At 34.8% G+C, this 72,089-nt stretch overlaps 4 protein-coding genes, 2 long non-coding RNA genes, 2 other non-coding genes and 1 pseudogene across 11 annotated transcripts; 2 read left to right on the forward strand and 7 right to left on the reverse strand.

The window, feature by feature from the left end:
- The first annotated feature begins 5,973 nt into the window (after positions 1–5,973).
- LOC132628032 (protein RADIALIS-like 3) lies at positions 5,974–7,459 on the forward strand. The gene is made up of 2 exons (XM_060343719.1): positions 5,974–6,289; positions 7,322–7,459. The coding sequence occupies exons 1-2, from the start codon at positions 6,054–6,056 to the stop codon at positions 7,347–7,349; spliced, it is 264 nt and encodes an 87-aa protein (XP_060199702.1). The 5' UTR covers positions 5,974–6,053; the 3' UTR covers positions 7,350–7,459.
- Positions 7,460–8,419: 960 nt separating this feature from the next.
- Positions 8,420–8,615, reverse strand: LOC132629481 (U2 spliceosomal RNA). The gene has a single exon (XR_009578260.1). It is a non-coding gene; the product is annotated as a U2 spliceosomal RNA (small nuclear RNA).
- Positions 8,616–18,221: 9,606 nt separating this feature from the next.
- LOC132628033 (uncharacterized) lies at positions 18,222–20,462 on the reverse strand. Its single transcript, XR_009578025.1, has 2 exons — positions 19,809–20,462; positions 18,222–18,520 (listed from the first exon to the last, which is right to left on the reverse strand). It is a non-coding gene; the product is annotated as an uncharacterized LOC132628033 (long non-coding RNA).
- Positions 20,463–27,737: 7,275 nt separating this feature from the next.
- LOC132629480 (U2 spliceosomal RNA) lies at positions 27,738–27,932 on the forward strand. The gene has a single exon (XR_009578259.1). It is a non-coding gene; the product is annotated as a U2 spliceosomal RNA (small nuclear RNA).
- A 2,184-nt stretch (positions 27,933–30,116) lies between these two features.
- LOC132628034 (zinc finger protein GAI-ASSOCIATED FACTOR 1-like) lies at positions 30,117–33,107 on the reverse strand (annotated as a pseudogene).
- LOC132628037 (uncharacterized) lies at positions 32,648–35,059 on the reverse strand. Its single transcript, XM_060343724.1, has 3 exons — positions 34,813–35,059; positions 34,649–34,721; positions 32,648–34,563 (listed from the first exon to the last, which is right to left on the reverse strand). Exons 1-3 carry the CDS (start codon positions 34,895–34,897, stop codon positions 34,551–34,553), a joined length of 171 nt encoding a protein of 56 aa, XP_060199707.1. The 5' UTR covers positions 34,898–35,059; the 3' UTR covers positions 32,648–34,550.
- Positions 35,060–39,358: 4,299 nt separating this feature from the next.
- On the reverse strand, positions 39,359–41,719 carry LOC132623633 (protein RADIALIS-like 3). Its single transcript, XM_060338419.1, has 2 exons — positions 41,295–41,719; positions 39,359–40,315 (listed from the first exon to the last, which is right to left on the reverse strand). The coding sequence occupies exons 1-2, from the start codon at positions 41,534–41,536 to the stop codon at positions 40,288–40,290; spliced, it is 270 nt and encodes an 89-aa protein (XP_060194402.1). The 5' UTR covers positions 41,537–41,719; the 3' UTR covers positions 39,359–40,287.
- A 4,604-nt stretch (positions 41,720–46,323) lies between these two features.
- Positions 46,324–48,833, reverse strand: LOC132628035 (CBS domain-containing protein CBSX3, mitochondrial). Of its 4 annotated transcripts, none has more exons than XM_060343720.1 (8): positions 48,695–48,833; positions 48,555–48,601; positions 48,044–48,408; positions 47,409–47,724; positions 47,246–47,327; positions 46,974–47,047; positions 46,834–46,894; positions 46,324–46,754 (listed from the first exon to the last, which is right to left on the reverse strand). In XM_060343720.1, the coding sequence occupies exons 4-8, from the start codon at positions 47,715–47,717 to the stop codon at positions 46,612–46,614; spliced, it is 669 nt and encodes a 222-aa protein (XP_060199703.1). In that variant the 5' UTR covers positions 47,718–47,724; positions 48,044–48,408; positions 48,555–48,601; positions 48,695–48,833; the 3' UTR covers positions 46,324–46,611. The 4 variants fall into 4 exon arrangements, with proteins under 4 accessions (XP_060199703.1, XP_060199704.1, XP_060199706.1 ...); XM_060343721.1 differs by having other exon boundaries at positions 48,044–48,456; XM_060343723.1 differs by lacking the exon at positions 48,044–48,408.
- Positions 48,834–54,279: 5,446 nt separating this feature from the next.
- LOC132623646 (uncharacterized) lies at positions 54,280–56,400 on the reverse strand. Its single transcript, XR_009576314.1, has 3 exons — positions 56,265–56,400; positions 55,697–55,837; positions 54,280–55,606 (listed from the first exon to the last, which is right to left on the reverse strand). It is a non-coding gene; the product is annotated as an uncharacterized LOC132623646 (long non-coding RNA).
- Between the last annotated feature and the right edge of the window lie 15,689 nt (positions 56,401–72,089).

Here is a 72,089-nt window from a genome sequence, read left to right on the forward strand (position 1 = left end):
TAACTGGTTCATGATCCCCTGAAAAATATTCAGATGATCTGTCATTGCGGAACCATGGTGGTATTTTAAACTCAGCATTTGCTTTATCAGAAACATCTTGTTGTTACCAGTTTTTCGAGCATACAAACTTTCAAGATGCTCCCATAGGGTCCGAGCATGTGTCTCTCCAGAAATATGGTTCAACACATTATCGTCAACCCACTGTCTAATAAAGCCGCAAACCTGCCGATGCAACAAATTCCACTCTTCATCTGATTTATTATCACGCTTTTTATTTCCAAAGACAGGTTGATGAAAATTCTTGACATAGAGCAAATCTTCCATTTTGCCCTTCCAAATGGCATAATTTACGCCACTCAAAGTAACCATTCTACTAGTGTTGGCTTCCATTGTTTATCACAAATACAAATACTATTTTATTCGAAGACCAAAGTAATTCTTTTCTGATGTGGAAGTTCAGACTGCGCTGCAACCACAGAGCATACTCAGACAGAACCTTGGCTCTGATACCACTTGTTGGAAATAAAATAGACCCGCAAAAATAATATTCACGGTATTAGTAATAAACGCGAAACACTAAGTTATGGTTAAATCAGCAAGAATAAAATGCAGCAATAATGACACCAAGATTTTACGTGGAAACCCTTCTGAATAAGGGAAAAACCACGGCCAAGAGGAGCAGCTGATATCACTATAGTAAGGAATTTTACACTGTGTAGTCACGAGTATAAATACTCCAAAGACCACTACACACTCAAAAAGAAAAACACTCTTTTGATTTTTCCCACCTCACTACAATATCACTCACACTCTATTTTTCTTCACAGACTATTTTCTTACAGTCTATGGAATACCTCACTTTGCTCTCACTCAGATGTATTGTCTGAGATTTTGGTGTGTTACAAATGAACCATAAGCTGCCTATTTATAGGAATGAATTTCCTATGGTGAGGTAAGCGCTTACATCACGATTATGATGAGGTAAGCGCTTACATCATGAAAATGTGAACAAAGAAATTGGCTTGTTAGCCAAGTCCACAATTGTTGCCAATGTATAATTTGTCAAAGGAAGAAAAATCTTCCTTTCTTAAAATATGGGATAGGGGACTGGACCCCACACACTAATCTTGCATTAAGCTAACGTCTCTCATCTTTTACTTCTAAATATCAGATGAGAAGATACTTTAAATGCATCTTTTTATCATTTGGAACATTTCATCACCCACAAAAGATAAAGATAAAAAGAAGGAAAACCAACTGCTTATTCTTTTTGTGGCAAAATTTCTATGTTGATTCAAACACTATAGATCTTTTCAACAATATATCCTTGTCTAAATTCTCTTTAATTTGTGGCATATCCAAAGATTCCATCCTTAGAGTACTCCTCAAGCTTTTACTAGCATATGACTGCACAATTGTTGATAGGTCAAATATTAGCTCCTCTGATTTTTCGAGAAGTCACTGATATCATCTTGTGTTAGAAAAGACCTTTCCCTCGGACGAGAGAGATGTGCCAGATTTGCTCTATCTTGACCATGAAAAATCCTACCAGATAATTTAATGAACTTCTAGTCTATGTAGGGTTCAAACATTGGTGTTCTCGAGCAAATAATTTTCCAAAGTAGGCCTTAGTTCTTCATTATTCTAAATAAGAGTAAAAACTGTTACCTCTTTGTGGTTTTTGGAACTTGCATACCTATGGGTAGAACTGTTCTAATTTCTCCCAAAGGGTAGATACCTGTTTTATCAGTTTGACAGCAATGCCTATGTCCGTTTAAATCAGGACAATATGAAAATATTAAATGGATTCGTGACACTTAAAAGAGAAAGTATGTCAAATTGCAGTGTAAGTAAGCAAGTAGTTCAAGTTTAGCAATATCTGGGTACTCGTACTAACAGAAATTGAACAATATATCGACATATGTCAAAGTCATTTTTGTTGACATTGTTCATAAAAACAGTTTACCATGATTATCAATCATAGAGAAATAAAATCTGTGAGCCAAAGAACAAAGTTTCTAGTGGAAAATGGTGGGACACTGACTGTACCTCAGACAATCCCATGTAGAAAGTATTCTATACGATAAAAGGGATTCTTAAATATCAGATACTTTGTCGTATAGATTCTTTTCCTAGAATATAAACTATGAGATTTGGCAAATGGTATCCCTCCACCTCATCCATGTGGACAGACGGTATCTCATCTCAAATGAAAAAAGTGTCAAAGCAAGTGGTCTAAAAGGGACCATTTCCCTCTTTTGGTAATTTTCATAGGCTTTTAGAACTACTACTCTTCACTCAAAAGTAGTTCATGTCAGTATGACAAGCTTCTCAACAGAGGCGGATTCAGAATTTAAACTCTATGGGTTTAACCTTAAGATTTTTAGCGTAAACCCGTCACATTTTAAAAGTTATGGGTTCATGTCTACTATTTATTGCAGTTTTAATAAATTTATGCTTTGCGTTGAAAGTTGGGGGTTCAATGGAACCCCCACCTAGCAAGCTAGATCCGCCACTGCTTCTCAATATGATCTAAGCTGGGAAAAACTGTTGTTGGGAAACTAAAACATCAGTTGCTCCTTTTAAGCACAAGCAAGAACTAATATAACAAGAAACAGAAGAGGCAACATGAAATGTTTGTCTTGCTTCCTTATAGGAGTGCCTAGAATGCAGCAATTATTGTGGAAACTGAACTAGCAGCTGCAAATAGATGGTTGATTCCGGCATTGAGAAGAGCTTTAGGTCAAATGCTAATCAGTTAGTTGATTTCCATAGTTCCTTATTAGTTGCAACAAATAAAAACATCACAACAATAGTATAGGAGAACATAAAACACGTATAAGTTAGCTAGCGAAGAGGGAAATCAATCAATCATGGTTTAAAAAACACACACATGACACAACAGGTATTCACAGGGTGACTCCACTGTAAGGATTTTTTTTTAAAAATAATGTAACTGTAAGCAGCACTGCAGCATTCACTTTCCTGTTCGAACTTGCAACTTGGGATCATATTTTGATATAGCTATAGGCAACCCAATAGTTATAACCATCCAAATGTAAGATGATAAGACTTAAAGAGCAATTAAAGTTGAGTTAACAGTAAGCACTAAGTCTTTACACTTTGTTCACAATTCATTATCATCAAAAGATAAAGATCAACAATGCTTAGGTCGATGCACTTGTCAAAAAATGACCGGCTGATAACAATTGAAGGGTGACAAATGGTTTTCCTATTGATGCAGAATTTAAGCAACATCTTGCAACCGAGCTAGAAGATGGAAAATATCTTGATAATCAGTTTTCGGCCCAAGATACTATAGCATTGGCGCGTCTATCTTAGGCCATAGAATTGGAATTAGGGGATCTAATCTTCCAACAGCTGGGTGAATTTCCTATCTGATCCACTTGTTGATGATAGTACTTTCCAAAAAGGACAAAAAGCAATCAAAAGTCTGGTCACAAATAGTACTATTTTCTTATTCTCTCTCCACCTATTCCCAGTAGCATTACTTCAAGAATCATGTATTTTACCTACCGTAAGTTTGTAACAACCCGATATTTTTTTCTCAAGTGAATTTTAGAGTTATTCCCTTAATTATAATTTACTAATTTTAACGGGTTTCATATCGGAGAGGTAACTATAGAATATAGTCCACGTCATATGCTTATATTTATTTATTTTCTTGAAAGTATTAGTAGTATATTTATATATATAGTTTGAGATAGTCAGTTAATTAGTGGATAACGGGTCAATATCACATTACATAGATTGAATAATTAAGGACTTAAATATATATATTTTTTTTTTTAAAAGAGAGGAGTGGGCCGAGTCACCCCCAAATTTTGCAGGCCATGTTTAAGAGGTTATTAGGGATTAGAAAAATTTCTGGTATTGAGAAGGAAACATTGTAGCATCAAGAGAGGATTTGGTAACGTGTACTGAGAGTGGGAGAAGTGGCAGTCCCAACCCCAACATTCGTGTCCAGGTACTATGCTAAATTTATTCCATAGCTATGTTTCATGAATTGAATTAGAATGAGAGCACAGTTACTTCTTTATGACATAATGTAAAGAATTTGCCATTTGGGGGACACAATGATGATGGGATAAGTGATTGGGTTTAATAGGCATTGGGAATAGCAGTATAACTTTTTTATAATGGACAACTTTTTAAGATTATAGTTCCACTTTGATTTGCACAAAGAATTCGTTTGGGGCTTCTCGAATATTGTTAGACTAGTTTTATAAATTACAACTCATGGGTTGGTAAAAATTAGAAAGACAAATTTCTACCATAGTCGGTCGGGAAAGCATTTTTTTAAAAATCATTGCGTTTTTATAATATGTGAGGGATTGAAGGAATTAGTGGACTAATAGCACGTCAATTATGGACTTTGAACCCGAGGTGTCTTATAATTATGGGATTAGTTTCTCTTTACTAATTTGGACTCGTTATTTATGTTTTGAATAGATTGAGGCTATCGAATATATTTGAAGAGATTCTGGCGTTTCCAGAGAGGTTTGCGTACCGCTTATAAGGCAAGTGACGCTTAAACTCTTAGTTTACTTGCTTTTCATAAAAAGCATATGGTTTGTGTTGTATGTATGCATTTAAACCATTTAGTTCGTGTGAGTGGGCAAGCATGATCTAAATTGGATAATTTCCATGTTTTAAAGTAATGACCGTATGAGTCCTTTAGCGTAATTTCGCTTAAATATATACTATTTATATAAATGTAAAGTTTAGAAGTGGTATTGAATGGATGTATGTTCCACTTATCATATCTTCAGAGGGGCATACTTTCACAGGTCCCATTGATGTTCGGTGAGAGATAGATGCTAGAATTTTAAGTAACCCGGGTAAGATGGGGGTAAATAATGCCCTCTCCGGAAGACGGGATAAAACATAGACAAATACGTACTATGTCCCGTGAGCATACATTCAGATTCAGTGTATTTCATGTATTGCTCGTCCGGGTAAGATGAGGGTATATAATGCCCTCTCCGGAAAATGGGGTAAGACATAGATAAATACGTACTATGTCCCGTGAGCATAGATTCAGATTTAGAGTATTTCATGTTTTGCTTGGTTGTGCTTCATGAATTTAGCTTTAGCTTCAGTGTTTGTATATATATAATATACTTGTACTGTGTAATTGTTTTTATGCATTATCAGGGATTTCAAAGACTTGCCCCAGGGGTAAGCTGAGAGTGTCGATGATCTTGCTGGGTCTTTTAGACTCACACTTGTTGATGTTGTATGTGTGCAGGTGTGGTTAACGGTGACCAGATAGCCAATACTTGATTCATTCCAGCTTTGTTTAGTCCAGTTCAGTAGAGGTGAGCCACCATTAGATCATGGCGGCCTCTTCTTCTTTAGTTGACTTAGTAGTATTCCGAGCTTCGTCTCGTACTTTTCTATTCAGACTAGTAGTTCCATGACTTAGACATTTTTATGGAGTTTATGGGCAAAACTCACTATTTGTATTTTGCTTCCGCACTTTTCTTTATATTATGAAACTTCGCGTATTATTCATCTTATTCGTTAATTTTCGCATGATTTGCTTAGAGGGTTCGCCTTATGGGTAGAAGCTCGTCAAGTGCCCGGTCACGGCCTGAGTGTCAGATTTGGGTCGTGACAAACTTAGTGTAAGGCTTGCCTTAGGCGAATCCCACATTGGTTTAGGCGAATCGCACATCGGTTAGGGAGGAGAACGAAGAGTGCTTTATAAGTGCTTGGATACCTCTTCCTTGTAGACGCGTTTTAAAACCGTTTGGGGCGAAGACCCCAAAGCGGACAATTTCTACAAGCGGTGGCCTAGGCTGTTACACCTACCTGAAAAGAAAACGAAAAAAATATTCTCCAACTTGCCACAATCAAACATCTTTTCTCCAGCTTATAAGGAGCTAGCTAGCTTAGTATTATTATCTTGCCCATACCATTCGCTTGAGCACTTGGCTTTAAGTGAGGCAGCTCTGCACTTCTCCTAAGAGCTTCTTCTCCTTTATTAAATCCTCTAGCCAAATTAATCGATCGAGTACTAATCTTTAATGGCCTCCTGGACTGCAAGGCAAAACAAGAAGTTCGAAGAGGCTTTGGCTTTATACGACAGGGACACTCCTGACCGCTGGCATAACATTGCCAGGTGTGTAGGTGGAAAATCAGCAGAGGAAGTAAGGAGGCACTATGAGCTACTTGTGAAGGATATCGTGCAAATTGAAAATGGCCAAGTACCTTTACCCAATTACAAAGCCACTGAAAGCAGAGGTTATGCCAATGAACATAGGTATCGTAAATCTCTACTCTCCACACAATCAAACTAATCTTTTCATCCATATACAAGTCAATGATAATTCTGTTTTTTGGAACTTCTAGGACCAAATTATGTACTAGTCCATAAGATTGATACGTGGTACAGGGAATATGTTGTCATTTTCCTATTCCTGGCATTGTTTTCACCAACTATCCATTTTTAGTAACTTTAAGTCAAAGACTAGTCAGGAAAAAGTTGACACCTATATTCTAAAGAATAAGTGCTTAAAATTTCAACTTTCTGCAAGAGGATGATTTAGAAATTGAGGCATTTAAGCTTCTGAACAATGAATCTAATCCTACTTGTTTTAGATCATGTGCATAAGTCCTACATCATGATCCCCTGCCACTCATTATACAAAATACAACTGTTTTTGCCTCGATACGTATAATCACATGATACAACAATTTTTTATGAGCTCCTTGATAACCCTTCATAAATCCCAAGTCACTTATCAACAAGATAATTTCAGCAGAAAGAAAAAAACTTATGTATCAGCAAGTCCCCTGTCGGTGTTTTCTTATTTCTTTGGAAAAGTAAATCTTGCCTCCCACATGGAAGATGATTCAAACACCTACACACCAAGGACTGCCCTACACATTCACATTTTAGCTTAACCAAAGCTAATTCTTCAGCCGTCAACCAGCCTCGAGAATGTCAAAAATTTAGCAACTATAGTATACCGGCCCTTCCCCGGACCCCGCGCATAGCGGGAGCTTAGTGCACCGGGCTGCCTTTTTTTTTTTTTTTAGTATATACCATCACGACAAGGAGGTTATCTTGTGAATATGCTGCCTTCTTTTATTCCCTAAGTGGTCCTTAGAAGATAAGCGAAGGGAGGGTTAAGAGTTACTTAATTCTGATCAAGTTGGCTGTATACCTATACTTTGCTGCATTTCAAAATTTTCTTATATAAAGAAATAGTGTTTGTTTCTCAAACAAATAAATAGGCTTATTTCCTCATACTTGATCACTTCTTTTACATGCTTATATTGTATTGAGCAGGCGTCTGAAGAACCTGAAGCTACAGTGAGGATAGACTTGCAGCCAGGCTGAATAACATCACAAAGTTCTTCATTAAATGCAAAAGCAAATGTTGTGAATCAATGTATAAGTTTTAGGGTAGACATGATTTGTCTTGCAGATGTTGTCAAAGCAGTGCATGGTGGATCAACAAACTGGAGAAGTGAAGTAACTGAATCAATTTATCCGCCGAGATTACTACTGAAAACATATTTAGCAAAGCTACTTAACATCAAAACTTTGTTTGTAGATTACATGACAGCTAATACTGAAACAATACTGTCACTTTCTCTGTGTATTTCTTGATATAGCTGCTAAACAATTTCTTTTACTAACAAGAAATTAATTGGTAGATCATGACTTGATTAAATTCGGACAACATGGTGTCAAATTGTTAATAAGATCTAGAAACCTTTGAAAATTGTGAATCAAAGAGTTTAGAAACCTGAAGTATTTAATTCTTAATAATTATTTTTCACACAATAAGATCCGGAAATAAATGCTTTTTAGACTTAAAAGCAAGCTCATCTCATAAGAAGCATTACATTAGACCATTTGGTTAGTACTAGACAAAAGATTAACGTACACCACAAGTTCAACAGAAATGATAAATTAAATTAATAGCATTTTGGGCCACAAACATAAAGCCCAAAACTGATTTGGAAGTAAATAATTCAAACTCACCCCTATCAGCTCTTTTTCTTAATCTCTGCATCTCCTTGAATGCAAAATCCTGGCAAGATGATAGTGAAACGAGAGAAACATTTCAAATTGCATTCAACCAATGTATTTGATTGCAAGAAAGCACACAGTTATGTTTTGGGTCCAAGGCATATACAGTTATACTTAAAGTTCGATCTCAAGCTCAGAATTAATAAAAAGCAACATTGTATGAGCACAATATTATTCTAACACTAACATTCAATTATCTTAGAAGACATTCTATGAGTACAACAATATTATAAGAATAGTAACGCAATTCTTCTATCAGATTATCCCACGTGTGAAAAAACAAAAAGGACATACAACATATACTGGTTGAATATTTGGCCAGGCCCATAAAAATTGAACTTGTTTTGGTGGGGGTGTGCCAGGCCCGTGCAATAATGCAATGCATAAGCAACACGCAAAGGCCCAGATAGCAAGCTACCTTAATGGACCTTCCCCCTCAAAAAATTAAATTAATATCGTGTGAACCAATAGATCAAATATCAGATATTAAACAAATAAGAACAGATACCACAATTGATCTTAGCCAAAAGGCCGAGAAAGGTATGCTTTTTTCAAATGATGGGCCTCTGTTTTTATACCTCCTCTCTCCTGTCCACTTATTTGCTTCTTCCGATGTGGGAATAACTGAACTCCAGCAAGCAGCAAAAATACTGTGTATAATTCACGTTTCACGAACAAACTTAATGTCACATCTCAGACATGTAAAACTGAAGTATAAAATAACACCACAACGAAAGAACACTTAGTAAAGCAATGAAAATTTTGCAATGTACAATTTTTTTTTATATGTATTTGTTATAGGTAGTTCAGTTTCTTCAGATACATTACTGAAACATCTTGATTTTCGACAAATTTTCGTAGTAATTAATTTATCAAATAAGAAAGTAGCAAAATGAAACACACACTATCTTTTGGTCATATTATAGGAACTTACAACGTTTTAATGATTCTTTTATATCCTCCATAAGATCAGGCTGTTAAAAGGGTGTGTAAAAGAACCTCTAGAGAGTGCTAATACAACTAATTAACTTGAATTTTGTGGAAATGACGTTTTTATGTGGACTAAAACTTCATCAACATAATTTGCCTCCATAAATGTTCTTTGTAAAAGGTACTATATTCTAGAGTATTTTTTAAATTTTCACCATAGTGTCCTCATTAGATTCTTAAAGTTGCCTTGCTTACTATTCTCCATGGTAATCAAAATTTTCTATGTTAGAGGATGATCGCTGATGCTTTGCGTCTCTGTTCTCACACTGTTATGGATTTAAGTTCTATCAGTAACAGTAAATGAGGTTAAGTTTAATCTACATTGTAATGGGATATTGATCATATACAGTACTTAAAGAAATGGCAATCTTCCGAGTTTTTAAAAAAAAAATCAGAAAAAAGAAAAGACGAAAAATTGACAAAGTTTTCATCTTTAATTTTGTAGTTTTTCTAGGAAATATTTTAAACCTACACAAGCAAGGACCTTCGAAGGTTTCACGTTTAATATTTTGAGGAGTAAAAGTACATTTTCTGATTTAGAATTTCCTTTTTACATAAATTCTTATTTAAGATTTCCACTTGTTTAACTCTAATTACAATGAAATAAGTGAGGTTTATTCTTCAAATTATTTTCATTAACGAGGATAATTCGACAGATTGGATCGAAGCCTAATCGTAGTAGTGATTGTTGCAACCACATACCCAAGATATCATAGATTTGGGCATGCCATTTGTTGCATTGTAAGTTGTAACTAGTGAAATAACCAAAAAGAGAAAACAAAAAGCAACAGTAAAAAACATATTTTGAGAATAATAAATCATTTAATCTCTGTGATTTGGTCACAAAATTACCTATTCAGAATATAAATAGTTCAAAAGATCCTTCCCAAAAGTAAAAGAGAAAAATAGTACTCATTTCAGTAATAGCTTTCATAGCACAATACTGGAGTAGTCACTATTAGGCCTATCCAAAAAAGAAAGAGAAACATACATTGCCGCATTAGCAAAATAATTTGATACAAAATCACACATAAACTAATACAATATTTTGCTTATATAAAGGGACAGTCTCCATAAAACTTATAGAGTGATTGGTTGGCTGCACAAAAAGAATAATTTCCAAATGTAGTGTTTGGTTGACGGTATTAAGCTTAATACCCACATAACTTATGAGAGAGTAATGATTGGGATTTTTACCGACGGGGTTCGAAAAATAAGAATGTAATGACTGGGATTTGAACTTGAAACCTCAAGGTGAATTTTGAACACCTAAACCACTAAACCAACCTTTTCTCATGTGTTTAGGGCATTCAAAATCTATATGTGTACATAAAAAAAAATACCTTATATATACGGTGTAAATTTTTAACGAGGGTGTTCGGTTGAAAACCCTCGGCCGGCCCTAGATCCGCCCCTAGGGGTTGGAGTGTTATAGTTTAATTAGTTGGTTCATCCGAGCTAATAATTTTTACACGATTCTTAAATATGTTAGAAATTTCACCAGATAAGTACAAATAATGTATGTGAACCTAGTAAATTGGAACTGCGAACTCGAACCTATAAAGTCAAATTCGAAATCTGCCTCGCATAACATCCAACAGTATTATTCCCTACAAATAGTTGTGACATTTATAGCCTTCACATAACTAGTCCATAAACCTACTTATGGGAGCTACTAATGGTTTATGACCACCAACCTAAGCATAGTGCAATATCAATATCACAAACCAAGTAGAGCAAGAATTTCAATGATTTTGCTCGGGAGGATCTCTTAGGAAGTATTCTTTTATTTTAAACCACTGAACCCCAGAATCCAATAATATACCAGTAAAAGCTATTAAACATTCCTCAAAAAGGCATGCTGATTCTTCTGCATATCTCAATTTCCTCTTTGAATTAACAGCCATTTGCTTATCAGTCCTTAACAAAGCAAAAGAATAGGGCAAGAAAATTCCATTCTGATCAAAAGTATGCAAGTGCTCAGCATATTCTGTTTCTTCAGATACATCATTAGAACATCTTGGTTCTCAACAAATTTTCATAGTGACTAATTTATCAAGTAAGAAAGTAGCAGAGTGAAACACACACCATAAGAACCTCTCTTTTGGTAATATTATAGACTAAAATGTCATCAACATCATTCTTTGTAAAAGGTGCTGTATTCTAGAGTATTTTTTTTAAATTTTCATCATAGTGTCCTCATTAGATTCCTAAAGTTGCCTTGCTTATTATTCTCCATGGTAATCAAAATTTTCTATGTTAGAGGATGATGGCTGATGCTTTGTGTCTCTGTTCTCGCACTATTAGACTTATGGATTTAAGTTCTATCAGCAACAGTAAACTGAAACCCACCAAGCAGCAAAATATTGTGTATAATCCATAGTTCATGAACAAACTTAATTTCATATCTCAGACATGTAAAACTAAGTACAAAATAATAAAAAAAACGAAAGAGCACTTAGTAAAGCAATGAAAACTTCTCAATATACAATAATGTTTTATATGTATTTCTTATAGGTAGTTCTGTTTCTTCAGATACATTGTTAGAACATCTTGGTTCTCGACAAATTTTTGTGGTAACTAATTAGTCACTTAAGCAACTAGCAGAGCGAAAAACACACCATAAGAACCTCTCTTTTGGTAATATTATAGGAACTTACAACATTTTAATGATTCTTTTATATCCACCATTAGGTCAGACTGTTAAAAAGGTGTGTGTAAAAAAACCTGTAGAGAGGGCTAATGCAACTCATGATTAACTTTAGTTTTGAGGAAATGACTGTCATTATCTAAAATGTCATCAAACATAATTTGCCTCCATACATATTCTTCGCAAAAAGGTGCTATACTCTACAGTATTGTTTAAATTTCATCATAGTGTCCTCATTAGATTCCTAAAGTTGCCTTGCAATTGTTATTCTCCATGGTAATCAAATTTCTATGTTAGAGGATGATGGCCGATGCTTTGTGTCTCTGTTCTCGCACTGCTAGACTTATGGATTTAAGTTCTATCACTAACCGTAAATGAGGTTAAATTAACCTAGAATTTATGGCATTGTAATGGGATATTGATCGTATATTATATATACACACACACCATATAGAAAAGCCATGCCATGGACGACCAAGGGCAAATCTGTAATTTTGCTCAATTATAAAAGTGCTTTATGAAAAGTAAGAACCAAACATATACTCCTATAAAATAAATAGTGTGTCCTTGGACGTGGATCCCATACTCCGCCACCCGCAACTCTACAATAAAATTTACATTGGGTCTCACATAGACAAATGGAGACGTGGGTCTCGTATTATTAGCTTATTTACGTTTAACTAATCTCATACCTCCTTTCTTGCTTGTACCGAAATAATTTTGCTTTCCGTTAAAATTTTAGTCAATACCTCCGACATTAATCAATTTTGTAAATCATATAATAGTACTAAAATAGGATTGTTCACTAAATTTTTCAAATAGTAATTCTTCATTAAACAGAAAGTCAAATTTGTATTTGTCCATTTTAAACATTTGAAATTAATTAAAATATTTGAATAATGTAAGTTTGAAAGATGAAGAATGGGACGATCAAGGGCAAAAGGTAATTTCAGAGCTAACATTTTGGTAGTTTCTATTGTTATTGTGCTTGAAAGTTGTTATACAAAAATGCTTTGTAGGTGTACGTTTTCCTCAATTGGACAAAAGACCCAGATGCCTATTACTTTTCTTCACGTGGTTCCCATTCTATTGACACCTTGCTGCCTTTTCAATTTACTAATACCCACATGGCTATTTTAAACTCATATATCTTTAGTTTTTGTTTTCCTCCTAAGTTATTTAAATTTCAACGAAAAACAAAATTTGTTCCTAATTTTACAAGGAAGATTTAAGTAACATTGAGATGGAAATCCAATCCAACAAACCAAATTACAAGCAACTCATTTACGAGAATGGCACACAACAACAACAACAATAAAAAAAAACTACTAATTACCAGGATAAATTTCAATTATTGATTCGAAAGATCGGCGTTTTAAAAAATCAAAATTAATTTAGGGATTGTGCGGAACAATTTTATTAATCCTATTACAAATTCTTCGTTACATAATTGTTTGATTACTTGTACACAGTGATAGTTTTTTTTATTTTTTTTATAGCGAGTTTAATCATGAAATGTAAAAGGGAATAAAGGAATAATATATAAGTTTATTTTCAATTTACCATTTGCTTAACTAAAAATAGCCCAATAATTCTACTAAAATCAACAAAGTAACTACATTTTTTTTTTTTAATCTCAAGTCGTATTATTGTGTGGATTTCCATACAAATTTATTTGGATAAAAATGAGCAGCGGAATCAAGATTTCACTAAGCGGATTCAAAGTCAATATACGAAGATGTCAAAGAGATTCGACATCTACTACATATATTTACGAAAAATAATTTTAACCTTGAATATACAATATAATTTCCAGAAAGTGGGTTCAAATAAAACCCCCTGTGCTCCGCTCGTGAAGAAAACTATGATAGTATTTGAAAGGTAATATGCTTAGTATAAAGATGAGTTAATTATTTAATTTGGAGCATGGAACTTGGATTTATAACTTCGAATTTCTACAATAGAACTAATACTCACTAGATACAACTAATGTAACATTTTTGATGTAGATGAAAATTAATCATTATTCTATAAAAATCTCTTTATTCTATTTTGTTTTAATTGCTTAGTAAACAAAACTTTTTTTTTGTTTGTTTTAATACTACTTAGGATGGTCCATTCGGTCCCAAAACGGGATTTTACACATAAAAACAGTACTCATTAACTGATGAAGTATATACAATTTTTTTCTTTCCAAGCAAATTTGCATTTATTAAGAAAGCTATAGAATAACTTAACCAAATACCTTTAAATTAATGTTATTGACTTGTTTCTTAATGAATGCAATAGAGTTAAAGACATATTCTTTTTTTAACCGAAGGTAATTGTGACGACCCCCTTTGGGTCCCACTACTCAAGGTATTGTCTATGCCAGGGTAAAGCCCGTCCGCCCAAGGCCTTCGCCCCAACCCTCATCACGCTGCAGCGCTACGGGGGGTCGAACGCGGAACCTCTGGCTCCTTTACATTCAGCTCAATTGGTGAAAGGCGATTCCCTTTGGGGAATGTAAAGGAGCCAGAGGTTCCGCGTTCGACCCCCCGTAGCGCTGCAGCGTGATGAGGGTTGGGGCGAAGGCCTTGGGCGGACGGGTTGTACCCTGGCATAGACAATACCTTGAGTAGTGGGACCCAAAGGGGATCGTCACAGTAATACATTTTTTTGTGCGGATTGCCCTTCTTTTGGGGTGATCTTTAACTTTTGCCCCTTAAATTGGTTGTCTTTAATTTTTGCCCTTTGCCTAATACCCCGAGGTTCTGGGTTCGAACCCTAGCTCAGTAAAAAAAAAAACACAAGGCAGAGGTTTGGATTCGCAAGGCAAAATTTTTCCTTCAAAACTCTACCTTAAGATAGAGTTTGAAACTCTGATGTTGGGGCAAATGTTGTGCAGATATGTGAGTGGTATTTCATTTTGATAGTGTTCTTCTCCAATTTGGACTTACTTTAGGTGATTTTGCTGAGTAACTTTTTGATCTGCTTGCATAGGCTGAGAGATGAGAATAGACACATTATTAAGAACACTCAAGTAATGTTTAAGATTTTTAAGGCAAAATTTTGCCTGAAGTTTGTTATACCCTATTTTAACCGAAGTCAAAATAGTTTACAACATTCCAGTAATTCCGGGGTTAATTAAAGTTAGGGAGTCGCCACCTAATTATTTATGGTGAATTAGGACACCTAAAGTTCATTAATGTTATTTTTAAAGTTAACTCCGTTGTAAGTTCTACTAACTTAAAGATTCTAGGTAAGGGTTCAATTGATCTAAAGAGAAGGTATTAGGCACCCTTTAAGATCCATTTAATAAATGGTTAACTGACCGGACTTATATCTAATTAGGCTATGTGTTAAAAAAAATCTAAAAGTGCATTTAAAGCTAAGCATCGAAAGAAAGTGATTAACTAAAATAATCTGGAAGAGAAATGTTAATTTGTACTATTTAAATTAATTAAAGTAGCTGATACTTTGATAAAATGGCTTCTAATGACGGGCTGAAAAGTACAACAAAAGAGCTTCAAATTTGAGTGAACTAGAGAGTCCACAATCAAACATCTTTAATTGTGATGTTCTCCAACTTGCCACAATCAACAAAAGATGTTTGATTGTGACAAGTTTGATTGTGGCTCTTTTGTTGTACTTTTCAGCCCAAGTTGACTCTAATATTCAGCCAAACTAAGCTAATTCAGACCAGCCCAAAAGGCCCTCTAAAGCCACTATTGAAGAGTCAATCTAGACCATTTAATAAAAATGATCTGATGGACCTTATTAAGTCTCATTTTTAATCCTATTTCAGCTAGGGTTTCATTTGGTAAGGGGCAGTTGCGTCTCTTTGCCTCTTCCTCCCATTTCCTCTCTTAGAAAAAATGCCAAACTCCTTCAGCCGAAAGTGAACTTTGTTTTCACCATTTTTGTGCAGAGGGGACTTTTCTAGGTGCGTCTCTATATCATTTTCCCGTTTTCATGCTTCTAAGGTATGACAAATCTCTCCATTCCAGTCAAGGTATCACCATATCGGGTAAGACGTCCAAATCCAACGTTCAAATTCAAACGGTCGTGTTGACCAAGTCTCAAGCACGGTGTTCAAAATCCCGCCTAAAGCAAACACTAATTTTCTACTCCTATAAATACTACTTTGGACTCCAGCAAAGAAAAAAAAAGTTTTTGGACACCATCAAAAAACTCTATAAGACTTCTATTTTTCTTTAAAACAAAATCTGCTAAGACTTCTATTTTTTTTCAGTCTCGTTTGCTTGTTTTTTTTTTTAAACTATCCTAGTATTTTTGCTCTCTGTTCGACGAGCCTTGCTCGAAGGGGGGAACTTTTTTTTTTGAGCAGCCACTTCTCTTGTTGAAACCATTACCTCCTTCTTATTTTTTTTTTCTTTCTCAAAGTATTTAGTATCTTGGATCTGAGCGTCGTTTGTTTTTGAGGGTAAGTTGGAGATCCAAAAGCCCCGTTCACTGCACCGCAAAAAGGTCGGTAAATCGTCCTTTCTTCTTCCATTGTAGCTTTCGATACATTTATGATTCTCCGTATACTGTGAATCGTCGTTAGTTTCTTTCCAGCGTCGTTTATTTTTGTATTATGAAAAGAGATATCCGATGTGTTTATTCTAAATCTTTGGTGTTGTGAGTATGAGTCTACATTTTGTGTTTGCTGCTTCATTAGGAGTATTTTGTTAGTTGCTGTCTACATGGAAATGATTTTATTAGGATTCATTTTTATTTTTATTTTTATTTTTTAAAGCATTAGACTCTTATAGAGAATGCCTTTATTTGAAGTTGATGTACGAACAAGTGCCAATCGATACACTTAAATGTCTTTGATGGAATGTACGGTCTTCTGTTTCACCATAATGTTAAAGTATTGAACGTCATATATTAGTTCCCATCTTAATGTATTAATATAGTTTCATTATTTCATCATTGTTTTGTTAGAAGGTTTTAGGATGATTCTTTTAGTCACAGTCCTTTTGTGCAAGAGTTAGACAAAAGTGGAAAGTCAAAGTCTATCAAAAGCCTAAACCTCTTTCATGGTTTTTTTTTCTTTACTGTTAAATATGATATACTATTTGGAGTATGTATAACCACGCTTGTTTTGTTAAATGTTTAGTAATCATGTTTAATAAGGTTTTCCTGGTTATATATTCTTTAGCTGCTATGGTTGTAAATCGTCTTCGTATTTGGCTTTGAGTGTTTTGTTTGAATAGCCCTTATGAGGCTGCCGCTAATCTTTATTTCTTTTTCTTTACATGTCTACTTTGGAGTAAATGGAGTCTTAATTCGGGATTCTCGCAAAATTGAAAGTCTCAAGACATACTCTCAACATATCCGTGCTTGGAGTTGTCATTCATCATCTTCCCTAGAATGCCCGGAACAATGAGAAAACTTGCAAAACATTTGGGGTCGCCTATGGCGTCCTTTCTTCTTTATCGTTCATTATATCTCTTTAGGGATTATTGGCTTATCTGTGTGTGATTTGATTTTTATCTCAAGTTTGAGATTTTCTATTATGAACCCCCTTTTTTTAAGTTAGATTAGTAATTAAGTTTATTTAATTATTCGGGATCGTTAATCTAATTGGTTAAAGGACATATCGAATTTTCAGCATTATTGGTCATTTCAATCATAAGTCATCTCCTTCTTCTATAATGTTTAAGACAAGTTCAGATTTTAAAAAGGGTCGTTGAACATTCCTTTGGGGCATATTTTCCCATCTTAAAGTTTTTAATCTCATAAGTCTTTTGAGAATTAATTGGACTGAGTTTATGCGAGCTTAAAGTTTTGAGATTATATTGAGTTTGGTAGCTGCTATTTCATTTTTGTTCTTCCATAAATGAGTTAAATAAGTTTTAAGGCAAAACAGTTTCTAAAAGTCTGAATCTAAACCGAATCTCTAAATTTTAGTGGATTGTTATCCCATTCTAAATCCACTTCTACCTAACTTTGGGTTCAATTTTTTTTTTTTCTGTAAATGGTTTTACCTTTCTCTAATTCATTTAAGAGGTTGAAGTTTAGCTTGCTTGGAAAAAATGACGTTCTTAAAATTTTATCCATGCCTATTTCGAATATCCATTGAGAATCAAGATTTTTCTTAAATTCAACCACGAAGTTTTTCAAATGACATTTAACTTTAAAATACTATTTTTTTTTTCTTTTTCCATGTTTTAATCTTTAGCGTAATTTTAATTTGACGAGTAGTATTCATATAATAATATTTTACACTTGTTAATTATAAGTTATTTTCCTTAAATACTTAGAGTATCTAAACGCTATTTTCATACGTATTTGGATCATGCATTAATCAATCTAAGTTTGGCCGGTTAACCGTAATTAACGGATTCTAATGGATGCCTAAGACCTTCCCATTAGGATATTTAGAATCCTTACCTAGAATTTGTTAGGTTAGTAAGACCTTTAAAATTGGAGTTTAGTTAAGCAATATTTAGTTAATAATTAGGTGTCCTAATTCACCATTAAAATAATTAGGTGGCGACTCCTTAAATTAAAATAATATAGGAATCACCAATATGTTGTACTCTATTTTAACCCGTTTAAATGGGGTATAGCACCCTTCTAACAGCAAACATATAATAACGATCGATCATCGACATAAGTAAGCAAACAAACAAAAAAATAAATTCGACAATCAAATGGGGTATGTTCGGGTTCAACACGAGCAACAATTCTCTTCGGTATCTCACTGTTTGAACAGGACGAAGGTGAGAAAGAAATGAGGATATGCAGATAATTGGCCCGACGTAGTGGCCTCGTCGGGTCCTAGGATGCCATCGAGTCCCCGGGGAACTCTTCAACTTCGGCATTGTCATGCAAAACAAAGTAAGAAAAAAAGATTAGAAGCAAGAAACAGGCTTTAATATGATAATAAATACACAAAACAAATCATTAATATGTGACCCAATAATTCTCATATAGTTCATTTTGGAATTGCGGAAACAGAAGAGTTATGTAAATCAAAACAGATTAAAATGGATTATCAGCTTAAGAGTTGAGACAGGTAGAATATCTGAGTAATTCTTTAAAGGAAACTATCCATTGCATTTGGATAAAGTTGAAGTCACATAAATGCTTGTCTTCTTAGTAATTGAGATCTCTAGTTTATTTCTCAATCAATCTGGAAACAACAGTTTATGATCTTCCTCTATTTCTTTATAAGGGTCTATAGTCCCCTATGTTAAACCACTGAAGTTGTGAGGCTAGATCTTTTGCATTAATCAACAACACGATTACTATATAAACTAACACCAGAGGGAAGTGATACTAAATTACATCATATTGAAGAAACTGAATTAGTCCGTGACTTGTATAAAAACTTAAATTGCAAGGGAAATACACTAGGATAACATAAAAGTATAAGGTTTTTCCATGTCAAACTTTCTTTATTCAGAAATATTTATCCGAAAGACGCATATTTCAATAGATAAAATAAATACAATTATTAGAGTAGAACATAGCAGTGATTCATCCTAAAGGTTATCTAAACCAGCATTTCCCATAATTTAAACTCTAAAAGGAACAACTAAACGAGTGATATTAGAACAGATATGAAATATGGATTTAACTAAATGAACTGTCAATAACCCTTGTTAAAACATAAGACAGATCCTAGTAATTCAGGCCAAACAAGACTTACATTTACTGCTTCAGCATTATCAAACCAAGATGGAAATGAACTAAGTCTAACAATGATCATAGACAGGGGAAAAACTGAGATTGAATCAAGCAGGCAAGTCTAGAAGTTTAATGTATCGACATATAAACCAACGAGAGAAACAAATTCATGCTTTGCATACATGTTGCACTAATAGGTAAAACTAACTCCTGAGCTTATAAAAAGAAAACTCAGTCATGCTAAACCATTAATAGACTGTCAGCAAGCATATATACAGATCATGTCGTAGTGTTGTATTCTAGATTAACTATTCCCAAGAGATTTTCAACCCAAAAAACAGTCCTTAAGGTTCAAATCGATCTTTTTCAGTAGAATATATGAAATTAGAATATATTAACAGCCATACCAATCAACGATTTACATAAAACTAGAAATGTAAATTTATGAGATGGGATTTGCGCATTACTGACCTTTTCCGAGTGCAGTGAATAGGGAGTCGATGCCTCGAATCTACTCTATCGTATTGACAGATCCGAACTTTGAGCCCCATAAATTCGACTGAAAGTGTTGAGGGCTTTAATGAACTAAAGTTTCGTATTTCTTTTGGGCGAATCGAGTAAAACACTAAAAAAATTGAGAGCTGAGATTTTTTATTCCCTTTGGCTGAGGACTTAAAGTGATATTTATAGGTGTAAATCAACACCTAGGGTTTCGATTTGGGTGGGATTTCAAAGTTGAATTAGCTATTTGAAAAATCAAAATCGAATCTTTGAAGTTGCTTTATTTTCAGAAATTTCAGAAGGGTTTTTGGCCATTTATGTTGACTAGCTTGTTGAAGATGAGAAAGGAGCATTTGCACGAAAATGGGGGCAACAGAGATCTGCCATTGTTGAGGGCAAATGAACCCTTGTTCAAAAAAGGAAAAAGATGAGAGAGAGAGGGTTGTGCGGAGCAACGAACGTTGCTATTAGCTGGGAGAACACATAAGCATTGAAAGCTTTGCCCAAAATGGGCGAACAAGGTCTGGAACGGTGAAAGGGATTAGGGTTTTGCTAAATGGAAGAGAGAGAGAGAGGGAGGAAAGACGAGCAGCGAATGGGGAGGAGAGCAGGTGCGGCGTTCCCTTTGATTAGGGTAAATCAAATGATGCCTAAGTTTTAAGAAATGGGCCGGACGGGTGGTTAGCGGGTATAGGCTGAATCGGGTCGGGTGAACGAGGTAATGGGCTGCTCCGGGTCGGCTGTTGGATTTAATATGTGGGCTGATTTGGGCTCAGTTGTTTGGGCCATCAATTAGCTGAAAATATGAATCCTTTTTCCTTTGTCCTTTGTTCAATTATTTTTTGGGCTTCTAATTTAATAACTAGTACAATGTATACTATGATAATTAGTGATTAATATGTAGAAAATAAAGGACTTGATAAAGTATAATTAATTTAACGAGTACAAAATCTGAAAATAAAATGATGACGAACCATTTTAAAATTTTGTGATAAAGTAATGCTAGTAATAGTGAAAAATGAAATAACGATATTAATAGTGAAAAATGTTTAGCTCGCCAATAAATTTAGAAGCCCAAGGAAATAAATTGGAATAAAGGAGGGACGAAATTGGGTGTCAACAAAGTTAAGGCAGAATTTTGAAGGCAAGGCATAGTTTGCCCAAAACTCTACCTGAAGCATGCAAAACACTGCCTAGCGACTTTTTTTTTTTTTTTTTTTTAAATTTTGGACTGAATGGGGGTTCGTACCCAAAACCAAGAGGTTCTAACAAAGGGCAAAAATTAAAGACCACCAATTTAATAGGTAAAAATTAAAGACACCCAAAATAAGGGCATTCTTGCGAATTGCCTAAGGTAACATACAACATAAAATGTTGGGCTCGTGGTGGCACGGGCCAATGACATTTAGTACTTGAAAGAAATGTCAATCTTCCCAGTTTTTCAAACAATAATCGAAAAATAGAAAAGACGAATACAGTCAAACCTCTCTATAGTGGCAGCGTTTGTCCGGAAATTTCATGGCTGCTATAGTGAGTTGCTGTTATGCATGTATACTGACATTCGATATTTAGATCTCATTTAGTTGTTATAAACAAAAGTACGAAAACAATTAACTTTTTATACTTTTTATGTTATAAACGAAAACAATATACTTGTAAATTTTAAAATCTCAATTGATTTTCATATCTCATAAATCAAAAATTGAAAAGACTAATAAATTAGTACTAAAATCCATAACTAGTTGTACCACGCAGATAAAGAATTAAAATCTATGGAACATATGCATTATAAATTAATTGAGAATTTAAATATTTCAAGTTTGACATAAGAACTCTACAATTGTAGGTTGTTTCCTAAATTCTAGTCTCTTAGTGATAATATAACGCTTAAACTGACGAAGAATTTTGTCCAAACTTTCAGTAAAAGAAAATTCAATAGCTTTCTCTTAAAGGGTATCTAAGTGCTTAACAGTTGACTCTTCTATCTCCAAGTTGCAGTAGGTTGAGGCTCTTCATCGACACTTTTGTTGTCACATAATATATTTCTTACAAAATATTATTGCACGCTATTTGAGTATGGTTGTTATAGAGAGGTAATTTTACAAAGAGTGTACCGCTACAATGGATGTCATTGCTGTTATAAGCAGAATGTTGTTATAGAGAAGTAAAATATAACATGAAAAATCGGTTTCGAAGAAAATGAGGCCGTTATAGTGAAATGATGTTATAACGAATAGCGATTATAGAGAGGTTTGACTATATTTAACAAAGTTTTCATCTTTAATTGAGTAGTTTTTCTAGGAAATATTTTCAACCTAGGCAGCAAGGAACTTCGAAGGTTTCACATTTAATATTCGAAGTTCCACGTTTAATATTTTGAGGAGTAAGTTTGGAATTCCTTTTTACATAAATTCTTATTAAACATTAGCACTTGTATAACTCTAATTACAATGAAATAAGTCAAGTTTATCCTTCACTTTTTTTTTTCTTCCTTAACGAGGATAATTCGATAGATCTTGAGAATAATAAATCATTTAATCTCTGTGGTTTGATCTCAAAATTACTGATTCAAAATATAAATAATTCAAAAGATCCTTCCCTAAAGTAAAAGAGAAAAAAGGTACTCATTTTATTACTCTCTCTGTCCCAAAAAGATTGTCCTCCTTTCCTTTTTAGTCTGTCCCAAAAAGATTGTCCCCTTTCTATATTTAGAAACAATTTAACTTTATGAGATGATTTACAGCCACATAAATATCTCATGCTTGTTTTGGGCCACACATTTCAAAAGTCTTCCTTTATTTCTTAAATTTTGTGCCAAGTCAAAAGAGGACAATCTTTTTGGGATGGAGGGAGTAACAATTTTCATAGCACAACACTGGAGGAGTCAGTATCAGGCCTATCCAAAAAAGAAATTGAAACATACTCCAGTAATCTATAATTATAAACAAAACATCGCCGCATTAGCAAAACAAATTTTGATACAAATCACACATAATCTAATACAATATTTGATTGCTTACATAAAGGGATAGTCTCCATAAAACTAATAGAGTGATTGATTGTGAGAATAATTTCCAAATGAGTAATGTAGTGTTCGGTTGACACTATTAAACTTAACTTATGAGAGAATCTATGTAATCCTATTATTTAAGCGGGATTGAATTAGAATAAAGATATGTGTATTAATAATAGACATGGTAAAAAGTATTTAGTGATGAAAATGTCCTTTAAAACATTAGAGGTGGGTACTTGGTTAACTACTTGGTTCATCCGAACTAGTAATTTTTACTCGATTCTTGAATATGTTAGAAAATTCACCAGATAAGTACAGATAACATATAATGTATGTTGACTTGCCCAGTGAATTAAAAGTGCAAACTCGAACCTATAAAGTTCAAATTCTGAACATCCAACAGTCTTATTCACCACAAATAGTTGTACATTTATAATCCTCGCATAATTAGTAAATAAACCTACTTATGGGAGCCACTAATGGTTTATGACCACCAACCTAAGCATATTTTAATATCAAATTCACAAACCAAGGTAAGGTCATCAAATAGAGCAAGAATTTCAATGATTTTGCTATGGAGGATCTCTTACGAAGTATTCTTTTATTTCAAATCACTGAACCATAGAATCCAATAATATACCAGTAAAAAACTATTAAACATTCCTCAAAAAGACATGCTGATTCTTCTGCATATCTCAATTTCCTCTTTGCATTAACAGCCAATTGCTGATCAGTCCTTAAAAAAGCAAAAGAATAAGGCAAGAAAATTCCATTCTGATCAAAAGTATGCAAGTGCTCAGCATATTACTGTTATAAAATCTCTCCTTCGAAAGGCAAAATGTTCTAATCTTCGACAAGATTACACACAAGCCCCCACACTTGACTCAGAACAGAAGAAATCCAGAATATAAAGTGACCAATAATCTTGCATTAACCTAAGGTCTCTTGTCTTTTACTTCTGAACATCAGATTAGAAGATACTTCTAATGCATCTATCTTTTTATCCTTTGGAACATTTCATCACCCATGAAAAGATAAAGATAAAAGGAACAGGAAAGAAAAGAAGGAAAACCAACTGCTTATTCTATTTGTTGCAAAATATCTATGTTGATTCAAACACTAAAGATCTTTTCAACAACATATACTTGTCTAAATTCTCTTTAACTTGTGGCATATCCAAAGATTCCATCCTTAGTGTACTCTTCAAGCTTTTACTAGCATGCGACTGATCAACTGTTAATCGGTCTAATCTCAGCTCCTCTGATTTTTTGAGAAGTCACTGATATCATCTGTGTTTGATAAGACTTTTCTCTTGGACAAGAGATGTGCCAGATTTGTTTCACCTTGACCGTTAAAAATACTTCCTAGCAGATAATTGAAACAAATTTCTACGTCATTGCAGGTTCAGACATTGATGAAAACGTGTAACAATTTTCCATAGTAAGTGTCTTGCTTCATTATTCTAAATAAGAATAGAAGTATGTCTAATTGAGATGTATGTATGCAACTAGTTCAGGTTTAGCAATATCAACTGAACAATATATCGAGATATGTCAAAGTAATTTTTGTTTATCCTGTAAACATTATAGTTAGGTATGATTTTCCCAAACAACTTGCAATTAAGTAGATAATTTTTTGGATTACTTATTTTGAAACAAAATGCAAATAACCACATTAACGAGACATCAGAAAACAAAATTGCAACGGAACTTAGATAAATTTATAATTATTATGAATAAGCTTATCAAACCTTATAGTCATACTACTTTTAGATTGAGAAACCAGTGATGAGTTGCTAACTATGCGTACTATTACATAGATTTTTTTAAACACAGAGATGAATGCCATGAGATTGTAGGCAGAAAACACATGGTTTTCAAAACTAAAGAGGCTTCAGCCATTTTTACCGCATAGGAGATAACAAAACAACAACAATATACCCAGTGTTATCCCACAAATGGGGTCTGGGGAAGGTAGTGTGTATGCAGACCTTCCCCTACCTTGAGAGGTAGAGAGACTGTTTCCGAGAGACTCTCGGCTCAAGTAAACACATTTCAAAGCAATTCGAAAAGGAGAACAGCGGGAGTGAAGGGGTAACACGCTTTGCCTCATAATTATTATGGTATTGTAATTATTATACTCCAATTTATAATTATTTCCTTTTCTTTTAGGGAGTTTCTGAAACATGACAGTCTCTGACTTCACATTCCCACATCGAGGTTTCAGATAAAAAGTTAACCATGATTATCAATCATAGGGAAAGAAGACCTGTGAGCCAAAGAACACAGTTTCTAGTGGGAAAAGGGTGGAGACCAACTGTACCTTGGATGCACCCATGTAGAAGGTATTCTATATGATAAAAGGGATTCTTAAATATCAGATACTTGTATAATGGCATAGATTCCTACTGTAGTTTCTTTTGCCAGAATATAAACTATTCAGATTTGACAAATGGTGTCCCTCCATCTCACCCATGTAGACAGCCAGTATCTCAGGTGTCAAAGCAAGTGGTCTAAAAGGGACAATTTCCCTCTTTTGGTAATTTTTAGGGGCTTTCAGAACTACACAAACTTCTCGATATGATATAAACTGGAAAAAACGTTGTGGAGAAAGTAAAAGTTCATTTTCTCCTTTTAAGCACGAGGCAAAAACTAACATAGCAAGAAACAGAATAAGCAAACATCTTGAAAATGCTGGTCCTGCTTCTCCAAGAGACTGCATAAATGCAGAAATTTTTCTGGAATGTCAACTTGCATAAATGCAGAAATTATTCTGCAAATCAAGATGGCTGACTGGTTAATGCTGAATCAACTATGGCCCGTCTATATGGACAAATGAATGGTTGATACTGGTTTTGAAAAGAGTTTTAAATACTAGTCAGTTTTGTGCTAGTTGATTTCAATAGTTCCTTATTAGTTACAACAAATAACAACACCGCAATAATGGTTAAAAAGAGACACACACCTGGGTTTTAATTTACACAATGATGACCCCGATGGTACCTACACCTTATCTTGAAAAACAAAAGCAGGGAAATTCTGACGACACGGTAATAGAATATGCACAGGGTGGCTCCACTTATAGAGAAAATTCAAAATTAAAACATAAGCAGCAGTTATTTGCCTGTTCCAACTTGCAACTCGGAATCATAATTTGATACAGCTATAGGCAACCTAACAGTTATAACCATCCAAATGTAAGATGATAAAACTTAAAGAACAATTGAAATTGAGCTGATGAACAACATTAAGTACTTAGTTTTTTTTCACTTTGTTCATAATTAGTTACCATCAAAACATAAAGATCAGCATTGCTTAGGTCAATGCGGACATTGTCAAAAAAATGACCGGCAGTAACAATTGAAGGGTGACAAATGGTTTTCCAATTGACGCAGAATTTAAGCAACATTGTCCAACCTAGAAGATGTATAAATATCTTGATAATTGTTTTTCGGTCCAAAATACTATAGCATTGGCGCGTCTATCTTAGGCCACATAATTGGAACTAGGGGATCTAATCTCCTCCAGCTGGGTGAATTTCCTATCTGATCCACTTGCTGATGATATTACTTTTCAAAAAAAGCAATCAAATGTCTGGTCACAAATACTATTTTCTTATTCTCCCTCCACCTATTCCCATTAGCAATACTTCAAGAATCATGTATTGTATTGTACCTCCCCTAAAAGAAAACGAAAAAATATTCGCCAACTTGCTACAACCCAACACCTTTTTCTCCAGCTTATAAGGAGCTAACAAAGATAGCTTAGCATTATCTTGCCCATAACATTCACTTGACCACTTGGCTTTTGTGACTCACATCACTCTAGCCAAATTAATTGACCGAGTACTAACATTTAATGGCCTCTTGGACTGCAAGGCAAAACAAGAAGTTCGAAGAGGCTTTGGCTTTATATGACAGGGACACTCCTGATCGCTGGCATAACATTGCCAGGTGTGTAGGTGGAAAATCAGCAGAGGAAGTGAGGAGGCATTATGAGCTGCTTGTGAAGGATATCATGCAAATTGAAAATGTCTTTCAGGTTTATTTAACTTCATTAACGGTTAATGATGTAACTTAAATCCATAAAGACACAAAGCATCAACCATTATTCTCCAAGATAGTAAATTTTGATCGCCATGGAGAATAACCAGCAAGGCTACTTGAGGAATCTAATGAGGACATTATGATGAAAGATTAAAAGAATACTCTAGAATATAGCATAATTTATTTTATTTTGTTTGCAAAGAACATTTATGGAGGCAAATTGTAATGGGACTTGATAACACTAAGCCTCTGCATTAATGTATTCGCAGCTAGTTACTTTATTTACAATCAAGCAGAATAAATATTAGTAAAAGAAAAGACATTGCCTTTAAATTTTGAAGTACATAAAATTTATATCCTAAAAGAAAAAAAAAATGGATAATTATCGTTACAGAAAAAATTAATGTGAGCTACACTCTAGTCTCTAATTACAGGCATCTTCACAAAACTGATGTTGATCAATCACGTTTACCTTTACAGTGTGTGTGCGCGCGCACGGCAATAAGTTGTTGATAAACAAGATGTTTTAATATGTTGTCTCTTTGAACTTTGAAGTATAAACTACTACCAAGAAATATATCAAAAACATACTCTCTACATTCCGAAATTTTCATTGCTTTAATAACTGTTCGTTACTTGTTTTGTAATCCAACCTTTTCTATTTCACTTTTACATGTCTCAGATTTAAAAACAAATTTGTTCTTAAATGGTGGATTTATATAGTGTGTTTTGCTCCTTTAGCTTTGCTGGAGTTCTTGTTACATTATTCCCACATCGGAAGAAGCTACAAGTAGACAGCGAAGAGGCGTATAAAAAGAAAGGCCCGTCAATGTGAAGAAGCATACCTTTCTCGGCCTTTTGGCTAAGATCAAGTGTAGTATCTGTTCTTATCAGTTTAATATCTGATATGTGGGTCATCGGTTCATACGATATTAACTCAATTTTTTAAGGGGAAGACTCATCAAGGTAGCTTGCTACCTGAGCCTTCGCGTGTCGCCCATGCGTTGCACTATAGCACGGGCCTGGCGCACCCAGCTAAATCTAGTTTAATTTTTATGGGCTCGGAGACATTAATGGGCTTCTCTAAGCTTTGGCCTAATAATACGCTTGTCTAAGCTTAGGCCCAATCTTCGAGAAAAGAATTCTGGATTATTTTTTAATTTCAATTTAACATATATTTCTTGGCTTATTTTAATTGACAAGATTTGAAAAAATATCTTTAATTTTAAAATTCTGAAGATTTGCATTTTTTTTTCCTTTAATAATAGCTCATTTCTACCAGAATAAATCTCTGATAGATTATTGTACTCATAAAATCATGCTTTTTATTGATTCTGAGCCTGATATCGAACTTTAATTGTTTGTGTGCTTTCTTGCAAACTTAAGAGTATAATTTATGCTTTGGACCCAAAAAGTTAAAGGCTACGATTTCTTGCAATCAAATACATTTTTGGTCGAATGCAATTTGAAGTGTTTCTCTCGTTACTTCGGATGTTTTAGATAATAAAGATGACAGGGGAGTACTCAGGGGCCAAAAGGACATGTCTAGTCCCTAGTCAAATTTCAAAATGATAGCAATCTGTAGAAAGTGACCCTCTTAGGGAAACATTTTGTAACGCCGAAAGAGAACTTTTGGGTCATGAAGAAATATAAAATACTTCCTTGACACTAGAGTACAACATGTATCTGCTAATGAATTTCTTGTGGGCAAAAGAAATTGTTTTAGCAAGAAATACGCTGAGAAAACTGACAGTATTGTTTTGGTATTATCTTTCATGTATCAACAAACAAAGTTTTGATGTTAGTAGCTTGCTAAATATGTTTTCAGTAGTAATCTCCTCGGATGAATTGATTCAGTTGCTTCACTTCTCCAGTTTGTTGATCCACCACTGCTTTGACAATATCTGCAACAAAAATCATGCCTACCACCTTCCCATCGATCACCCGAACATGTCGTATGTGATGCTCTATGAATTAAAACATTACATTATATTCCTTAAAGCATAACCAACTTCATGAGTTGAACTAATACTTACCACTCATGAGCTGCATTGCTTGAAGAATGTTTGTGTCGGATGTGACTGTTATCAGTTTGCTCTGTTGTAAAGATAGGAATATTAAGCAGAAAAACAGAAAAGAGACGAGCAAATAAGCCAAGAAGACAATATCTAGGATACCTGCTCGGTCACAATATCTCCCACCCTTGTGTATTTAGTTGACCTATCTTGTACAATTACCTTCCGCAGATAATACACACAATGTTAGAAGAAGTTCAACATGCTAAGAATACAACACAATTGCCACTTTTGCAGGCAGAACACTGCACGCAACTTGAAAGCATATCACCAAACCCCTACCAAAGAACATCCTACAACCTGAACATAAAAGACCCTCCCTTTGGAGAGGACTAAAAATGATACATGTACAATTAAGTTGGAAGACAAGCACAAAATGGCATGTTACCCAAAACCAAAAAATGAGGCTACTTGCAAGCAGGTTTGGCGTCAAAGATACTTAAGCAGATTGCAAATGCTTGAAATGCCGACAGGGGGTAGTAGTAATCCATGGTGAAAATGTCTTTCCCTATATTCCCAAATTGTAGGATTACCTTTTCTTGTTCTGTATAGGGACTCTGTGGGATTGGCCTCTATTCATTGGATTATGTCAAGCAGCAGTTCAGGTGCTATCAAGGATGTTAATTACTCAGGCGTCACACATGACCTGGCACGGCTCAGTACACACTTCCTCTCAGCTTGCTTTTTCAATGTTCTAACTACACCTTTTCCTACTCGCTTAATTTCAGTGCCATTACCTTCCCTCGACAACTCGTTTGCTTACTAATAGCCATGGAGTCAAATTCATGAGCAAAAAACAAATTAAACAAGTTATATTGGACTAACAAAAAGGACATCAAAGTCTACATCTCACACTATTGGATATGCAAAAGGTTGCCTCCAATTTTAGCACTATTATACATTAAGTTTAGTTCTTAATATTTCAGTTCTCAACAAAGAAGCTTGTAGCACTCCTCACCAGTCACAGGACACGGAGCCGGCATGATGGTCTATTTAATTTCCGTGTTTCCCAATCATATTTTGCTCATTCAAGAAGCATTCAACTGCTGCTTGATGTGTTGAGTGCTGCTCTATACATTGTCTTTGTAAATTACAATCAAATGTAGTTTCTTGTTGGGTGGAAAATTAAGAAAGGTCATGACTCATGACTAGCTAATGTCCTAATCAATATTATTTGATTTGGTTAAATTGTTGAAGTTAGATGACCTATTGTCTCGTACATATATATTTGATGCAATAGAACTGAATATGAGTTTTAATACTGTGCCACGACGGAATTATCTCCAGATAGAATCCTATGGCCTTGATACCAAATTCTGGTGGCACAACGGAATTATCTCAGAGTATAATAAATTAGCAAGGCAGAGAGATATTGGTTCCATAGATGATGCTGGCTCTATATCAGGTGGCGGTGCAGGAGCCACGGACTGAAACCAATCAGTAAATTGAGGTGCTTGAGATGGCAAAGGCAAACTTCCTGAAGAAGTTGATGAAGAAAATAAGCTTGCAAAAGTGCTGCTGCTGGCACTTCTATTACTACTCGAGCTACTACTGCTGCTACAGATTCCAGTCATGCTTGTAAAAATGCTGCTGCTTCTGGTACTTCCGTTATTGCTCGAGCTACTGCTGCTGCTACAGAATCCAGTTGAACTTGCAAAAATGCTGTTGCTGCTGCTGGTACTTCCGTTACTGCTCGAGTTTCTACTGCTGCTAGAGATTCCAGTCAAGCTTGGAAAAGTGCTGATGTTTCCGGTACCTCCATTACTGCTCGAGCTCCTAGTGCTGCCACATATTCCAGTCAAGCTTGGAAAAATGCTGTTGCTGGTGGTACTTCCATTACTGCTTGAGCTCCTACTGCTGCTAGATATTCCAGTAAAGCTTGGAAAAATGCTGCTACTGGTGGTACATCCGGTGCTTGAGCTACTGCTGCAGATTCCAGACAACCTCGTTTTAGCTGTTGTTTCTTCCATAACCTGTTTTGTAATGGTTCCAGTGGAATTTGTGCGTGGACTCTCCACCAACTCTGCCAAATTATAACAATTATAGACAGACATAAAGAAACCACTCATATGAAGAAGCAGGGAAAGTTAAGCTTTTGATATAAAAGAACTTCATCTGTAGAAAGAGGAGAATCAGGATGTGTTATCCTTTGTGAAGACGCACTTTAGACTTCTTCAAGTGCATGCTATGTTTCCTTATTTCACCCAAAGTTTTCTCAGAATTGAAAAAGTAACTTTTCTATTATTTTGATTGATCTCTTTCTTGCCCATCTTATCATACTTTTGTTTCTAGAATTCAAACTTTGTTCAGATAAAGGATCACTTAGGCGTTTGGACATGATTTAGTCGAGATTGGAAACCAAAAAAAAAAAAAAAGTACTCCTAGTATTTGAAGTTAAAGTTGAGAAAGGGTATTTGAAAATTGAAGTTGTATGTGGACATGAAAACAAGTTGAATTTAAGTGGAGTGAAAACTTGGAAAAACTCATAAAACCTGTTTCTCAAAGTTCAAATTCTATATTTCAAGTTCGAAGTTGAAATAATGGGCCAGATTGATAAACAAACACTTATTTTGAAATAGTCTAATGAGGAAAACAGATATTCGATAAAAGATCATTAAATGAAAAAATTAGAAAGACTCCAAAACAAGAAAGAACAAAGTCTATTGTCTGTTCTCAACAAACACACATCAGCAAACTTCAAATCCAAATTTTCAAACTTCTAAAATTGAACTTCAAAATGTACCTGGATTCTGGATGGGAGAATCAGAAGACATTAAATCAGTTGACGGAGTAACAGGAGGTGGTAGAGACTCCGGGGCAGCTGGTGAAGGAACAGCTGGCGGCTCTGAAGCTGGTGGGGGAGTAGGAGGTGTTGGTGGCGGTGGTGTTGATGAAACAACAGCTTGAACCTTACGGTCCTCATCAGCAATAGGAGTTGTAACTGCACTCCGTACTTTCTCACTGTCTTTCGCTAATACATCACAAAATGCCCTGTGTGTGATAAAGTTATCCCTCCTATACACATTATTAACAAAGATATCAGCTTTACAAGAAAGAGAGATTAACAATTAAAAGGGGAGTTTTTGGTCAAAATCGTCCCTCATCTATGGGAGGAGGTCTATTTTTGTCCTTAAATATAACCTAAGCATCTTTAGTCCCTTAAGTTTGCTAAGGTAGAGCACCTTTGGTCCAACTAACAGAATGGACTTAACAACTACCAGTGACTACCAAAAGACAGTGCCATAAACACGGCAAAACCGACAGACACAGCGTGATAATGCTAATGGTCTTTTGCTAATACATCAACATACCCTGTGTGTGATAAAGCTATCCCTTCTATACACATTATTAACTACTACAAGGGCATCAAGAATGGACCTTGAAAACATTGTCCCACAATCACATTTATACTCTTTAGTTCCACAAACACACGTAGGTTCGGGGCAAACATAAACTCTCTTCTTCACCTCATTGCTTGTTCCTCATTGCTTGTTCTCTGCCATAGCTTCCAAGGCAAATTGTGACCCCTTCTATGAAGCTGCAAATTCTGGTCTCTCTGAAACCCTTTGTTGCAAATCTCACACACAAATCGGTTCATTGCTAATAGAGTTTTCGGGGACAAGGCAACGACTTCCGCATCAGGATCTAATCAAAGGATAATAGAAAAGGCCCCAAAAATCAATTTTCTGCTGAAATAGGAATCTGTTCTTTAAGCTAGCGTTTGGCCATGAAATTTGATCATGAAAATTTATCTTCCTTCAAAATATTTTCAAGTTTCAAAAACTGGTCTAAATTTCACTTCCACTCACAAAACTTCAATAACTTTTCCAAGTAAAATGCATGTCCAAACACAACATCAAGTTCCAAAAATCACTTCAAGAACTCAAATTTCAAGCTTCAACTTCAAAATATATGGCCAAACGGGAGCTAAGAAATAGGTTCAAATGGAGCTAAATGGATTAAAAAGATTAACATAACCAAACCTAACAAGTTTAATCAGGAATTGCAAATCAGGGGCTAATTTACCTGGCATTCCAGGGAGATCCTCTTTTTCTGTGCTGTTTCTTTACAAGGAGCTGTCTGATCACCACAAGACAATACACTCGCTACCCAGTGCCCGAGCAATCGTTCATGGCGGATGAAATAAGAATTCTTCTAGGGTTTATAAGTAACTAAAATGGGACAAAATTGATGAAAAGGAAGAAATCCGAGTGAATGGAAAGGACAAAATAGAGGATGAATTCCACTCTCAACTTACAGAGACAGGCTATAATTGTAATTGTGAATTAAAAAAAAAAATTGAATAAAACAAAATAAAGAATTTGATTCAAAAAGTCGAAAAGAGTAAGTAATAAACTAAAAAGCACTTCGAATTGTTGATTAATCGTCAGAGATGGCTTAGAACCAATAGTTCATTATCTAATGGATCTTTCCGTTCTAATACTCTATCCGAGAGTTATCAGTATTTATCCATGAACTCCATTGGATTATTCCTTCTGCTTTAACATTTCTACTTAACAAACTTTCTGCTAAGCTTCTTTTTGCAAATCTATCACTCAATCTTGTTTTTTTTAAGCACTGAACAAAGTTCTTATTTTTTAGCTCAGACTAGCTAATTGGAAAAACCCACCAGCTCAAAGCTAAGTATAGATGAACAAAACCCCAAAATTGGCAATAAAATGATATCAAAGAAAGATAAAAAAATAAACATAAAATCCAAATTTAGATACCATCTGCTCAGACTAGCTAATTAACAAAACCCGTGTCACAAAACCAGCTCAAAGCTATGGAATGTGCTTAGTTCAATACTTATAAGGAATAAAATAAGAATTTGCCAAAGAGAGACTATAAGCACAATTTTCCTTTTCTGCCATGATGCCGTTTCTATTTTCATCTCTTTAATTGTTTTTCTTATGGTGGAGAACAAAGGTATAAGGATATTTAGGTAAAAACTTACCCACCTGGGGTGTTACGTCAAACCAATGGATGTATCGCATGTGTTCTAACATATACAACTATCACCTTAACCATAATTAGTTAGTGTATATATTCGCTTCATCAAATCACTTAATCATGATAAATTGCATCGGTTTGGTATAAACACCCTGCATGCATAAGTGCTTACCGTATATTTAGGTCTGCGGTGGTGCTTTCACCTAAGGATGATCTGCCATGATATGGATCTTCATCATGTGTTTCTACTCACACTTTTTATCACTTAGTGAAAGTAATTAAGGAAATTCGAGAGGGCTGCACAATTCTATCTGCAACTAATTTGAATATAAAACAGGTAAAGCATGTTTGTTGAACTTGTAACTCATAGCATTACATGACTGGTTATAGCAAACTGATGAGTTAATTTCAAAGCATTCCTCACAACAATCGGAAGCTTGAATTGCTTACTATTACATTAAATGTCAACATCTATTGGTAAAGAATAAGAAAAGAGCAGTAACATATTATTTTTCTGGTTCATACAAAGCCAAGTATATCTATGGCACAACAAACAATTTCAACAACCAAACATATCTGTCTTAGTTATATGGTCAAGAACAAGGCTCGACGCAGCTGATGAAGTTTCACCACAGTTGCCTGAGACAAAAGAAAATGAATGGGAGCTCATCTCGATATCTAAATTGCTATGGTTTTTGTTGAAAGCAAAAAATGGAAAAGATACCTATTGAAGAGGTCGGAAGCATATCGAAACGTATTGTAACCCATAAACCATAGCAAAACAAGCACCAAGATATCTAAAAGGCGTTAAAGAAGTCCAGATCTAAATGAATAAACAGATGAGATGGATGTAAAAGTAACAAAATTAAAGAAACAAAAAAAGGATACTGAAGAGACAACGCTCCCACCAGTCGAGCATGTACAATCCAAAAGTGACGTTGTACAGATATATTTTCCTTTGAACCCAATTCATTTTCAATACACAAAATTTCAATTATGATCGATCCAAGAGGAAATATGTATGTGATGGTTAAAAGATGAATTTGATTGATTGTGTCGCCTCCCTAATTAGAATTTTCCTCATTCAGTCGCCGTCAAATTTCATATGAGATCCCTTAGGAAAAGAAAATTACACGTGACCCCCAATTTTCCACATTTACCTAAACTTTATTACTTTGTCTATCATTATTTGACTACAAAAAAATCTCATTTTAGGTGTGATAGCGTCTTTACTTTGAGCCCGTTTGGATTGCTTATAAGCTGTTTTTAATTTTTTTGAGTGTTTGGCTGGCCAAATTAAAGTCATTTTGTGCTTAAAATAAGCTCAAAAAAATAATTGGGCTCATTTGACTTAGCTTATCTAAAGCAGCTTATAAGCTGAAAACAGCTTATAAGCCAAAAAAAATAAGTTAGACTACCCCAACTTATTTTTTTTAGCTTATAAGCTGTTTTCAGCTTATAGGCATAAGCCCATCCAAACAGGCTCTTTATTGTTTTCCTCATTTTCTCTTTTCTTTTTATCTAATAATTTTATTTTATTCTTACTCTTTTTTATAATAGTTCTATTTCAGTTCTACTTTTCTTGTAGATTTATATTTCAAATTGCTAATGTGTGTTATTATGCAACGACGGAAAACGATGCAATCTATCAAATTATTGTATCAATCAACTATGGGTGTGTTTGGTGTTTTAATTTTTTTTTTTTTTTTTACGTTTGATCGGTCAAAATTTTATTCTAAGAAAATAAATTTCTTAAATGACTTTTCTAATTTGCGAATAGGGAAATAAGTGCTCTAAGTGATATTCCATATTAGTTATCATGTATTGACTAATAATATACATATTAAATGTTAGTGTCAAAGCGTTTTTATATAATAGTAATCGCTATTATTAGCAGCTATTCAAGACCATTAGCACTGTTAACCCTGTGGAGAAAAACTTATTACGGAAAGTTTTCTCTTTAAATGGACTTTATGCTATGAATCTGAAATAGTCGGAGTTTCAATACGGATATCGAACAACATGTGGAAAACATAAAAAAGAAAAAACACTGCTAGCCATATTTAGCTTAACCACTTTCGGTAACCTGGATCTAGAGGTGGTAATTTGAGTCCATATTTAGAAAATAAGCCCATTTAACCCACATTTCACTCATATTTTAGGTGGGTAAATATAGGTTTGAAGTCTCTTTTTAACCCATAAAAATATGGGCAAATATGAGTATCCATATAAGAACACACTAGACCCAATAAAAACTCATTTCGAAATGAGAAATTTCTTTCTTACTTCCCACCCCAACCCTTACCTCATCACCTACCCAGCCTTGTCCCACCCTCACCCCCCATATCTCCCCCCCCCCAACTTTTTTTTTATTTGATATACTTTATCTTTATTTTACTTTTATAAAAATCTTATAAAAAATGAGAAATTTTTTCTTACCTTCCCCCCCCCCCCCCCCCCAACCCCCAAACCCCTCACACCAAAACCACATTTTATCTTTTATTATAGAAAGTGAAAAAACAATTCTTACCCACCCCCCCACCCCCTCCATACCCTCCTCCCCCATTTCAATTTCAAATATTTTACTTTTATAAAAAAAATTATAAAAAATGAAAAGAAAAAAAAATCTTGCCCCCACCCCACCCTCTCCACGACCCCCCCCCCCCCATATTTCAATTTCATATATTTTACTTTTATAAAAAATGAAAAAACAATTCTTACCCTCCCCCCCCCCCCCCCCACCCCCACATTTCAATTTCATATATTTTATTTTTATAAAAAAATTGTAAAAATTGGAAAAAAAATTCTTCCCAACCCCTAAAATTTCTATTTCATAATATCTATTATGAATATATGAAAAATTAATCTAATTTGACAAAAGGAAAACATTATAAAGATTAAACTTGTATAATATGGGTTAATCCATAATCAACCCATCCATTTATCCCCCGACCCATATTTTAACCACATGAAAGATGGGCGGGTTGAAACCCAACCCATTTTTATTCAAATCATTTTCAACCAAATCAAATCCAACTAAACCCACCCATTTACGACTCCTACCTCAATCAAATGATGGAAGTGTCACGGATGTGGGGCTAGAAACATGACTGGTCAATTTTGCTAAATTAGGACAAAGTTACTGAACGTGAAAAATGCAATAAAGGCCGGAGCCTGGAGGGTAATTAAAAATCAATATATATAATAAAACTAAGCATAGACAATACTATGTGACACATTTCTATAACCTCTATTGGCATTTATCTTTTTTTATCCTTTTTTTTTTTTGACATTTTCCCCTTCATTTCTCTATTTTACTAAATAAAATAAAATATTAAAGGTTTCATACCTCCACCTATAATAAAGATTCACTCACCATTTAATAGCATTATATTTTCCATCACTTCACCATAATTATTGTGATTACTTTGTATTAAATTTATTAAATAAAAGCAATGAACCTTCCCTTATTCTACTCATTCAATTCAATTAAACACATTTAAAAATAAAAAATAAAATAATAATAATAAAATATATATATATATATATATATATATATATATATAAATTTAGATATAAAAAAATGATTGTAAAATCTCACCAGTTTCATGTAACCAGCCCAGATACGAACTCTACCTCTGTCATTGTGATTCTACAAGTGCTCGACCATTTTGAATCAATATGGGTACCCTTTCATGAACTGGGTTGTGTTGGAGAAGTCAGGGACTCATATAGGAATTATCTCTTGGTCGGAGAATAAGACCACATTTACAGAGAGGACATTTGGAACAATGCAATAAAGATGACGTTTGGAGAAGCGGGTATGGATTAATGACTGTTGTTCCCGAACGGTGGTTCAGTTACTAACTTGGGGAATTTGGCAATAAATTAAACGGTGTGTTATAATTTTTTTAGCGGAATTATCAACTATGCGTTTCCTCTATTTCCCGAAACGGTGCGTGTGCTATGGTTTTTCCGTAAACACTTTAATTTGTATTAAACAAAGGGGAAAAGGGGGGGAAAAAAAAAAAAAAAAAGGAGGAAATAGATAAATAGGTTTCTTGGCTCTAGAGAGTGACACGTTAGCGGCCCTTTACCTGCTTTATATATATATATGATATATGAATGTTTCTAAGGAAAAGACTCAACTGCTTTTGGAGTTACACTACTAATTTATTTGACAAAAGGAAGTTGTGAAAAGAGTGGATATAATTTTGAATTCAAAACATTAAAATAGATTGTTTAGCACGAAGAAATGACATACTACAATGTACATATGCATAAAAAATATATAATTTGTATAAGCTGTAGACAACTAAAAAGGAAGGAAATGTGGAGAATAGGATTAAGAAATATCCTCGCAAAAGTGCTATAGGTTTCAATATTAAATAGGTTGTTCTGCATGAATTTCAGTGAGAATTGACGACGATAATTTTTTTGTATTCACGTGTATTTGGGCGAGACTCTCCCCTTGCCAGCTCAGGTTCAAACCCAGCCAACAACATTACTTTTCTTAAATATTTTTCCTAGCTTCTTCTCCTTATATTTTAAGTGTATTTTCGTCATATGTATTTGACTCATATGTCTTGTATCCCATATGTATTTGAGCTTCTTGTCTTGTATCTGAATGTGTTTGGCTTCATATACATTCAGATACAAGACACTCAGGACAAATACACTTATCTCATATGTATTTGAGCTTCTTATCTTGTATTTGAATGTACATGAAGACAAACACATTCAGATACAAGACACACAAGCCAAATACATATGGCTAAATACACTTAGGACAAATACATATAAATACAAATATGAGTCAAATACATATGTCAAAATACACGCAAATACAAGGAGAAGAAGCTAGAGAATATATGTACGAAAAGAAATGTTGGGAGCTGTGAGCTGTGGGCCAAATCCTGTGAGCTGTATTCGCGAACAAAACATCATTCATAAAGGCCCAACTCAAATTTCAGAAACGGACCTTATTTCTTAAGATTTTGAGCCCAAAGACTTGAGAAACCTGAAAGGGAATTCCAAATCAGTTTTGGGCTTTATGTTTGTGGCCCAAAATGCTATTACTTTAATTTATCATTTCTGTTGAACTTCTGGTGTACGTTAATCTTTTGTCCAATACTAACCAAATGGTCTAATGTAATGCTTCTTGTGAGATTAACTTGCTTCAAGTTTAAAAAGAATTGGTATTAGAACACTTATTCTTAGATCTTATTGTGGAAAAAAATAATGATTAAGGATTAAATACTTCAGGTTTCTAAACTCTCCAATCACAACTTTCACAGGTTTATAGATCTGTTCGCGATAAATTTTGCTAGCAGATAATAAATAACTGCAATCATAAATAAATATGAGAAAAAATTATTTTATTGATTATTTTGTGAGTACAACTCTGGATGTATCCCTTGATTCTAATCTCTGTGTTGTTCGCCTTCATTGGATGACCAGTGTAGCGTCTTTTTTGAATGAATGATGGACTTCTTGTTTATGTGTTGAATCTTGGAAAAAACTTTGAGCAACACTTTGGATTGTTCTTGAGGAAAGAAGTCTCTCGAATTCTCCTTCTTGTTGAAGACCTCTGGAGAAGACTACAGTGGATGTCGTTGCTCTCCTTTGCCTTTAGTCAAGACGGTGTGTCAATTTCAAGATGTTAAGATGTCTTCAAAATGGGATATGTGACCCCTTTATGTAGGTGTAAACTAGAGCTTGGGGGTATTTTGGTCTCCAAGAAATTCTAGCGTACCTTGGGCTAGAAAGATGTGGGTTGGACTCGTCTTGTAGAGGCCTAACTTAATGGATTAACCCAGATGTAATTTGGATTTCGTTCAAGTCATGTAATTTTGACTTAAGTAATTAATCCGACTTTATTAACCAAAATTTAACTTGGTCAACATGAGCTTAGAACTTAATCCAAATTTTCTATGGATTAATTCAACTAAAATTTTCGATGTCTACAAGATCTTATTAACAATTTGACACCATGCTGTCCTAATACATTTCATCAAGTCATGATCTGCAAATTAATTTCTTGTTGGCAGAAGAAATTGTTTAGCAGCTATATCAAGAAATACACAGAGAAAACGATAGTATTGTTTTAGTATTAGCATTCATGTATCTACAAACAAAGTTTTGATGTTAAGTAGCTTTGCTAAATATTCTTTCAGTAGTAATCTCCGCGGATAAATTGATTCAGTTGCTTCACTTCTCCAGTTTGTTGATCCATCACCGCTTTGACAACATCTTCAACAGAAATCATGCCTACCCTAAAACTTATACATTGATTGACAACATATGCTTTCGCATTTAATGGAGAACTTTGTGATGTTATTTAGCCTGGCTGCAAGTCTGTTCTCACTGTAGATTCAGGTTCTTCAGACGCCTGCTCAATAAAATATAAACATGCAAAAGAAATGATCAAGTATGAGGAAATAAGCATATTTTATTTGTTTGAGAAACAAACGCTATTACTTATTTAAGAAAATTTTGAAATGCAGCAAAGTTTAGGTATATGGCCAACTTGATCAGAAGTAAGTAACTCTTAACCCTCCATCTGCTTATCTTCTTAGAACCACTTACCGAATAAAAGGAGGCAGCATATTCACAAGATAACCTCCTTGTCATGATGGTATATACTATAGTTGCTAAATTTTCGACATTCTCGAGCCTGGTTGACTGCTGAAGTATTGGCTTTGGTTTAGCTAAATGTGAATGTGTAGGGCAGTCCTTTGTGTGTAGGTGTCTGAATCATCTTCCATGTGGGAGGCAAGATTGACTTTTGAAAAGAAATATGAAAACACCGACACGGAACTTGCTGATACCGAAGGGTTTTTCTGTCAAATGTAAATTCTGCTGAAATTATCTTGTTGATAAATGACTTGGTATTTATGAAGGGTTATCGAGGAACGTGAGGAGCTCATAAAAAATTTGTTGCATCATGTGATGATGCGTATCAACGCAAAAAAAACAATTGTATTTTGTATAATGAGGTGGTAGGGGATCAAGATGTAGGACATATGCACATGATCTAAAACAAGTAGAATTAGATTCATTATTCAGAAGTTTAAATGCATATATTTCTAAATTATCCTCTTGCAGCAAGTTGAAACTTTAAGCACTTATTCTTTAGAATATAGGTGTCAACTTTTTCCTACTAGTCTTTGACTCAAAGCTATTAAAAATGGATAGTTGGTAACAATACCATAGGAAAATGACAACATATTCCCTATATATACCAGATATCAATCTTATGGAGTAGTAGGTAATTTGGTCCTAGAAGTTAAGAATACAGAACGTACCATTGACTTATATATAGATGAAAAGGGTAGTTTGACTGTGTGGAGAGTAGAGATTTACGATACCTATGTTCATTGGCATAACCTCTGCTATTGCTTTCAGCGGCTGTGTAATTGGGTAAAGGTACTTGGCCATTTTCAATTTGCCTGATGTCCTTCACAAGCAGCTCATATTGCCTCCTCACTTCCTCTGCTGATTTTCCACCTACACACCTGGCAATGTTATGCCAGCGATCAGGAGTGTCCCTGTCATATAAAGCCAAAGCCTCTTCGAACTTCTTGTTTTGCCTTGCAGTCCACGAGGCCATTAAAGATTAATACTCGATCGTTTAATTTGGCTAGAGGTTTTGAAAAAGGAGAAGAAGCTCTGGGGAGAAGTACAGAGCTACCTCACTTAAGGTCAAGTGCTCAAGTGAATGATATGGGCAAGATAATAATACTAAGCTAGCTAGCTCCTTATAAGCTGGACAAAAGATGTTTGGTTGTAGCAAGTTGGCGAATATTTTTTCGTTTTCTTTTAGAGTAGGTACAATACAATACATGATTCTTGAAGTAATGCTAATGGAATAGGATGAGGGAGAATAAGAAAATAGTATTTGTGACCAGATTTTTGATTGCTTTATTTTGAAAAGTAATATCATCAGCAAGTGGATCAGATAGGAAATTCACCCCAGCTGTTGGAGATTTGATCCCCTAATTCCAATTCTATGGCATAAGATTAAGATAGACGCGCCAATGCTATAGTACCTTAGGCCGAAAAACAATTATCAAGATATTTTGACATCTTCGAGGTTGCAAAGTGTTGCTTCAATTCCGCATCGATCGGAAAACCTTTTGTCACCCTTCAATCGTTCTGCTGGTCATTTTTTGACAATGTGTGCATTGACCTGAGCATTATTGATCTTTATGTTTTGATGATGACGAATTATAAACAAAGTGAAAAAACTAAGTACTTAATGTTATTCATTAACTCAACTTCAATCATTCTTTAAGTTTTATCATCTTTCATTTGGATGGTTTTTAAATATTAGGTTCCTTTAGCTGTATCAAATTATGATTCCAAGTTGCAAGTTGGAACAGACAAGTAACTGCTGCTTATCATGGTTTTAACTATTAGGTTCCTTTTGTTTTTTAAGATAAGGTGTATGTACCTTCAGGCTTCAGGGTTATCATGGTGTAAAACCTTGAATGGTGACCTTTTGTGTCATGTGCGTGTTCCTTCTTAACCATGATTGATTGATTTTCCTCTCCACTAGCTAACTTATGTGTTTTATGTACTTATTGTCTCTTGTACTCTTATACTATTTTGTGGTGTTGTTATTTGCTGTAACTAATAAGGAACTAAGGAAATAAACTAGCATGAAATTGACTAGAATTTGACCCTAAAGCTCTTTTCAAAACCAGAATCAACCGTCTATTTGTCCAGATGGACGAGCTATAGTTTATTCAGCATTTACCAATTACCAGTCAGCTATCTTGATCTGTTGCAGCTCGGTAATTCACTTCCCAGATGAATTTCTGCATTCTAGGTACTCTTATAAAGAAGCAAGACAAACATTTTATGTTGCTTCTTCTGTTTCTTGCTCTGTTAGTTTTTGCCTTCTGCTTAAAAGGAGAAACTAAACTTTTATTTTTACCACAGTGACCTTTCCAGTTTGGCTAATATTGAGAAGTTTGTCAGTTTAAGATGAACTACTTTTGAGTGAAGAGTTGTAATTAAGCCTCTCAAATTGACCAAAAGGGGCAATTGTCTCTTTTAGACCACTTGCTTTGACACCTTTTCATTTGAGATACTGGTTGTCAACATGGATGAAGTGGAGGGACACACTATTAGTCAAATCTCATACTAGTTTATATTCTAGGGGGAAAAAAAACGACAGTAGGAATCTTTGCCTTTATACAACAAAGTATCTGATATTTTAAGAATCCCTTTTATCAAGAATACCTTCTACCCGGTGCAACCAAGATTCCAAGGTACAGTAATTGTCAACCTTTTCCCACTAGAAACTCTGTCACAGGTCTTCTTTCCCCATGATTGATAATCATATCAACTATTTTGTGAACAATGTAAACAAGAATTGACTTTGACATACGTCCATATATGTTTAATTTCTATTAGTATGGGTTAGCCAGATATTGCTAAACTTGAACTACTTGCTTACATACATTGCAATTTGACATACTTTTTCATTTTAATATCACCAAACCCTTCAAACAAAATTCATATTGTCCTGATTTAAACATAGGCATTGCTGTCAAATTAATAAAACAGGCATCTATCCTTGGGAAGGAAGAGCAAATATAGGTTCTTTTTACATATTAGTAACATTTATGAAGGAAAAATGTGTGCAACACACACTTATATCAGTAGAGGAACTGGAATCATAGAAGGGAGCTCTCAGCTTATTTCTAATCCATAGGTAGGGTAAATGCAAGTCCCAAAACTTAGAGAAGTGACGTGTTTTTTTTTAATTTTTTTTTTATGACAGAATTCCTCTGGAGCTAACCCCTCGGACCAACATCAGCCTTCGAAACTCAGGGATAATGGGCCCATAGAGAGGTGATGTGCTTCTATTCTTATTTAGAATAATGAACTAAGGCCTACTTAGTATGGAAAATTACTTACACATTTTCATCAATGTTTGAACCTACAATGAAGTAGAAATTTGTTTCAATTATCTGGTATAAGTACGTTAATAATAGTCAACATGAAACAAATATGGCACATCTCTCTCATCCAGATGATATCAGTGATCACTTCTTGAAAAATCAGACGAGCTGAGATTGGACCTACAGAGGCGGTTTTAGAATTTAAATTTTATGGGTTCAGATTTTACTGGGTTCAGAATTTATTGTTTGCACATATTTAGTAATTTTTCTAACACATACATATAGCCTAAGCCAAAACCTATGGGTTGAGATAACTTATTCATTGGATCCGCCCCAGCCTACAGTATTAACAATTGTTCAGTCATATATGCTAGTAAAAGCTTGAGGAGAACACTAAGGATGGAAACTTTGGATATGCCACAAATTAAAGAGAATTTAGACAAGTATATGTTGTTGAAAAGATCTATTGTGGTTGAATCAACATCGAAATTTTACCACAAATAGATAAGCAGGTGGTTTTCCTTCTTTTTATCTCCTTTTTGTGTGGGTGATGAAATGTTCCAGATGATAAAAAGATAGAAGCATTATAAGTATCTTCTTATCTGATATTTAGAAGTAAAAGATAAGAGACCTTAGCTTAATGCAAGATTAGTGGTTCCTTTATATTCTGGATATGTTTCTTCTTTTCTGAGTCAAATGTGGGTGCTTGCGTGTAATCGTGCTGAGAATTAGAACATTGTCTTTCGAAGGAGTGTTTATAACACTAATATGCTGAGCACTTGCATACTTTTGATCAGAATGGAATACTCTTACCTTATTCTTTTGCATTTTTAAGGACCGATAAGCAAATGGCTGGTATTTGAGATATGCAGAATCAACATGTCTTTTTGAGGAATGTTTAATAGTTTCTACTGGTATATTATTGGATTCTGGGATACAGTGGTCATAAATAAAAGAGTACTTCCTAAGAGATCCTCCATAGCAAAATCATTGAAATTCTTGCTCTATTTGATGTCCTTTTCTTGGTTTGTGGTATTGATATTGCAATATGCTTAGGTTGGTGGTCATAAACCATTATTATCGCCCATAGGTAGGTTTATGTACTAGTTAATTATACGAGGAGTATAAATGTATCAACTATTTGACGTGAATAATACTATTTGGAATGTTATATACAGGCAGATTTAAAATTTGGACTTTTTGTGTTCAAGTTGACAATTTTAATTTTCTAGGTCAACATACATTATTTGTACTTATTTGGTCATTTTTCTAACACATTGTCAATATTCGAGTTAAACCTACTAGTTCGGAACCAAGTAGTTAAACTCTACATCCGCCTGTAATGTTTTTGAGGACATTTTTGTCACTAAATACTTTTTATCATATTTATTATTAATGCCCATAGCTTGATTCTACTTCTATCCCGCTTAAAATAATAGGAGTACATAGATTCTCTCAGTATTAAGCTTAATACTGTGTCAACCAAACACTGCATTACTCATGTGAAATTTTTTCTCTCTTTGTGCAGCCAACCAGTCAATGTATTAGTTTTACGGAGACTCAATATAACGCCACGTTCCTCTAGGGACTAGTATTGTCCCTAACAAAAAATTTGTTTTCTACTGTTGTATTTTCGATTCTGTTTCTCTTTTTGGTTATTTCAATAGTTACAATTTACAATACAACAAATTTCGATGAAATAGAGCTCATTGGCCATTTTTTTGGCTGTGTTTTAAGAATATAGCAATTGTTAAGGAGTTTCAAATTTCATAGGTGAAATTTTATGATATTTAATAGGATTCACATGTGGAATTTGAAACTACATGACTATTTTTCTGTTAAAAGGTTGAAAAGTGACTATTTGTTAATTTTACCCGCAAATGGCATAAACAAATCTATGATTTTCTCTTGGGAATCTGTCGAATCAACCACGTTAAGGAAAAACTTTTAAGGGCAAACTTAAGTTATTTCATGGTAATTGGAGTAGTGCTAGTGTTTAAATAAGAATTTATGTAAAAAGGAAGTTCCAAATTAGAAAATGTACTTTTTCTCCTCAAATTGTTAAACGTGAAACCTCCGAAGTTCCTTGCGGTATAGGTTGAAAAAAAATGTTTCCTCGAAAAGCTACTCTATTAAAGATGCAAAAATTAGTCAATTTTTCATTTTTTCTATTTTATTGAAAAAGGTTCTAAACACTTGGGATTACCATTTCTGTAAGTATCAAAATTTCTTTGAGATGCCATAAATTCATGTTTTTCAGGTTTATGTAACTTCATTAACGGTTAATGATAGAACTTAAATCCATAAGTCGCAAGAACAAAGACAAAGCATTAGCCAATATTCTCCAACATAGTAGATTTTGATCGCCTTGTTCAATCACAACTAACAAGCAAGGCAACTTGTGGAATCTAATGAGGACATTATCATGACAAATATTTAGAAAATACACTAGAATATAATTAACACCATTTTTGCAAAGAACATCTATGGAGGAAAATTATGTTGATGACATTCTCGTCGTCGATATAATCACAATCATTTCAACAAAACTAATAATATTAATAAGTGACATTAGATTTAGCCCTCTACAAGCTTTCTACAAACACCTTTTTAATAGCCTGGCCTTATACATGTGGATATAAAAAAAAATCATTGAAATGTTGTGAGTTCCGATAATATGCCCAAAAGAAAGGTTCCTATAGTGTTGCTTTGATATTATCTTTCATGTATCAACAAACAAAGTTTTGATGTTAGTAGCTTGCTAAGTATGTTTTCAGTAGTAATCTCCCCGGATGAATTGATTCAGTTGCTTCACTTCTCCAGTTTGTTGATCCACCACTGCTTTGACAATATCTACAACAGATATCATGCCTAGCACCTTCCCATCGATCACTGGAACATGTCGTATGTGATGATCTGTAATTATAAAACATTAATTTTAATTTCCTGCGAATCATGAGCAAATTCATGAGTTTAAACTAGGAGTAATACTTACGACTCATGAGCTGCATTGCTTGAAGAATATTTGTATCAGATGTAACTGTTATCAGCTTGCTCTGTTGCAAAGGTAGTAATATTTAGCAGAAAACATAAATGATATGGACAAATAAGCTAAGAAGACAATATCCACGGTACCTGCTCGGTCATAATATCTCCCACTCTCGTGTATTTAGTTGATCTATCCTGTACAATTACCTTGCGCAGATAGTCTGTTCTCTTCCATAAAATTCACACAACTTTTGGTTAAGAAACTGTTTGGTGCATAGATGATATGAATAAGTTCCAACATTTACCTAATCGAGCAAAAATGTTTACTGCTACACAAATTGTGTAATAGAAAGCTTTTGTTAAGAAGTTGTTTGGTGTGTCGATGGATAAGTTCAATATTTATACGTAGCTTGAATTACCTCTTTCAGTTATAATTCCAGCTATCAGTTTTTTCTCTCCAGGCTTTAGAACCACCAAAGATCCGATGTTGTTTGCTGTCATCTACAAATTTGTCACCATCGTCATATTAACATTGCTATTTGTATGTCTTATCACAAAATGGACATATTAACATCTACTTACTTGTTTAACAGCATCATATGCTGTGTCATTTGTCCGACAACAAAGCCATGAGCTACCTTTTTCTTCATCCTTTATCATTAACACATCAGCAACTGTTGTATTTTCTAACCCTTTTTGCTGCATCGTGGAAGACTCCGGTACCATTATGTCATTATCTTCCTTTCTCTGCACCGTGGGGAAGGAGATGACACGTCCAAATCTTGCAAATGATTTGTTCATCTCACTCATGCTTTTGAATTGTGGGTGCTGTAAAATTGTAACCTTGACCTTTTCATGGCATGATCTGAGCATGCGCATAAGACCTTGCATTGTGTTCCTGTAATTATGGTACAAAAACTATCATAATATCAAACACTTATAAATCATTTTTCTGTATCTTGTAACTGTTGAGATGTTAGTGATAACCAGTAAATGCATCAGAGTGCACTTATGTGGTAAATGAACATGCAACTGCAAATATTTGCCATGATCGATGTTCTATAGCCGTCTTTTTAAAGAATAAAATAAATGCTTTTATGCTTGCCATTTTGTGTCATCACAATGAATGTCTGGACATTAAGATCTGTTCTGTAGAATATGAAGTGTCAAAGTAGTTCTCAGTGCTCATGAAGTAGTAGAGAAATTGAAGAACTTACCTAAGAGGAGGAAAAAATATCTTCAACTGGGCAATTTTGTCTCAGGCACAAGGACAAGTACTGTCCTTCCGTTACTTATATGAATTCCCTTTTTTTGTTCTTTTCTTGAGCTACTAAATCAGGAAAGATCATGTCTGTTAACGTGAATTATGCTTCTAATGCTTTGCTTCTTGTAGAGGCCATCAAGTATTTAATAGGAACATAGCTTTTTGATAGCTACTTTCACATTTTAGCTTAGTTTCCACTTTTCCCCTTTTCCTTTGCCTCCAGTTGAGATATTCTTTGACAAGGAAATAAACAATTTCTCTTCACATTGGCTGTCTTTTGTGTCAAGAGTTGAAGTTCATTGTCTTCTTGTGGTGTTGCTGTGAGATTCAAGTCACATCGAGGAAATAATATTCATGAAAAATGTTCTGAAAGATTCACATTGTAAAGTTGAACAATGGGCCCAAACCACTTTTAAGTGGATTATGCTGATGCACAAAGATAATAAACAAACTGAGATGCTAACCTCAATCATAAGGCAAATAAACAACATTATATAGAGAGAAAGGTTGCCTGCAGAGAGAGGAAAAGAAGCAAAAGGTGAAGGTGAGAAGGCAAGTATAGACATTCTAAAGTGTGAAATGTTCCAAGGTATCAAAAGCAAACCTTTATAATGTGATGCTTGTTGCTGGTTGCATATCATCATCAGACAATTGAACAACAAATTTCCATTTGCTTCATAAGTTTTGTTCTTGTAAAATGGAAAGAAGATCAACATTCCGCTTTCGCCTTCCTTGGTCACAACCTGCATCTGAACCTGAACCTGCAAGCAAACCATCCACTCAGCCTAATACCAAAACTGGTCCTAAGCGCACAACAACTCGTCAAGTGACGAGAACACGAACTGCTTCACAGCTCTCCAGCAGCACTACACCCAAATCTAGCCCGTCCTCCAGTCCTACAACTGAAAACTCAACTGGCAAGCAGCCACCAAGTACCACCGCAAGCACAAAATCCAGAAAGCCTTCTTCACCCCCTCAACCTTCAGCTGAAAGCAAAGCTCCTATCCAGTCCATTACAAATACAAGCCCTTTACCTGAAAGTACCTCAGTTCCTCCTCAACCTTCAACTGAAAGTAAAACACCTATCCAGTCTACCGCAACAAACACAAGCCCTTCACTTGAAACTAAGCAAGTTCCTCCTCAATCTTCATCTGAAACCAAAGCGCCTGTCCAATCCTCTACCACAGACTCTAAACCCACAAATGCTCCAGCTAGCCCGAAATCTGAAACTCAAACCCCCACCACTACTATCACCACCACCCCTACATCCACAATAGCTCAGAGCCCACAATCTAATAATCCTTCAGAAATTGCTCCCACCAAAACTGAGTCTCAACCTTTGATGCCATCCTCTACCACAGACTCTAAACCCACAAATGCTCCAGCTAGCCCGAAATCTGAAACTCAAACCCCCACCACTACTATCACCACCACCCCTACATCCACAATAGCTCAGAGCCCACAATCTAATAATCCTTCAGAAATTGCTTCCACCAAAACTGAGTCTCAACCCTTGATACCATCTCAAGAACAGCAAGGCATCACTTCTCAACCAGGCTCACCATCTGATGTGGAAACTAAGTCCAATGCGTCTCAGTCTCCATCTCGATCCCCGCCTCATCCAGCTTCTCAATCACAGGAAACGAGTCCAAAATCCTCTCCATCACGCAAGGGTCCTCAGGTCCTTCCAACTGACCAACTTACACCAAAGGCAGCTCGCCCTGCGAGCCAGACTTCTTCAAATCTTCCACTTGGTATAACCTCCCAAGGTCAACCAAAGGATCAGACAATTGCTCAGCCAATATCTCGACCGAAACAATCACAAGAGAGCTCAGAGACTTCTTTCAAATCTACTGAAAAAGAACCAATGCCCGCAACAGCTGGGCCTCAATCAGAACAAATGGAGCTTCCCAAGAAAGAGGCCATATCCAACACATTCCCTGAAGCAAAAGATAAGTCACCTGAAAAGGTAATACAACCCTCAGAACTCTCAGAGGTGAGATCCACTAGAGGTATTACAGAAGGACCATCCAAGACATCAGATACTTCAAGAATCATTGGTGAACCTAAGACGGACAGACTGTTGGAGACAGACACCCCCGAAACTAAAGAAGTGAAGAAAGTTGTGCAAGAGACCAGGGATAAAATCTATGGTGTAGGAGAAAAGGTTGGTGGTTCTCTGACATCCAAAGAGCAGCCAAACATTGTGTTTCAATCAAAGCAAGCATATACAGAGAAGCAAGCCAATTATGATGACGACCAAATTCAGGTGAACCGTGTCTCTAATGGGAAACAGACAAGCAAAATTTCATCTCAGCTAAAGAACAAAATAGCTGCCAGTGGAAGTAAGGAAACTGCAGTTTCCGCTGAACAGGAGATAACCCTTAACAAAGAGGTAAAAGATAACATCTCAAAATTTATTCATAGGATGGCAGTTGGAGATGGAAAGCAAAATTTGGGAGAAACACCGGTGAGTGTGATCACCCTTGCAGGTGATAATAGAGGAGCATCTATGCAACTTGGTTCTCACTCATCCAGAAAAGGAAGAGTGATTCGCATTAACAGAGGCTACAAACTGAACGCAGATGAAAGTGCCGATGCAACCACGGATGCAGAGGGGAATTCGGAGCGAAGACAACCAAACGATGCAAGGACCCTAAAAGATCAAGAAATAGAGGCATACTTAAACTGCAATGTGCAGGGCCTCAACAACTCAATTACATTTGACAGTTCCGTTGAGGGAAAAAATCCAGGTATACATATGTTGTTCCCCCGTATGCCTTCAGAACCTATAAAATCCAGTGAGGGAACTGGAGTGTTTGAAGCACACAAGGCTGAATTTAATGTTACCCCTGCCCAGAAACATACATACGAGCCAACAATCAGAAGAAGATGTCTCGAAGGCCTTTTCTTTGAACCAAATGATTCTGATTCAGATAACCCTGAAGAACCTTGGCAACATGGTCACCATGTTGGTGGTATGGAGAAGAGAGAGAACGAGATAGATATTCTTTGAATACTACTGCCGTAATGCATGTAATTGATAAAAGTTGAGAAATCCCTATGTACATATTCAAATATATCTGCTTAAAAAATCCTTATGTGCATATTCAAATGATATATAAAGCATGAAAGTCATAAGATGTTGTTCTCTGCCGCCTGTTTTTATGCGCAAATATAGGCCAAAGTCTCATGTAGAGAGAAATATAGGAGAAGAAACTACAAAGAAATAATTAAGAATGGAGAAGAGAGAAAGAAAGGACTCTGTAAGTCAAAGGCAATGCTAAATCTTGCAAACGGACACAATGTTAGAAGAAGTTCAACATGCTAAGAATACAACACAATTGCCACTTTTGCAGGCAAAACACTGCATGCAACTTGAAAGCATATCACCCAAATTCCTACAGAGAACATCCTACAACCTGCATATTGACCCTCCCTTTGGAGAGGACTAAAAAAGATGCATGTACAATTAACTTGGAAGACAAAAGCACAAAATGGCATGTTAGCCAAAACCAATAAGTGAGGCTACTTGCAAGCAGGTTTGGCGTCAAGGCTACTTAAGCAGATTGCAAATGCTTGAAATGCCTATAGGGGTAGTGGTAATCCATGGTGAAAACGTCTTTCCCTATCTTCCCAAATTGTAGGATTACTTTTTCTTGTTCTGTCATAGGGACACTATGGGATAGGCCTCTATTTGTTGGATTACGTCAAGTAGCAGCTCAGGTGGAAAATTTGCCCAGGGGCTCTGTTGAACCATTGTACATGTAAAGGGTGTTAATTGCTCAGGCGTGACATATGACCTGGCACGGCTTAGTACACACTTCCCCTCAGCTTGCTTTTTCAATTTGTTATCAAGACCATCTCCTACTCCTTTAAGCTCATGAATAAATGATTTCAGTGCCATTGCCTTCCCTCGACAACTCGTTTGCTGTCTAATAATCATGGAATCAGATTCATAAAGAAGAACACATTAAACAAGTTATGTTGAACTAACAAAAGGAACATCAAAGTCTACATCTCAGACTATTGAATAAGCAAAAGAGTTGCCTCCAATTTTAGCACCATTATACATTAAGCTTAGTTCTCAACAAAGAAGCTTGTCACACTCCTCACCGGGGGCGGAGCTAGATGGTGGCGAGGGGTTTCATCCAAACAACCTTCACCGGAAAATTACATTATATATGTAGGGCTAAATTTGAGTTTTACGTTTATATATCTTATAATGAACCCCCTTGATACAATTAAGAGGCCTGGTTTGATGGTTGAGGGGGTTCAAAAGTTCGTCAATGTCTCACTGGTTCGAATCACACTGCACTTGCTTAAGCATTTTTTCGATTTTTACTTTGTACACTTAAGTATTATTTTATTTTTTTATTGGATGTTGAATATGTATTATAATATTAGTAATTTAATTATTACACCTTTTCAAGAATCTTTACGTTTTTCAAAGTAATATATGATTGAAGGGACATTTATTACTAAAACACACCGGGTTTTGCCTTTTAAATCAAACGTTTATGAGAAAATGTGCTACGAATTTTAGATAGGGAGAATGTTTAAAGTTCGAATCACACTGCACTTGCTTAAGCATTTTTTCGATTTTTACTTTGTACACTTAAGTATTATTTTATTTTTTTATTGGATGTTGAATATGTATTATAATATTAGTAATTTAATTATTACACCTTTTCAAGAATCTTTATGTTTTTCAAAGTAATATATGATTGAAGGAACATTTATTACTAAAACACACCGGGTTTTGCCTTTTAAATCAAACGTTTATGAGAAAATGTGCTACGAATTTTAGATAGGGAGAATGTTTAAATATCTCTAAACAAAAAGATTCAGCATTTTGATTGCAAATTTCTTCCACAATTCTCACAACAACCAAACAAAAAGTGAGAAGAAAAAGCCTCCAATTTGCTCCAAATGCAGAGGGATTCAAATACCTAATTATTAGACGCAAACAGCGCACAATAATAATTTTAGCGCCTTCATGAAATACAAAGCCTAAGATTACTTCATAATAAATTATACCAAGAAATGCCAAATTTACCATTCTCAAGTTTCAGCTTTTATTAATGGGGTCATTCGCACAAAATGCCCTCACTCGGAGTGGTCTTTAATGTTGGTCCCTCAAATAGCTGGTCATTAATTTTTGTCCTTCGGTACTTCAAGTGGCCGAAAATACCCCTGAGATTTTGGGTTCGAACTCCAACAGAGTATAAAAAATAAATTCGCTAGATAGAATTTCGTAGCAAATTAGGCTTATTTGGGCAAAAGTTAAGTCTTCTGTAGAATTCCAGCAGAGCAAAAAATATATATTCTTAAGGCATAACTTTATCCCTTGTCCGGCATAACATTTGTCTTAGGCATAACTTAGAACTACAAAGTTATGTCTTATAAGACCTAACTTGGAACTACAACATAACTAAGTTAGGCCTTATAAGACCTAACTTTCGTGAAACCTTGCCTTGCGATTTTTTTTTTTTTTACTGAACTGGGGTTCAAATCCAGAACCTCGGGGTATTTTCGACCACTTTTTTAGGCGGCAAAATTAAAGACCAGCAATTTGAGAGGCAAAAATTAAAGACCAGCGCGTTTGAAGGGAAATCCGCTTAAAAAAAAAGTTATTATTGTACTTTCATGGTGTTGGACCTCTGATTTATTTTATACTAGCAAAACTAGCCCGCGCTTTGCGCGGTCGTAAGAGAAAATTAAAATGTTTTTATTAACTATTCTTTAAAAAATTATATCTTTCATGAACTAATATAACTGATAAATGGACCTTCCACAACTGACAAAATAAACTGACAATTCATTGTTTCTAGTTTCTCCTTATGACATTAAGTTTTAGATCAAGAAATGAATGGACATAATGACTGAGATTTGGATGATTAAGATTAAAACCCGCATTAAGTGCAAATAAATGAAGTCTTAGTACAGAGAAAAATCGACGAAAGATTCCGTAATTACAATATTTATTTTGGGATAATTGATACAAGAATTCCATAATAGTCTATAAGTTAAAATATGATCTTTAAAAAATTGTAAGTGAAACCCAAAACTTCAAATTCAAGACCTCTAGCTTCATCTAAATAAAACAATCCTCCATCTTACTATCAGCAGAAAGGTAATGCAGGGCATTTGTCTTCAACAACTGACAACAAAATACGAGTATATATCAAGCAAATAACATCGTTCAACCTTTCAAAATAGAAGTTTTGTAGATACACTCTTTTATCATATAAAGAGAAATATTATGTGAAACGTAATGTAACATACATATTATACTATTCAAATTTATGAAAACACTTGTAAATGACTATGAAAAACATAACTATTCAACACATATATAGTATTTTCTCTACTAATGAAAGCTTTGAGGATTTTTGTTTCAATCACCATTTCCTTCTCTGAGCCATTTTAGTTTCGCTGTCTTGTTGGTTCAAAATTCAATAACAATCACAATTTCCCGCCTTCTCACCACGGTAACTATCCATAGGAAGAGGAGCAGCATCCACTGCATGGCCGGTCATATATATATATATATTGATTGGACATAATTTTGGCATTGTTGTGGCCGGAATTGAACTTCCCATTATATCATGAGCTACAAGACAGTAAAGTAAAGTTTCATGATAGCAGATACTTCCATCTCCTCGTGCTATAATTTCCTGTGGAACTAACAATATCCAACTCAAAGTTCCAAGAGAAGAGAAAGATGCCATGTTCGCATGATCAGAAATCTTAATAGCATTGCGTCATTCAAAACACATTCATACTATTCACAAGAAGGGTGCACCGCTTTGTCCCTAAATTTATATGTTTTCAGTAGTTACTAAACTCGGGAAACAAATATCTGTTGAAATTTGAAATAGAACCAGTATAATTTATACTCTCATAGTCGGCATACTTTTCAATCCAATTTTTTTTTTATGGAAATTCACAATTTAGTGGTCCATTAGCCAGCTTGAACCTTGGAGCGAGTTAATCCGTTCTTGAGAAGCAGAAAGATTAATTCTGATTAGGTTGAGGCCAATTAAAGAAGGAAAATAATAGTAATTTGAAAATGGTATTTCCACAGAATGTTATCGATCTAAGATATTTTTTCTATGTTTCTGTTAGTGCGCTTCTTCGTTAATAAATCATGATTATCTAAATTGTAAAGAATGAAGAAATGAAGAAACACACATTAAATAATTAATTAAGTTTTAAGCTATCACAATATATATCCACCAAACTGAATCATCAGAATCACGCATGAATTAACATTTCATGCAAACATACTATATTTTTACAACTGATTTTAGTCTAACTATCGAGTATAATTGAAAACTAATGTATCCATCACAATTACACACGGAAAACTTTTGAAGTTATCTTTAGTAAATGAATATACCTGGAGTCATTAGCTTCTCTATTTTGCTCAATTATGAATGAAAGAGAGAGATACGTTATTCTTGTCAACATAACATATAACTTTTTACTCCCAACTCTAATCACCTTAAAACTTATGTCACACCTAGCACAATCAGATAAGAAATATTATTCAGAATAAAAAGCAAACCAAATTATAATTTTGGAGTATTAGAAAGTCTACCTTATTTGTTTGGAGTATTAGTCCTGGCTAGTTTTCCAAAAATCCCTCATAGCCTTATTGAAGCATGACTCTTGTAGCCTTTTTTCCTGTGCAAAAATCTAGCCTTTTTTTCCTCGTTAGGATTCATACCATAAGCGAGACCTAAGAAGCAAAAGGGAAAAGGCGAGAAAAGAAAAGCTTAAAGAATACCCAAGAAAGGATTAAAATTTCTCTTGCTTTACACCAAAAAAACTCTAAACTAAAAAATTAAACTCAAATATAATACTCAGAAAGTAGTCCGAAAAAGTTGAGCTATTGACATTGCCGAATTCCAATTGTTTAATCACAGGGGAACACAAAAAACACTTAAATTTTTGGTTCGCAATCCATAGCTATAGATTATTTAAGTACTATTCTTTTGTGCACAAAAATATACACAATGTTACTTTTAAAGAATACAAAGATGAAAGAAGGTTAACAATTATTCAATTTACATAATCGAGATAAATGAGCAAGAAAATCCAAATGAAACATGCACATAAACAACTGAAAAAATCAGGAAAAGAATGCCGATATGAAACAAACATACCTTACAAATGAGAATAATGTGGAAGAAGAACAATTCAGGTAAAGGAACAATTGCGAGCAATAAAATTGTAGTACATAAGGCCTGGAACAATTTAATGATACATAATAGTAATAACCCAAGGAGAACAAAAAGAGACACAAAAATGTAACTATTGAAGAAGTTGGGAAGCAGTGTATGCCATATATTTGTTGATTCTGTCACATTATAATTTGATTAAGAAACTTCCACGAAAGTGGTTAGTTCGTGTATTTTAAGGAGGAAGATATTAGATATATAGCCGATTTGACACTTTAATAGTACCCAAAAAAATATTCTGGAACACACAAAGGCAGTAATTTAATATGATACATGAAATCAAGCACCAACCAAACATGAAGTTGTGTACCTTCGTATATATTTCACAGACGTCAAATTATTCTCCTCTATTGATTTCTTTTTTGCCTTGGCGGCCAGTGGAATTGAAAACCTTGAGCTTTTAGTTTGAAGCATCACGACTGATGGGCAGAATTGTTCTCTTCCATTGGTTAACTTTTTTTTTTTTTCACTAAAGTTGAAATTCAGATATGATTTGATTGAAGAATTTTTTTAAGAGAACGTTAATGATGAAAAATTAAGTTACTGAAATTGAAAAGAATGAAATTGTGAAAAAATCCAAAAAAATTAGAGTATAATTGTAACATTCAGTAAATCCGAGTTAGGTGTGAATGCATGAAACTAGTATAAAGATGATATTTTAGTTATATGAATCCATTCGGGTGATAAACAGTCTTTTTGAAGTCAAACCAAAAAGTAAAGTTCTTAAGGCCTTCTAAATCTGTCTAAGTCTGAGACAGTCTGTACTTATGACCAGTTTTCTAGTATTTGTGATAGGAATTTGAGGAAACTCAAACATAAAAGTTGTAGATCTTTGAAATACTTTTCCAACCATATATTATGGATCTCAAACGGAGCTCTGTGCTAGAAGTTATGCCCGTTTTACTGGACGCTGCGCAGTCTGCACGAAGTGCCCTTCAGGTGCTCGATCGTGCACCAGAGCTAGTGTTACTGCCTTCACTGCGCGATCATCTGCGCGAAGTAGGCCTCCAGTTGTGCGGCTGCGCACTGAACACGGCGTTTTAAAAGCCTAACTTTGTTATATTCATTCCACTTCGTTTTAAACTAATTTTTCTGAGGAAAAGAACCCTAAAGAAGTCTCTCAAGCCCTAAGGACGAAGCTCTTCTCTCCCAACCTTCAAGATACTTTAAGGTAAGTCTATTCCAATGCATTCCAAGTCAATTCCAACATACGTTCATGATTATTAAGTAGAAATTCAACATTCTTAACCTAGGGTTTTCAAAAAAACCCAATTAAAGGGATTCAAGACTAAGGCTTTAGGAGTTCCTCTTCAAGTCCAGACCTTTACTACAAGATTGGAGCATTACCAGGTATGTAGGGTTTCTATCTACGTGTGGGAATATCTTTGTTCTTCCTCACGCCACGTTCTTCCATGATTATGCAAGAGTTCACTAAACTAGGGTTTTTAGCCAAGTCCATGATAACCCTAAATTCATGTACCATGATTTACCATGTTTGAAATATATATTCGTTGTTGTATTCCTAATCTTCCATTTTGGTTATTGGGAATCTGTCCGTAATCCATGAAAACCCATATATTGCATTCCATGGGTTCTTACGTGCAAGTTATTAAATAGGCATAATACATAAACAGGCCCTTAAACTTGGCCTCAGCTGGCAAGTATGCCCTCCAACTTTGGGTGTGCACAAGTAGGCACCTCAACTTGTATGAAATTGAGCATGTAAACACAAATGCTGACGTGTCACATAAATTTTGAAGGGCCACATCAGTGCCAAGTCAATGCCACGTCAACATTTGTGTTTACATGAATATCCTACATGTATACACGTTTTCATGCAAATAAATTATATAATATTTATCCATGTTATGATACAAGATATCCATGTTATAATACAAGTCATGTTTTTATGAAATTCATGGGCTTCTCAGCCAACTATATCCATGTTCATGTTTTGGGAGTTGCACAGATTACTCAGAAGGTTTTATACCTGAAACTACGTTTGCCAGCGTAGGGTAAGGACCGCTTCGCCCATGTTTAGGACGATACCTTCATATTTTTCCCCATTGAGGGATTTGGATCCATTCATGCCATGTTCACGTCTTGTACCCCGACAAGGTACCGGACGGCTTAGCTGATCAGCCAGAGATCAGACGCCACATGTTAACGTGGTGGTTACATGTCGGTTATACTAATACTCTCCCTCAAATATTTTTAATCATGTTATATATATGTATTCATGTCCATGTTCATGACCAGGTTTCAGTTTCAGCTTCAGCTCTTATCATGTTATTTCATGTGCCATGCTTATTTCATTCAGTTGCTTTACATATCAGTACATTCAATGTGCTGATGTCCCCTTTCTATTGTCTGGGGGCCTGCATTTCACGATGCAGGTACGGATTTACAGGATGACGCATCTGCTTACACTAAAACAAATTTCATTATTTGTGATGAATTATTTTGTCACTTAAAAGTCATATTTCGTCACAAAAAATCTTTCATGACAAAAAAATATTTGTCAACCTTTCGTCCCTAAAAGTGGGTCGCTAAAAGTATACAAAGACAACTTAGTATTTCGTCGTTGAATAAAGTTATATTAACTACAAACTAAAATTTCGTCCCCAAATGTGTAGTATTTATAACGAACCTATTTGTCATGAATAGCGTAAAAATTGTAGCTAAAAATATTGTAACGTCGCTAAAAAGGTGATTATTACTAACAAATCTAATTTGTCACTAAATATAATTTTAATAGTGACGATACAGATAGTCTTTAAAGCTGTGCATAATTTGTAGTTAAAAGAATGTGATTACGCCACTAAAAGGTATATGTTTTATGTACGAAAGCAAATTTTTGTCTCTAAATAATTAAAATAGTTACAGATTGGTTTGTCTAGGAAAGGCAACAATTTCGTAGGAATTTTTTTTTTTTGACAAGACTAGTTCGCCACTATACGTTATCTTAATTAGTGAAAATTTCAATTGTCATCAAATATTAAGTTAATTTGTAGTTAAAAATATAATTATTTTATTAATATGAAGCCATTTTGGGATAAATTACTTCTTTTACTGAATTTAATCAATTTGAGACTAATGAATTACTTTCCGTAAATAGATACTTTTGTGACCAAACGTGGTTGTCTTAAAATGTATAAATCTTCCAGGATAAAATTATTTCATAACAAATTGTATATATTTAATGCTGAGTATTTAAATCTGTTAATAAAAGACATCACAAAAATTCATACAAAATCAACTACTAGTTACATCTATAATTATTATGAGATAACATATGGGTCCAACATTGAGTAAATAAAGTGAAATCACTCAATCATTAAAAGTCTAATTGAAATACATGAATAATGGTAAATTGAAAAAGACAAGGTATGCTGTTTCCTCATGTGCTAATGCAACCTTCGTAATCTATAAACTTCACTCTTGAAATACTTTTTGCACTTTCATGTAGCTGTGTGAAAAAGAAAAATATACTAATAACTTTAGTATATACTCTTTGTTATCAGGAGTTAAGCAAAATATATCTTCAAACTTTAATCATAAAACTAACATTAATTAGTGAAGCAAATAATAGAACGAGAAAGAAGTAATAACATCTATACGAATCGGTAACAATTCAGTTGTCAAGATCGACGTTATATTATTAAAAACATACCTCTTATTAAAAGAACAATTGGCAAACCCTGTGAAAAATTTGCTCATTGTACCCGAACAAATATGCACCTCCTACAAAAAGACTAATAAATTGACGAGAGAGAGGAGTTTTTTTTTTGGTCAAATGCTAATGACCATCAGTTGCAGAAATAGAAATAAATTGATAGAAAAAAAAAATCAAAGAGCAGAAAATACACGTATGGAGTTCTTCTTTCTTGGGAGGGCGTGTATTTATAGGCGAGTCTTAGGGTTAGCTAATCCCTTAAGAAACATTAAAGAACAAGATTAATTAAAGAAAAATTTGGTTCATTAAACCCATCTAATAACTTGAGCTAGGAATAGGATAGTTACTTGAGGTTAAATTGATTGTGCCTAATATCACACTCTAAGGCTTGGAAAAGCTTAGAGTGAAATTCATTGATTTGGTTGGAAGACTTTCAATGAGATTTTAGAAATCATTATCTATTAACATAAACCCGTTCTTAGTTGTAAAATCGTGAAATACATTGGATCGTTACTTGAGCGTAATTTCCTTTGTATCCATACTTGTGGCCATTGATCATTTTACCCGCTTTCTAGTTAGTTTTATCTTTGTTAGTTTTTAAACCAAAAATCAAATATTGAAACAGTGTTTGGCTTAGCTTAGTTGGTGATAATTCCTTACTAGTTTAAATCGCTTAGTATATTGTTCCCTGTGGGATCGACCCCGACTCATAGTTGGGTAAATTATATTGCGACGACCGTGTACACTTTCTCTTTGAGGAGTGGATTTGGACGTTATCAATTTTGGCGCCGTTGCCGGGGAACAATTTGGCATATTTGGGTTAGTTTGGGATTTTAGCTTACTTGCTTTGATCCAAACTTGTGAATATTTGTGAAAATGTGTTTGTGATTTTTTTTTTTTTTTTTGTGTGTTTTGTGTTTAGTTTTTATTTTATTTTTACTTTTGTCTCTATGGCATCTTGGAATGAAAATGGGTTTGATGGTTGTAATCCATATTTTGATGACCCATGTCCATATTGTGGAGGACCCCACTTTTGGCAAGATTGTGAAAATGCTCCCGGGAGAGAGATGTGTGCACCGTCTCAATTCTATGATGGGAATATTTGTAATATATGTGGTGGTCAAGGTGGACATTGGGGTGATTGTCCCAATTATTTTGCTCCCCCTCCCCCAAATTGTTCTAACGAAAATGCTAGTTGTGCTTTTGAGTTTGACATGGACAATGACATGGCAAGTGAAGAACAAAGTGCCGGATTTGAAGGTATCATGGCAATGCTCCAAACATACTTAGATCGGGAAGCTAAGATGGAGAAAGAGTGAAAACTCATCCAACAATCCATTTTAGAAAATGGAGAAGCTATGAAAAGATTGAATGATTCATTAGAGGATGCAAATTCCTCAATTGTCATGGAAGTGTCGACTCCTCAAAATGAAATGGTTGAAGAAGAGATTTCAAATTTAAAAGATGAGCCCGAAAATTCTTGTGACCACAACGAAAGTTGTGAAAGTGAAGAAGTGGTTCAAATTGAAGAAGAGCAAAACCTTGAAGAAGAAATCTCCAATTCTCAAAAAGAAGAAGTTGGGGAAATTTTGAAAAGCATAATGGGGAGGAATGAAAAGTATGAGCAATTCTTGACCAAATTGTGAGAAGAAATTCACAATGGAGATGATGAAACTATCCAAAGGGTGTATCTCATCATGGATGGATTTTTACAAGCTTTGGAAGACTCTTACAATGAAGAAAAACTTGACAAGATGGAAATTTTGAGCCAAGATTGGCTAATGAATCAAGCTCAATAACTTGAATCCTATGGGGATCACCGTGAAGGCATTTCACGGATGATGGAGGAATTTCTAAAAATGCATGTTGCGCTAAGTCAAGAAGTGGAGCTACTTGAAATTGCTATCCGAAAATTGGAGGCTGAATTGAATGCAAAGATTAAGGCATGTGACGCTCAATATCAAAGGGCATGGATTGTAGTTTTGAGTTGGTTTCCAATGAAGAAGAGGTCAAGATCGATTTTCATGAGCTAATAGTGAATTGCTAACCGACCAACCCAAAAATAGTGAATGATGCCGAAGTTAAAGAAATGATACTAGAGTTGCATAAAAAAGTTCATAAAATAATTTTTGAAGACTTTAGTTCATTTTTGGGTGAGAATGTCAAAATTCATGCAAGTTTGTAATTTGAGCGCGTTGGACCTCATTCTAACCGTTTTTCAACATTGTGCTTGGTGAGTGATATGGAAGTTGAACTAACCAAGCCTATGGAGGATTGTGGAGATGAAAAAGAAAGCGTCTTTATTTTGAAATTTGCAATGGCAAGAAGACAAAATGACATTCCTCACTTAAAGGACAAGAAGTGCAAAATGCGACATTCGAGAGTTGGCCTATTTGCTTTCCTATCACTGCTCACGAGCATCACCGGAACCTTGATTCAAAGTTGGGGCAAAAATTCATATCCTCCAAGTGGAGGGAAAAGTGGTAAAGGTAACCGTCGTGCCGCGACGTTAATTAAGCACTTGGTGGGAGGCAACCTATCGTTTTAAAATTTTTAAGTCGTTTTCAAATTTTTTAAATGTAGGTGCTTCTTTGAGGAAAAATGTGGAAACTCTTGGGTTGTTTGGTACTAATAGAGTTCGTCTCTTGCATGTGAAATTGAAATGCGAATACCCCTCTAAATTTTTTGTAAAAGTTAAAAAGCAAGGTGCATAGGAAATTTTTTTTTGGCTCATTTGGTGACTCTTTACCTACTAGTTGAGTTTACTTTTGATTATGAGATATTGCTCTAGTTGTTCTTGCTTAGGAAGTGAAATTGTTCCATCTTGACTAGTTCATATGCCATGTGTGGTGAGCGTTTGTTGAATAATTCTTGTGCTTACTTTTATCATCTAAAACTTGCTCGGTTAGTCTTTCAATGCTAATTTTGCTTATGTTGGTTGGAGAGATGACCTTGGGCTATATTTGTGATTTTTGAAAAAGCCTTTTTAGCCTACCATTGCATAAATAATATCACTAATAACCGCATTTGAGCCTATGACCTTTTTTTTTATTGCCACATTACAAGCCTTTACCCTTTTTGATAAAAAGTCTCTCTTTTGAACCTTTCCCTCATTGAACATGAAATTGTGAATTTGAGACCAAAAGCCTAAGTTGGGGGTGTTAGTGTTGCTTGAGAAGTGGTGAAGGTTGGTGTTGTGGAAAAGTCAAAAAAAGGAAGAAAATTTAAAAAAATACAAAAAGGTTGCAAACTTTTTGTGCAAAAAAAATGTATCTTTGTGAAAAAGGAATTGGAAAAGAACAAAAACATTAGAAATCAAGAAAATGATTGCACAAAAAGAAGTTGGAATAATTGGGGAAACTAGTATGCAAAGGAAGGAGTGAAGGTTTGAAATGAAGAGGAAAATAGACAAAAGGTATTGTGTAGTATTCAAGGAGGGCATAGTCACTTATATCCCAAACACTTATCCTACCCTTCCCTAAGCCTACATTACAAGCCTAAAAAGTCCCAATGTGATCTCCAACCGAATGTTCTTGAGTTAGTGATGAATGAAAATAAGGGCAAGCTTATGGTGTGATATTTGTTAGCACTAGAATTTCTTTGTTGAGTGTGAGTGACTTTGTTTATATGTCCCTTGTGTTGTTGTTGTTGTTGTTGTTGTTGTTGTTGTTGTTGTGAATATAGTGATTTTGAGACTTTCTTTCTTATGAAGGCATATGAATTAAGATAGATTGGCAATGTTGAAAAGTTCCAAGTTGAGTCAACTGGGCATATCTAGTAAGCTAGTGGTTTTGAGTCACTTATTAAGGATTGAGTATTGTTGCTTGATTGTTTTGAATCTCTATTGCATTCTTGAAATTGTATTTTGAAATGAGAAAGTTATTTAGTTGAAGTTTCACATGCTTGTAGCCTAATTGTTGGTACCAACCAAAGTCATGAGGGTTGTGCTTAGTTGAAGAACGTGCTTTGAAAATGATAATAGCACTACCTAAGCTTGTATTGATGGATCCTTATTGAGATTTTGGTTTTGATTTGCTTGAGGACAAGCAAAGACTTTAAGTTGGGGGTGTACACGGTCGTATGCAATATAATTTACCCAACTATGAGCCGGGGTCGATCCCACAGGGAACAATATACTAGGCGATCAAGCAAGTAAGGAATTTTCACTTTCTACGCTAAGCAAAACACTTGATAAGATTTTTGGCTTTTGATTTTGAAACTACCAAAGATAAAACTAACCTAAAAAGCGAGTAAAATGATCAATGGCCACAAGTTTGGATACAAAGGAAATTACGCTCAAGTAAGGATCCAATGTATTTCACAATTTCACAACTAAGAGCAGGTTTATGTTAATAGATAATGATTTCTAAAATTTCATTGAAAGTCTTCCAACCAAGTCAATGAATTTCACTTTAAGCTTTTCCAAGCCTTAGAGTGTGATATTAGACATAATCAATTTAATCTCAAGTAACTATCCTCTTCCGAACTCAAGTTATTAGATGAGTTTAATGACCCAAATTCTTGTTAATTAATCTTTCCAACCTAGATTTCCTCTTCCGAGCTCAATCAAAGTAAATGGGCGAGTCTTAGGGTTAGCTACTCCCTGAAGAATCATTCAAAACGAGATTAATTAAAGAAACAAAGACCCACTTCATTAGAAATAAAAATCATTCAATACATAAGCATAACAAGAGGTTTCATCCAACTTTGCAAATGAATATTTTCATAAACAAGATTAAAGTTATGGAATAAAATTCTACACACTTAGATATACAATACAAAGCAAGGAATTAAAGAAATGAAGTAAAGGTTTAAGAAATGCTCAACCAAATCTTCAAATCTTCAACCCCAAAGTGTGGTGTAGGAACCTAGTCTCCAAAACTTGTAAAAAACTGCCAAAGATGAGTTTTACAAATCCTAGCATTCTATTTATAGCATTGCCAAAACGGGAACAAATTGTGGACAAAAATACCCTGCGTGCACAACATGCTACTCGCATCTAGTGTCGCATATTGTGCATAACTATAGCATGTTGTGCAAGCAGCTGTGGTGCAGCACATCCTGCAGCAAGTGCTGCTCGCAGGCACAACATGCTACTCACATGTGATGTCGTAGGTGCTGCACCAACTATCTTCAATTGCTTATATCTCTGTCAGCACGTGTTGCAGCAAGTGCTGCTCGCATGCACAACATGCTGTTGACACCCAATTTTGTCCCTCCTTTATTTTAATATTTTATTTACTGGAGCTTCTAAATTTACTGACGAGCTAAATACTTTATTTTCATTATTCTATTTTTTATTTCACTACTATTATTTTCGCTACTTTTATTTTCAACATTACGAGCATTACTTTATCACAAATTTTAAATGTTCGTCATCGTTTCATTTTCGGGTTTGGAACCCTTTAATTAATTACAAGACAACACTTTGTAAAATCTTTATTTTTCTACATATTAATTATTAATTGTCTCCACATAGTATATATTGTACTAATTATTAAATTAGAAGCCCAAAAATAACTAAATAGAGGAGGAAGGATCAACAATTTTTAGCCAAATTAATGGCCCAAAATACAAATACAATATTATCCAAATAAACAACCCACATTTTAATACTCAACCCACATTATATCAGCCCACGTTTAAATTAATCGACCAGCCCACTACCATTTTAATTCAGCCCAACCTTTATACCCGACCCGACCCAATTTTATTTTCCTAAAACCTAACCCTTCAGCCGCACCCCCATTCCTCGTCATCTCCTCTATCTTCATCTCTCACACTGCCTGAATGTTGCTTCCCTTTGATATTCAGTGTTCTATATGTTTACCTCCTGTTTCCTTCATGTTACTGTGTGATTTTCCTTTTACATCTGCTTGTTGTTCCTCGTCTGTGTTCCCTTGCTTTCATCATCCGTCTACAAACTTTGGTTTCTCTGTGGATTAGTTGAGCCAAATTTAGCTTATGAAGATCCTGTACGATTTAAATATATGCCTACGATTGTCTAAGTGTGATTCTTATGTCTGCAGTGTCTGACCATGTTATTCAAGGCTTATGACAAGCTTGCTTGCATTATATACCTATTAGCATTATTTGTGTATCGAATTTGGAGGATTTTAACCTATCATTGCATATGATCTTTGTCTCATCTTCATCAGTGTTAAATATGCATACATCTTGTTCCATTAACCAGTTTCTTGGTTTCTAAACTTATAGATAATCTTGTGGAAAATGCTATGCAAATATGCCACATGTGTCTTGCCTAGAATGAAATCAAGAATCCTGGCATACCATGTTTGATCCCTTTCCCCTGTACCTGTACATGTTTCTTCTTCAGAAAATCCTTGTTTGCTGTCTTAAATGCATTGTATGAACCTGCAAAGGGATTGTTTCCCTTTGAGTTATCAAAACCAAATCACTCAGCTTATACATCCATTTGTTAAGAGAATCTGACAGATTATCCCATCTCTATCTGTACACATTTAGTGGACTGCACCAAATGCTCATGACTCCATCATTGGACACTGGTTATAACGTCTAACCAGATTAGTGCACCACTGTTTATTGCCCCCTTTCTGTGCGCATTTGATGCCTATCTTGACCTCCCTGATTTTCTACAGATAATATGTTGAGGAACACTAAAATATAATACGCTGTTTTTGTCTCTTATTCTGTTCAGTGTTCTTTAGTTGTTCCCTTTTTTCGACACAAAGCTGAGAAATTATTTGAAATTAGAAATGAACTTCAAAGCTAGATCAATTGGGAGTTATGATAGATATCTGCGCTAAATGAATTTGAAAGATGCCTACTGTAGTTTGGATACTGTCTAAGACCGAATATACACAGGATATACAGTGAGTTATCAAGGTAAGAAGAAGGTATACATTCGATATACATCTGATATACGCATCGTGGTGTGTATCTTAGGTATATTGTGTATATGATTAAGACAGGTAGTAACACATAAGGCCCAATAATGTATACGGGCATACCATGTGCTGTTTATGAGAGAATACGTCTGTGTACACCTAAGATATACCAAAATATACACAGTACATACATAATCTACTGATTTGTTTTGAGTTATATTTTACATGTTTAACCTCATTCGTTGATTATATACTAATCCTTTTTCTTTCATTTTATGCATGACTATCGCCTATGAGTCCAAGCGACTCGTCATCTCCCGCATTCAGCATTGGGCCAAAGCCCAACAAAATCTCCTTCTCGAGTCACCCCTGTTCGCAGCCAGATTAGAGAACAAAATTTGGGCCGAAGCCTAAATAGAGACGAACAGTTCGCATCAACCCATTAAGACTACTGGGCCGAAGCCCAACAGTGGCGCACAGCCACAGTCTGAAAGTGGGCTGAGCCCATTTATATTATATCTACTCCTCTATTTTTATTTTGTGTGCATTTAACATGTATTGTATGACTAACATTTGTGCTTGTTAATTAAGATAAACTTTAGTAACATTAAGGGTTTTAGTTTAGTAATGGGTAGTTAATTCCACAAATTACATTCACTTCTATTTTTAAAACTATTTATAGTATCTATAACATTTATTTGAGTAATTGATTTTCAAAATAGCATGATTACATCTTTTGGCTAAGGGAATCATAATTTATGCTTACTATTTTAGAAGTTTAAAACGTCACAAATCTTACACTTGTCACACCCCTTTTTTTAACCCGGTAGAGTTAAATTAGAAGTATGACGTATTGGAGATTCCCGTTTTTGTTGTTTGTTTTAAGGAGTCGCCACCTAATTATTTATGGTGAATTAGGACACCTAAAGTTTATTAAAGTTATGTTTAAAGTTAACTCTGTTTAAGATCTGCGAAACTTAAGATTCTAGGTAAGGGTTCAATTAGTCTAAAGGGAAGGTATTAGGCATCCTTTAAGACCCATTAACAATGGTTAACCGACCGGACTTACGATTAGTTAGGCTAAGTGTGAATATAGTGTCATAGAAAAAAAAAGTAACTTTGTAAATATTGCTAAAGTTATAAATAGACATGTAAGGATGCTATTTAAAATAGGACTTATAAAAAATGATAATTTGTATAAAAGAGTATTTCTAATGCTATTTTGAAGATATGACTCATAAATGCTGTTAAGGCTTTAAACGAAAGTATAATAATGTTGTTTAAAAATAGTACTTGTAGAAAGCATAATAATTGTATAATAGAAGATTCTAAATGTTAAACAAGATTTAAAGATATTGATAAAGCCTAAAATGAAAATATAGCAATATTATTCAAAAGAAAGTAAGATTCGTAAAAAATAGGGTAATTTGCTTATGATTAATGCCTTTTAAAAGATGATTTGTCAAATGTGATCTTTAGATAAAAAAATGATATTACATGAATATGACGGTGTAGGAATGCCTAGACTTATATTCTTAAATATGATGAAAGGCCATGAATTTCTTTATATTTTTTTTATATCACTCTTATTTAAAGTTATTTGGGCTAAAACATGCATGATTGAAAATGCATTCATAAAATATACCTGAATTTATATTTGCGTATTAGTGGTGTTTTTGAAATTTCTAATACAGTAAGAATGAAAACATGATCTTAATTCAAAATATGTGCTTATGGCTTCATCCTTGAGAATCAATGGCTTTAATATAGATAAATATTATAGATACTATAAATACATTAATATGGAAGAAGAAAAACGAAACTAAGGATATTATTGTTTCTTCCTGCCCATTTTGTTAAAATCAAAACCGGTAATTCCGCTAAGGCTCGCCTAATCTAAGCAAATAAGACAAATAAAGTGTTAGTCATGTAATTACAAATTAAATGCACAAAATAAAAAAAATTAGGAGAGTAAAATGATTGAACTGGGCTCAGCTCGAACAAAACCGCAGCTACTGTTTACTCCTAATTCCGGGCTGAACTTAGAGTTGCCATAACTCCAATATTCTCCCATGTGTGTTCATGCAAAAGGAAGAAAAGAAAAGGATTAGGTCTATATAACGAGACAAATAAGCGGCAAAAAAAAAAAGAAAAAAAAACAACGCAGCATCTATAATGAGGTACAAGGACTTCATAACTTGGGCTTAACATCCAACTAATTGTGGAGGACATTTATACGAACCAAACTAAGAAACAAAAATGATAATTCAACTGGATATGCAGCCAATGAATTGGAGTAACCACTGTTCATCCCGACCTGGAATCTTGTAGTCATATTTTAAACAAATGGAGCTTCCAAGGCGCTAACATATTTTATTTCAAGTTGACCCAGAAAATTATGATGGCCCGAGAACTCAGCAACGGTAAGCGACCCAAGATGCAGCAATTCATGGCACAAATTGCATCAGCGAAATGGTCAAAAATGAGGCAGCAAATGGCCAAAATGCAGCAACAAATCAACCCCTAAAAATGAGGTGCAAATGGCCGAAAAAATGCAGCAGCGTTGGCCTCAATTGCAGCAGCAAAATCAGTCCCAAGATGGGGTGAAAATGGCCTAAAACGTAGTAGAAATGGTCTAAAACGCAGCAGTAAATGTAGCTACTGTTTGTCTTAAATCAGTCCCCAAAGTGCAGCAACATTAGGTATAAATTGCAGTAACTGCTTGGTTGTAATTGTGTCTTAAGAATGTAGCATTTTCAGCCTCAAAATGCAGGAATCAGTTGGCCAAAATGCAGGCAGTAATTCAGCTAAAAATGCAGTAGTTCATGGCCCAACATAGAGCTGCGGAATGGCTAAAATGCAACAGCAGTTTCAACTCCAAAATGCAATAGCAAAATGGCTAAAGTACACCTAAATGAGCCAATTACCATGCCTAACAATGTTGAAGGGGAAGTAACAAGTAACCATGAAAACCATAAAGACTAAAAGAAACAAAGCATCATATTAAGTCATATTTTATCGAATGACATCGACCACCAATTACTAGACTGTACATTTTAAGTGTTGGAATTTAGACTTATCATCTTATAGGGAAGAGCACATTTTCATTTAGCAGGTAAATCAAGGAATATTCACGCACACAAGAATAAATGGCATTCTTCCAACTGTTCCTCCCTATTAATTTATCCAAACAGGATGTTAAGCACAAATCATCGCGAAGAAAATGATAAATCTTTTAGGAGGAAGAATCAGTATGTCTCATGGTTTATAACTTTGGACATCACCAACTAGCATAATCCAAACTCAAGAAAGAACACTACAAAGTGGGCGGATTGTACAAATGGATGTTACAACTGGAAATCACACATGGTACAAATTTTATATTGTTCCTTTCACCAACCACATTTAACACTAGTGAATATTACAACAGGAGCATCTAACTCTATGAATGAAGGATAAAGCGACGAATTATGATGGTGAGGCAAGAAGAAGATAACGATTGTCAATGCGCAAGAGCTTCCCAAGTTAACTCAAGGTTTGTAGTCATGCTAACGAATACGCAACAAATTGTGCTAAATACAGGATTGAATCTTCATTTAAACAGATATGCTATGTTCAATTTGCAAAAATAAGGTTCATGCCATTTTTAGGTCTTCCAAGCGAGTACTCGAATCACAGATTGCTTTCTTTTGAAAAAATAGAACAGTCTGAATCAGATATCAGCAAATGATGGCACATACAAACTGATTATTGGCAAAAACAGAGGCAGAAAGGTGACGGACTAGATACTTAGCAGGCCACAGTGGAGCTAAAAAGAAACGAGTGACAAACAAGAAGCAAACTCAGAAATTGCGGCTATAATAAGCTCAAGACAAGGGCACCCTATCCATACTTAAGTCTTGGCAACAAACAAACTCCCAGGTAGGTTCACATTAGACAGTCAAGCCTCAGTCAACACAAACCAAAACAAATAGCTTTATCATGCAAAATTCAGACTGCCAGGCTCACATATTATGCATAATAACCATAAGAATGATAGGTAGTGACCTTAGTGACCGCACATTGGTCACAAATTCATTGCAACCAGAGGATAAAATTAAGCAATGGTAGCATAGAACAATCAAGTAAGGTAAATTAACACGTTCGCATAGTGTGATAATCATAGATAGAGGGGTAAGTCAACTAAACAAGTAGGCTAGTTTAAACAGGGAAGGTTTATATATCTTTAAAACACACTGATCAAACATGTTGAGAGTAGAGTAGCATTTAAATAAGTCCCTTTCACACACAGAATTTTGAAATGAGTCATGTGACAGTTAGCACGTGTCCAGACAGTTAACCCAAATAACTTATACGACAATCAAGTTTTAAATTAACACCAAACACCTCTGCCTTTGAAGGCCAAACCATATAATTTAAAGAGAATCACACCAACTCATTTGAACAGGTAAAAGCATATCATTATCTCTTAACATCAATCAGATTCTTTCTTTTAACAAACACAATCATGATAATGCAAGCTGGAGGAAACCACAACTAAACAGACATGCGACTACCATCTAGCATTAATCGAATTCGACTTAAACCATGCAGTAATGACGTAATAAGCTAACCTAAGTCTCAAACTGACTATTCCACATTAATCTTATCAGCTTAAACAAAACAGCCACGACTTTGTAGACAAAATAAAATCAACAACCAATATCGACATGTCGTATATTCATTTCGTCCTATCTCAAACCAAATAAATTACATTCATGACCGAATACATTATCTCGAATAAAATAGAGCAAAAGAGGGACAGCGCTACATACGCGAATTCATGATATCTATTCGTATCGCCTTTTAACCCTTACACATAAATCAGACTCCCAGATTAAATTAAATCATCCAACAACTATAACAGCTACACGAAATAAGAAATGCAAACAGGTTTTTTTGAATCACGACTGGTCATAACAAGGCATTAAAACATGATTTCTCTATGTTAACAGAAATTTAACAAGACAATAAATCTGAACAGCAGCAGAATATACACAATTTCAAGTCCAAACATGATTTCAACACAACATTATCAGCTAAAGAAACTAAACAGAAGACGTCATTACCTTTTTGTGGTACAGTGAAGTGGGGATCGACGAGGTCTCGAATCTACACTCGAACGCGACGAACTCGAAATCGATTAAAGAAACTTAAAGTTTTAAA

Source organism: Lycium barbarum, chromosome 2 (genome assembly GCF_019175385.1).
Source record: "Lycium barbarum isolate Lr01 chromosome 2, ASM1917538v2, whole genome shotgun sequence".
Classification (NCBI taxonomy): Eukaryota; Viridiplantae; Streptophyta; class Magnoliopsida; order Solanales; family Solanaceae; genus Lycium; species Lycium barbarum.

What these genes read in the sequence shown, in the direction of transcription:
- LOC132628032 (XM_060343719.1), top strand. Translation starts at nt 6,054, where the DNA reads ATGGCCTCCTGGACTGCAAGGCAAAACAAGAAGTTCGAAGAGGCTTTG. An exon ending in GGTTATGCCAATGAACATAG is followed by an intron (nt 6,290 to 7,321) that starts GTATCGTAAATC and finishes TGTATTGAGCAG; the next exon opens with GCGTCTGAAGAACCTGAAGC.
- LOC132628037 (XM_060343724.1), bottom strand. Translation starts at nt 34,897, where the DNA reads ATGAATTGGGTTCAAAGGAAAATATATCTGTACAACGTCACTTTTGGA. An exon ending in GTGGGAGCGTTGTCTCTTCA is followed by an intron (nt 34,722 to 34,812) that starts GTATCCTTTTTT and finishes AACGCCTTTTAG; the next exon opens with ATATCTTGGTGCTTGTTTTG.
- LOC132623633 (XM_060338419.1), bottom strand. Translation starts at nt 41,536, where the DNA reads ATGGCCTCGTGGACTGCAAGGCAAAACAAGAAGTTCGAAGAGGCTTTG. An exon ending in GGTTATGCCAATGAACATAG is followed by an intron (nt 40,316 to 41,294) that starts GTATCGTAAATC and finishes TTTATTGAGCAG; the next exon opens with GCGTCTGAAGAACCTGAATC.
- LOC132628035 (XM_060343723.1), bottom strand. Translation starts at nt 47,717, where the DNA reads ATGCAAGGTCTTATGCGCATGCTCAGATCATGCCATGAAAAGGTCAAG. An exon ending in CATATGATGCTGTTAAACAA is followed by an intron (nt 47,328 to 47,408) that starts GTAAGTAGATGT and finishes ACAAATTTGTAG; the next exon opens with ATGACAGCAAACAACATCGG. An exon ending in AGCAATGCAGCTCATGAGTC is followed by an intron (nt 46,755 to 46,833) that starts GTAAGTATTACT and finishes TTATAATTACAG; the next exon opens with ATCATCACATACGACATGTT.